The 60,948-nt window shown below is 39.9% G+C and overlaps 1 long non-coding RNA gene across 1 annotated transcript; it reads right to left on the bottom strand.

Annotated features, from left to right (window-relative positions):
* Positions 1 to 1,662: 1,662 nt before the first annotated feature.
* On the bottom strand, positions 1,663 to 29,203 carry LOC133559844 (uncharacterized). Its single transcript, XR_009808286.1, has 3 exons — positions 29,090 to 29,203; positions 15,119 to 15,205; positions 1,663 to 2,217 (listed from the first exon to the last, which is right to left on the bottom strand). It is a non-coding gene; the product is annotated as an uncharacterized LOC133559844 (long non-coding RNA).
* Between the last annotated feature and the right edge of the window lie 31,745 nt (positions 29,204 to 60,948).

Genomic DNA, 60,948 nt, shown 5'->3' with positions numbered 1-60,948 from the left:
TCGCTATCAATATCCTCAAACACGAATCTTTCATCCTCGCTCAAATTAATAGGGAAATTGTCGTTTTCTCGGTCTGAATCGCACTTTTTGTTAGAGGCTCCCATTAAAAACAATGTGAATATGTGAGGAGCCATCAAACATGTGACGTCATCGTCTGCGACTTCCGGTAGAGGCAGGGCTTTTCTCTTACCACCGAACGTTGCGAACTTTATCGTGGATGTTCTCTACTAAATCCTTTCAGCAATAATATGGCAATATCGCGAAACGATCAAGTATGACACATAGAATGGACCTGCTATCCCCGTTTGAATAAGAAAATCTAATTTCAGTAGGCCTTTAAATGGTGGTACATGTACCACAAGTGGTATGCAGCTCCCTCTAGTGCAGGGTTCGGGAACCTTTTTGGCTGAGAGAGCCACAAAAGCCAAATATTTTAAAATGTATTTTCGTGAGAGCCATATAATATTTTTTAACACTGAATATAACTAAATGGGTGCATTTTTAAGTAAAACCAACATTTTTAGAGTATTTTGTTCTTTTTGATAACATTGTTATTCTGAAGTTAACCGATAATAAATAAAATACTTCTTACCATGAATGCGACTTCTAAAAAACGGATGGATGGATTAAAATGCATGAGAATGTTTTATATTTTGAACGTTATTTTTAACTCTGTGAATGCAGCTGAGATAGGCTCCAGCACCCCCCGCGACCCGAACGGGACAAGCGGTAAGAAATGGATGGATGGATAGATTGCCAGCGGAATTATTCATTACTTATGGTGTTAAGCAATGTCAGCTAAGATTTAACCGAGAGCCAGATGCAGTCATCAAAAGAACCACATCTGGCTCGAGAGCCATAGGTTCCCTACCCCTGGTCTAGTGGGATGCCAAAGAATCACTTGATTAAAGTACAGGGTATTTTTTTCCTATATTTTTAAACACAATGTTACTGTTCAAACTGTGTGGCCAAATGTATACTTGTTAAGTAAAACATTTGCCTTCTTTTAAAGAATACTTAGGCCTACTATGCTACTGTATTTTAATTTTGGTCATTATGGTGGGACTTGCGGGTTTTCTGAGGTGGTACTTGGATGAAAAAGTTTGAGAACCACTGACCTCAGTCAAGAAGTTACAATGTGTCAGTTTGGCAATAAACATAAATTAACTGCATGTATTGCTTTTTTTCTAATTAGTTTAATGATTGTCGCTTTGCATCACCTCAGATGAGACATCAGCAAATGGAGCAAGGCCTCAGTTCATAGTGTCAAAAAAGGCTTTTTTGCAGTATTGAAAAAAGGCCCTGCGATGAGGTGGCGACTTGTCCAGGGTGTACCCCGCCTTCCGCCCGATTGTAGCTGAGATAGGCGCCAGCGCCCCCCGCAACCCCGAAAGGGAATAAGCGGTAGAAAATGGATGGATGGATGGATGAAAAAAAAAAAAACATTACATGGAAGTTAAAACAAAACACTTAAATTTGGCTTTCTGTGATATAAAAAAATGAGAAAAAAGTGACCTGATGAAGGGGCACTGCCATATCATATACATAAGTCTCAAAAATTGGAAATGTAGGAGAGGTTGCCTTTTAAGGAAAGCCCTCCTTTTAAGTCCCAATGCTGTGCTTTTCTGGTTTTAGGAGGCAAATATGTAATTCTAGCTCACAAATATCAATATGGTCATTAAAATTTAAATAGCAAAGAAAATGTTTTTGTTTTCATTTTTTTTTTAAGACAGATGGATAAAAATGAGAGATGCAGACTAATCATGTTTGACTTTCTAACTTTTGTTGGAAAATAGACAATAAACAGCTTACCTTCTTAATACACTCCTCAAAACCACCATTTTAGGTGCACTAAAGAGACAACAAAGTACATGTCAAAATGGACATATATGACCTCTCGAGGCAACAGTATACTCATATTTAAAATACAAATATATTGTGAACATAAATTACACTTAAACAGGTGTGGAAAGTGTTGTTTTTGCTGTGCTAACTTACTTTTCCTGGACTGTTGGATTAGGATTGCCTTGTTAGAATTACTATCTAATGTGTATTTTGTATAATATACTGTCATTGGGAACTTAAGACGACAATGTTGGTCTTAAAAAAGTGTTAGTTTGTGTTCAAAAGCGTCCAAAGCAAAGCAGCAGAGGAAACATCATGCCAGTGTTCACCTGTTTGGTGGGGCCAGAAGGGTGGGGTCTTAAAGGCACAGGTCTGGAAAAAAAGATGCAAAACATTCTCAGTGATAAAAACATTCCCTTTAAGGACTACTTGCCAAGCTACCTTTTAGTACTACTGCAATTGTTTATACATGTTGGAAATGAAGGTCCCTAAAAGCAAATAAGTTTGTTTAGTGCTACACACACACTGTACTATCGCTGGTGGATAGAAGTACTTGAAGAGCATCTGGAATAGAGTTTGTGGTATTTATTTGCTATATCTTGTTTTTTCTTACACTTCTCTGTCTCATTAGCAAGTATGTATTCAGTTCAGGTTTTCCTAAGCACGTTGCCATAGTCAGGAAGCAGTCTTTGTCATTAAGTTGAGTGTGCAGTCTTGTATTATATTGAGCCCTACAAAGTGTTTATACTCCAAGTATTTGACATATTACACATCAGCTGTTTGATTGTAAAGTGCATCTTAGTTGTAGTTTTCATTACCAAATCTGTAAGTGTTAAAATCGGCATGTTAAATCGATAATGTATATGCAGAATCCAATGTGAATTAGCATCGAGAATCTGGGTTTTATCTTCGACCCAACTCTCTCGTTTGAGTCACACAGTAAGAGTGTTACTAAAACGGCCTTCTTTCATCTCTGTAATATCGCAAAATTTTGTTCCATTTTGTCCACCAGCGACGTTGAGATCATTATTCATGCGTTTGTTACGTCTCATCTTGATTAATGTAACGTATTATTTTCGGGTCTCCCTATGTGTAGCATTAAAAGATTACAGTTTGTTCAAAATGCGGCTGCTAGACTTTTGACAAGAAGAAGAAAGTTTGATCATATTACGCCCACCCTGGCTCACCTGCACTGGCTTCATGTGCACTTAAGATGCGACTTTAAGGTTTTACTACATACGTATAAAATACTAAACAGTCTACCTCCCTCCTATCTTGCTGATTGTATTGCAAGAAATCTGTGTTCAAAGAACTCCGGCTTAATAGAGATTCCAAAAAAAAAGTCTGTGGGCTATAGAGCGTTTTCTATTCGGGCTCCTGTATTCTGGAATGCCCTCCCGGTAACAGTTAGAGATGCTACCTCAGTAGAAGCATGCAAGTTATATCTTAAAACTCATTTGTATACTCTAGCCTTTAAATAGACCCTGCTTTTAGACCAGTTGATCTGCCGTCTCTCTTCTGCTCTGCCCCCCCTCTCCACGAAGGAGAAGGGGGCCACAGATTAGGTGACCACAGATGATACGCCATCTGTTCATAGTCGGGGCCCAGGGTGGACCACTCATTTTTGCATCAGTTGGGGACGTGTCTCCACTCAAGAATTTCCCCTGCTGGTTCCACTATGGACTGGACTCTCACACTATTATGTTAGATCCACGATGGACTGGACTCTCACACTACTATGTTAGATCCACTATGGACTGGACTCTCACACTATTACCGGTATGTTAGATCCACTATGGACTGGACTCTCACACTATTATGTTAGATCCACTATGGACTGGACTCTCACACTATTACCGGTATGTTAGATCCACTATGGACTGGACTCTCACACTATTACCGGTATGTTAGATCCACTATGGACTGGACTCTCACACTATTATGTTAGATCCACTATGGACTGGACTCTCACACTAATACCGGTATGTTAGATCCACTATGGACTGGACTCTCACACTATTATGTTAGATCCACTATGGACTGGACTCTCACACTATTACCGGTATGTTAGATCCACTATGGACTGGACTCTCACACTATTACCGGTATGTTAGATCCACTATGGACTGGACTCTCACAGTATTATGTTAGATCCACTATGGACTGGACTCTCACACTATAAACTAGATCCACTCGACGTCCATTGCACCGGTCGCCCAGGGGGGTCATCTACATCTGCGGTCCCCTCCTAGGTTTCTCATTGTATCCCACTGGGTTGAGTTTTTTCTTGCCCTGATGTGGGATCTGAGCCGAGGATGTTGTTGTGGCTTGTGCAGCCCTTTGAGACACTCGTGACTTAGGGCTATATAAATAAACTTTAATTTATTGATTAATCAAGCTAACACGTTATCTTGTGTTGGAATGTAAGATAATTTATTTTGTATCTCATGTAAGTTACCTTTTATGTGTATTAAGATTTAAAGTGTTTTGAAGTAAATCATCTTAAAAAGTTAAGGCTCTCTAATGGAGAAAACCTGTAATATGTCTGCCAAGCTAGCAAGACAATATTGGTTGGTCCGATGGTAGTGAAGTAACATTGAATTACTACAGTGAATCACAGACCTTGAGTTTCTATGCTATACTTCTCACTACCGACTCTGACCAGCCTTTTATGTTTTCCATGAATTGATTTACGTGGACCCAGACTTAAACAAGTTGAACAACATATTCGGGTGTTACCATTTAGTGGTCAATTGTACGGAATATGTACTATACTGTGCAATCTACTAATAAAAGTTTCAATCAATCAATCAATCAAAGAAGAGACGTTAGCTGGAGTACAACAGACGGCTTGTATCATATGTACAGTGCACCCAGAGTGTAATCACAGTGCTTCACTTGTTTCACATTTTATGTTACAGCTTTATTCCAAAAATGAATGAAGTCATTTTTGTCCTCAAATTTCTACAGACTATTAATACTCCATAGTAGCAATGTGAAAAAATAATTTTATAAGTTTGCAAATGTATCATAAATGAAAATGCACATAAGTATTAGGAATACATACTTTTTTAGCCAGATCCAACCAGTCTTTGAACACAGTTTTTCCCTAAACATTGGAATTTGTTACTGAATGTAGACGTCAACTGTATTTGAAAATTAACTGTTCCTCATATACAGACTGAATTTGGGAAAAGAGCTTTCAGCTTTGCAGCCACTCTCGCATGGAAAACACTTAGGTATATATATATGTGTGTGTGTATATATATATATATATAAATATGTATGTATATGTATATATATATATATATACATGTATATATATGTGTATATATATATATATATATATATATATATATATATATAAATATATGTATGGATATATATATATATATATATATATATATATAAAACTGCATAACCAAACGGAATCTCTCTGTACTTCTTCAATCTGAGTCTTCCATTCTATCCTGAGAAATAGAAAACATGAAACGACTGCACAGTACCTGTTTTTTTTAAAAGGTGTAAATATTGAACTGTTATCGTCTTTCCTTTGCTCAATACTTTGTTGATAGACCTTTGACAGCAATTAGAGCCTCAAGTCTTTTTGAATACGATGCCACAAGTTGGCACACCTATCTTTGGGCAGTTTCACCAATTCCTTTTCAGAGCACCTCTCAATCTCCATCAGGTTGGATGGGGAATGTTGGTTTTCATCCAGGACGTCTCTCTACATTACTGCATTCATCTTAGTCTAGTCAGGGAGGGGACCAACAACCCGATGGTCACTCTGTCAGAGCTACAGCATTCCTCTGGAGAGAGGAGAACCTTCCAGAAGGACAACTATCTCTGCAGCAAATTCACCAATCAGGCCGGTATGATAGAGTGACCAGACAAAAGCAATGTCCTTGTAAAAAGACTATGAGAAACAAAATGCTGTAGTCTGATGAGACAAAGATTGAACTCTTTGGCGTGAATGCCAGGTGTCATGTTTGAATGACACCAGGCACCGCCACCACCGACAGCGAAGTACGGTGGTGGCAGCATCATGCTGTGGGGATGGTTTTCAGTGGCAGGAAGTGGGAGGTTAGTCAGGATAGGGGGAAAAATGAATGCAGCATTCTGTACTAAAACCAACACTTCTCATTTGACCTGATGAAGCTTGAGAGGTGCTGCAAAGAGTAAAGTGAAGTGAATTATATTTATATAGCGCTTTTTCCTCAAGTGACTCAAAGCGCTTTACATAGTTAAACCCAATATCTAAGTTACAATTAAACCAGTGTGGGTGGCACTGGGAGCCGATGGGTAAAGTGTCTTGCCCAAGGACACAACGGCATTGACTAGGATGGCGGAAGCGGGGATCGAATCTGCAACCCTCAAGTTGCTCGCACGGCCGCTCTACCAACCGAGCAATACCGCCCCAGAAGAGGAAAGGGGAAAGAGAAAGGGCCAAAACTGTCCAAAGTTAGGTGTGCCAAGCTTGTGGCATCGTAATCAAAAATATTTGTGCATCAACAAGATGATGAGAAAAGGCAGTGAATACTTACCATGAATTAATGTACATGGACCCCGACCTAAACAAGATGAAAAACCTATTCTGGTGTTACCATTGTGTGGTCAATTGTACGTAATATGTTCTGTACTGCGCAATGTACTAATACACGTTTCAATTAATCAATCAATCAAAACTTATTTGTGAATACATATTTACATGTGATTTTTTGGGTTTTTTACTTATAAATTTGCTAAATTAAAAAAAACAAAAAACTTTTCACTTTATCATGATGGGGTATTTTCTGTAGAATTTTGAGGAGAGAAAGGAATTCACTCAATTTTGGAAAAAGGCTGTAACATAACAAAATGTGGAAAAAGTGAAGCGCTGTGCATATTTTCCGGATACACTGCTGTTGTATCTGATCTTCTAGATGCAGGCCGATACAAGCCTGTTTTTCCGCTGATATTGGACAAATATCTGATATTGATATCACATCGGGACACCCCTACTTTTTAGTAATACATTTTAGTATTTTGGGACCGCTTTTTTGGATACTTCCAAACCTTAGTGATGGAAAGGCAAGAAAATGCATCGCGGCATGTTTTGTGCTACCCACATCATACGACTACGGCCGGTAAAGAAGACATGCTATGTCTTAGATAGTTTGATACTTTTTGTAATAAAATGGTAAATAGTCACAAAATAGTTAGTGCTGCTTGCACCTATCACTTCGGCCACCAGCAAAAACATGCTAAAATATGTGGGACGATAGACTACCGGTCGGATCCTTTACGATGAAAATGAAAAACTGAATAATAAAAGGTTTTGTATTATGAAAGACATCATAATACTGCAATTAAAAGTTCACAACATAGGAGAAAAATGCAAAAAAGTGTGTGTTGAATATGTTGGGAATATTTAACTTTAAAGGCCTACTGAAACCCACTACTACCCACCACGTAGTCTGATAGTTTATATATCAATGATGAAATATTACCATTGCAACACATGCCAATACGGCCTTTTTAGTTTACTAAATTGCAATTTTAAATTTCCCGGGAGTTTCGTCTTGAAAATTTCGTGTAATGATGACGTGTACGCAAGACGTCACGGGTTTTTAGGAAGTATGAGCGCTGCGCACACACACAGCTAAAAGTAGTCTGCTTTAACGGCATAATTCCACAGTATTTTGGACATCTGTGTTGCTGAATCTTTTGCAATTTGTTCAATTAATATTGGAGAAGTCAAAGTAGAAAGATGGAGTTAAGTAGCTTTAGCCTTTAGCCACACAAACACACGGCGATTCCTTGTTTAAAATTCCTGGAGGTGAAATTTTACTATAGATCAGAGCGCGTTCAAGCGAACACGAATCACGACGGAAAGTCAACCAGCAGGTTTCGGTGAGAAAATTGTGGTTGAAAAGTCGCTTCTTACCGGAGAAAAGCTGAGCTTGTGCCGTCCATAGCTGCCGTCGACTCCCCTGAGACATTGGCGTCAAGACACCCATGGAGACACCCCTCCGACTATCAGGTACTGTTAAACTCACTAAAACACTAGCAACACAATAGAAAGATAAGGGATTTCCCAGAATTATCCTATTAAATGTGTCTAAAAACATCGGAATCAGTCCCAATGCAATGGCGTTTTTTTTTTTTTTCTAATCCGTCGCTATCAATATCCTCAAACACGAATCTTTCATCCTCGCTCAAATTAATGGGGAAATTGTCGTTTTCTCGGTCCGAATAGCACTTTTTGTTGGAGGCTCCCATTAAAAACAATGTGAATATGTGAGGAGCCATCAACATGTGACGTCATCGTCTGCGACTTCCGGTAGAGGCAGGGCTTTTCTCTTAGCACCGAAAGTTGCGAACTTTATTGCGGATGTTCTCTACTAAATCCTTTCAGCAGAAATATGGCAATATCGCGAAATGATCAAGTATGACACATAGAATGGACCTGCTATCCCCGTTTGAATAAGAAAATCTCATTTCAGTAGGCCTTTAGCCAACAATGTAAATGTGCTAAATAGTTTGAGGACACAGGTCAGCTATTCTGGAAAGGTATATATTTGGTTATGCATGGAAAGGCATGGTTGTAGGCAACCATAATGTATCTTACTTTATCGCTCCAAAAATGCTATAACCATAATTAAGATATCATGCACTATTGCTCACACACAACATTTAAATTTGACCATGAATTGATTAACGTGGACCCCGACTTAAACAAGTTGAAAAACTTATTCGGGTGTTACCATTTAGTGGTCAATTGTAAAGAATATGTACTGAACTGTGCAATCTACTAATAAAAGTATCAATCAATCAATCAATCAAAAGACCCAAATAAAAAATGCAAGCGTTGTTTCATGCACACAAAAAAATTAGCGACGACAGTATTGCAATTATCTCAGCAAACTGCCCAGAATGAATAATTAATCATCACATTATCCGTTTGCCTGTTTACTTTCTAAAGTGAATGCAGTCGCTAATTTGAGTAAAAAATATTAGCTTTACTGTTATTACCTTCGAGCCTGACTCTCGACTGTTCTCATACATAAATTATCACAACTACAAGGTTAGCAACACCTTGAGATACGTCTCTAGTAAGACCACCTTGTTTGACGACTGAACCAAACGCTTAAGCATTACGACCTATGTGACTACTAAAATAAATACAAAATAAAATGAACGAGTAAAGGTTAACATTTTGTTTATGATATATGCAAAAAAATGGATGTTATAAAAATGCCTTACCCCTTGTACAGTTTAGAGACAAAAATGAAAAAAAAGAATAATGTTGTTTTTTTTTTACATTAGCTAAACCTTCCATGAAAAGTACGGGGCAAATTCTATGAAATGTACCAAAATACTGAATTCCTCCAGTCCCCTTATAATGTAACACTTTAGGTGTGTTCTCTAAAGTCATGAAACATCCGCTTATTTAGGTCACACTACTTCAATAATGAATCCCAAACTATTCATTTATTGATCCAAAGAAACCCGCTCACTACTCGCTGATATGATATGATGAGGTAACCCGCACGTGCACACACTCACACATGCTGTGTCTGCAAAGCAAAGAGCCCATTTTGCAAAAAGGAATTAAAGTACAAAACCCAAAACCAGTGAAGTTGGCACTTTGTATAATTTGTAAATAAAAACAGAATACAATGATTTGCAATTCTTTTTCAACCTATATTCAACTGAATAGACTGCAAAGACAAGATACTTGATTTTGGAACTGAGAAAGCATTTTCTTGCAAATAATAGAATGGCAGCAACACATTATAAAAAAGTTGGCATGGGGGAATTTTTTTTACCACTGTGTTACATGGCATTTCCTTTCAACAACACTCAGTAAACGTTTGGGAACTGAGGAGACCCATTTTTTAACCTTTTCAGGTGGGATTATTTCCCATTCTTGCTTGATGTACAGTTTAAGTTGTTCAACAGTTCGTTTTGAACAGTCACTTGTGGTATTTTAGGCTTCATATTGCACCACACATTTTCAATGGGAGACAGGTCTGGACTACAGGCAGAGCATTCTCGTACCCGCACTCTTTTATTATGAAGCTTGGCATTTTTTTGCTGAAATAAGCAGGGGCGTCCTTAATAATGTTGCTTGGATGGCAAAAAAATGTTATTCCGGTAGGTTTTTTTTCTCCTCTTTGTTTCCAAAAACAATTTGAAATGAGGACTCGTCAGACCACAGAGCACTTTGCATCAGTCCATCTTAGATGAGCTAGGGCCCAGCGAAGCTGGCGGTGTTTCTGGGTTTTGTTGCTAAATGGCTTTCGCTTTGCATAGTAGAGTTTTAACTTGCACTTAAAGATGTAGCGACCAACTGTAGTTATCGACAGTGGTTTTCTCAAGTTTTCTTGAGCCCATGTGGTGATATCCTTTACACACTGATGTCGCTTATTGACGTAGTACCGCCTGAGGGATCCAAGGTCCGTAATATCATGGCTTATGTGGAGTAATTTCTCCATATTCTCTGAACCTTTTGATGATAATACAGACTGTTGATGGTGAAATCCCTAATTTCCTTGCATTACCTCATTGAAAAATGTTGTTCTTAACCTCTTTGACAATTTGCTCAGACATTTGTTCACAAAGTGGTGACCGTCGCTCCATCCTTGTTTGTGAACGAATAAGCATTTCATGGAAGCAGCTTTCATACCCTAATCACGGCACCCACCTGTTCCCAATTAGCCTGCTCACCTGTGGGATGTTCCAAATAAGTGCTTGATGAGCATTCCTCAACTTTCTCAGTCTTTTTTGCCACTTGTGCCAGCTTTTTTAAAAACATGTTTCAGGCATGAAATTCAGAATGAGCTAATATTTCCAAAAAAATGTTCGAACGTTTAATATCTTGTCTTTGCAGTCTATTCAATTGAATATAGGTTGACAAGGATTTGCAAGTCACTGTATTCTGTTTTTATTTACGATTTACACATCTTGCCAACTTCGCTGCTTTTGGGTTATTTAGATGCTTCCAATTAAATGGGAGCATTAAAATAGTTGACAAATATATCACACTGAAAGCCACAGCCATATCAATATTGCTATCCTGTCACTATAATAACCAATCAATTATAGTAAATATAGCACTATTTTGTTTTTGTTTTGGTAATAACACTCTAGCACTTAAAGTATAGTAAAATAAATGGGCAACATGGGTGCTCATGGATTTTACTGTTCAACTTGTGAGAGCATTTGCTCGGACTGACAATGTCATATTGATAAAAATAAATAAATTACTCAAAGTCTCAAAAGCGTGTAACTCAGAAGACTTACCCAAAACAATAAACATTTTAGGATTTTTATTGAACTCTTTTCTGGATTGAAATCATTATCTGTTAAAAGATGTTCATCTTGCAATGTCAGCAATCAATGGCTCTAAAGAGTAAATATTCAGCGATGGATTCCCAACATCGAGCTTATTCAATAGCCACTAAACAGCCAGGCTGTTTAGTGTTTTTTTTTGCTTCAATAAGAAAAAGCTTCCATGCTTTTTGACGATCAAACAGTGCAGAATTGTCCTGCGGCGTTCTATGAACTTTACGTCAACTTTAACATGCAATTGCAAGCAGATGATTTTCTGGACCACAGCATTGTCAAACAGGTGAATGCACACAAAAAAACAAGAGTAGAGAGGACAAATCAGTCAAGCCTGTCTGAATGACCTACTTGACTTACTACAGGAAGACTGTCGTATTTTGTCCTTTTTACCCATTTACATCGCAACACAGTTTATAGACATTATCCTTCATTATACTGTAGAACAGAATCGTTCTCCCTGTTAAGGAGGTAAATTCTGCATCATCCTAAGGTGAAAAATACTGACAGCAAACAAACTGGAATCTTCCTCGTAATGTCTAACTTGAGAGCCAGAATCCACTGATTTGGTAGTGTATGGAATTTGTTGAAGAAAATGTTTTATTTTCATGACTTAAGTTCTAATTTGTTCAATAAAAACAGATATGATACACATCCCAAGCATGTTCTATATAAATGTACCGGTTAATAAGAAGAAAGTAAATTATCAAAAATATATTTCTGCAAGCTGCACGGTGACCGAGTGGTTAGGAGTCCGTCAGTCAGAAGATAAGAGAGATTTGGGTTCAAAATCTCCATTTGGAAATCTCAGTCTGGAGTATGTGTCTTCTCCCCGTTTTCTACGGGTACTTGGGCTTAACATTCCAAAAATATGCATGTTAGGTTAATGGCAATAGTTGTGAGTGTGAATGGTTGGTTGTCTATATGTGGCGACCAGTCAAAGGTGTCAGCTGGGACAAACTCCAGCTAACCCACGACCCAAATGAAAATAATGGATGGATGGCTCTCTCTACAATAAATATTTTTGCAACAATAATGCTAAGGTAACATTAACGCAATTTGACCAAACAAACGGTGACATTGCAACGTAAGAAAAAGTTAACGAAATGTAAACAAACCGTGACATAATATATGTAAAAAGGGATTTTACAAAAACAAAACGTGGCGCAACTAAATGTGACGAAATGGAAGGCAAGACAACGCAATGTAACAAACACAATGTATGGTAAAAAAAAAAAAAAAAAAACTGTGTGGAAACCCAATGTAATGTAACATAACATAACCAAATGTAGTGGAATAAATCATTTTAGTGGTAGATAACATAATAAAACCAAAACGCAACATCATTTATTCTGACAAAAAAAAAAACCATAGCGTACCAAAATGCGACCAAACAAGATGCAACATAACTTAACCTACCAAAACAAATAACGCAAGTTAAATGTGACAAAATCAAAAAGCCAAGCAAAGCGACATCCATCCATCCATTTCCTACCGCTTGTCCCTTTTCTGGGGTCGCTGGAGCCTATCTCAGCTGCATTCGGACGGAAGGCAGGGTACACCCTGGACAAGTCGCCAACTCATCGCCGGGCCAACACAGATAGACAGACAACATTCACACTCACATTCACACACTAGGGCCAATTTAGTGTTGCCAATCAACCTATCTCCAGGTGCATGTCTTTGGAGGTGGGAGGAAGCCGGAGTACTCGGAGGGAACCCACGCATTCACAGGGAGGACATGCAAACTCCACACAGAAAGATCCCGAGCCTGGGATTGAACTCAGGACTACTCAGGACCCTCGTATTGTGAGGCAGCTGCACTAACGCCTCACCCACCGTGCTGCCCGCAAAGCCAACGAGGACTACTCGGGGACAAATGATGATACAGGATCGGACTTTTTGAGCCTGAATATACAGAGTATGAACTCCAGGTTTTAGAAGCTGAGCGTGAAGGAAGAGAGGGCTGAGAGAGTCAGGACCGGCATGGAATGACTTGGTTACGTCAATGTGAAACATAAATCCGTTCACTTAGCGTTTATTCATCGTCCAAACAGGAACATAAGAAAACAGTCACTCAGAATGTCTGCTCTCACTGAAATGTGAACTGATCGGATGGTTGTATCTTTCAGAACAGAATCGTTCTCCCTGTTAAGGAGGTAAATTCTGAATCATCCTAAGGTGAAAAATACTGGCAGCAAACAAACTGGAATCTTCCTCGTAATGTCTAACTTGAGAGCCAGAATCCACTGATTTGGTAGTGTATGGAATTTCAAAGTTGACCAACTTCTTAGCCAGGGATGGCCCAATTGACTTAAGTTCTAATTTGTTCAATAAAAACAGATATAATACACAGCCCAAGCATGTTCTATATAAATGTAGTTTTAACTGAATATGACCAAATAATAGTCAACAAAATAGCTAAGCATAACACGTTATGCAATGTTTCACGTGCAAAAGTGACAGATACAGCAACAGACAGCGCTCATGCGCCTGCTAATGACCAGACAATACATCCAAAATGCGACAACAAACGTCTTTATCCGTATGCATAATTCATGAAAACACACAACTATGCATTGGCAATATTGTTTCGGATCACAACTTACTACCTTAAAAAATGATCAATAGTGAAATTAATATTAAGCCTATAGGCTACAAAGTGCAGCCGTAAGCAAACAGCTTGTGTATACGGATTCGGCTCACAACATCACAACTTCAGAAATGAAATTAATAATTACATTAACAACCCAGCCTGTAGTGTACACATGATTGGGATTACTAGACCAAAGCTGGGGAACAATTGTCCGTATAAGACGGGTAAGAAATTGCGTCCAAATACAAGTGATCGCTTTGGAGGGCGGGTCAAAAAATGTTACACTGGGCCGCCAAAAGATGAAGCTGGACAATTGGAAAGATGAACCCTACTACGTAATTGGCCAGGTTTTGGAAAGATAGGACTAACAAGTTCATATTCGCGTTGTGATTGGGCGGCCAAAAGATGGAGATGTGCTTTTGATAGCCGTTTGGAAAGATGCACCCGGTTGGATGATTAACCACAGAAAGATGGACTCGGTGTTAAGCTCAGCGAAGATGAACTCGCAGAGGCGATTGGCTGGCACGAAGCAGTCCCGTTTTGTGGACAATCTTATTTCTTCCATTTTTACCATCTATGGATAACCTGCTGACGTCAACGGTGGTGCGTCACAAATGTGGCAAATTCTAAAGGGCTCCTTTGGAATAAATATGAAAGAAAGCATGATAGTTTTCTAAATATCCCTGCAATGCCTCCACGATTGGAATTCAAATGTTTTGAGACTTATGCAGATCCCAAATACAGAACAGCAGGTAAAATAGATAAAAACAGTTGGTTTTGCATAATAGGGCCCTAAATGGTGGGATGCAGTGGGGCTCAATTTTGGCTTAATATATTTCTGACAGGGCTGTGGATCATAGGCAACATTCCAAAAGAGTGCAGTTATCCTTTAAGGGCATCACTGTTTAGTGTTGCTCGTAATGTTTTGTTTGGTAGGCAGGTGTGGTTCACGGGCTGCCTATTTAGGGGGTGTGGCTTAAGGCGGCCTGACGACAATGACCATTTATGGTTCTCTTCCTGCATGGGGGTCTGGTTTACAATTCCCAGTGATGGCTGCTTAGCTAAGCACTTTTATTAGACAAATCAATCCTGCAGTATCTCCTTGCTAATGGACTTTTTAAAAATAGAGTTTGTACAACTGATGCAAAAAAAAAAGAAAAAAATGTTATATTAAAACATGCAGTTGGTTCACAACATGGTTGTCGAATTGTTCCTGTTCATTTTTTTTTTTTTTTCGAAAACATCAATCTTGGCACTAATCTTTCATCTGCAGTGGTCGTTTCACATTTATTTTTTACTTCTTTGTGTGAGTAAGTGTGTGCGTGTGTTTGGATCTTATCTAACCTTTTCAGCGTCTCATGAAAAATTCAGCAGCCTGGACCAACCGATCCCCTTCTTCCTCTCAGGGACATTGAGTCCAATATTGGAGTGCTGGGAAGTGAGAAAGCAAATTATGTTGTAATTTTTTTTTTGGCGACTTTCGGTCAATTATCGTCTTTTCAAATCCTAACAATCTGGTTATAATTTGCTTTTTGTAATGTAACATGCAAACAATGACACAGACCTGATGTCTAATAGTGATGGGATGTGTCCTCTCAGTAACAGTATTGACACGATAAACAAGAGGTTAACTATCAAATGTCCATAAAGTTCATATCTGCCACATTACCTAACTTGGCAAACTAGATAAGACAGAATGGTGACATACATTTAACAACTATAACACAACAATGGGCCAATAAGTTAAACTCCAAATCATATGTCCACTTATATAGATAATACAAGTGTTCTAAATCATTTCTTATAAACAACACATTTATTATGAATTGCGGTTATGTTTTTTTAATTTCTTCTTTTAATTATTGGTATTATAATGTTTAATTATAGTTATTAAAATTATCAGTTATTATATAAATGATAAATGATAAATGGGTTGTACTTGTATAGCGCTTTTCTACCTTCAAGGTACTCAAAGCGCTTTGACACTACTTCCACATTTACCCATTCACACACACATTCACACACCGATGGAGGGAGCTGCCATGCAAGGCGCCAACCAGCACCCATCAGGAGCAAGGGTGAAGTGTCTTGCTCAGGACACAACGGACGTGACGAAGTTGGTACTAGGTGGGATTTGAACCAGGGACCCTCGGGTTGCGCACAGCCTCTCTTCCACTGCGCCACGCCGTCCCACACGTTTGACAATTAAATTAGACACAGTATACCTTTGAGTATCTGTATAAATATTTTTAACAGTAAAATTTCATTTAATTTTAACTAACATATTGAAATGATAAATATCATAATCATACAGTATTAGATAATACAAAATGAGGTATTTGAGGTCCAGCACAAACATTTTAAATGATACATACAAATATACACATATACAAATATTTACATATACATGTATGTATATTAAACATATACATATATACACACATAAATACAACTATTTACATGCATACATGCATACATACATACATACCGTATACATATATACATGCATACACAAAGTATATACATCCATACTAATGTATACTTATATACATTACATACATGCATACATACATACATCCATTTTCTACCGCTTGTCCCCTTTTGGGGTCACGGGGGGCACTGGTGCCTACATCAGCTACAATCGGGCAGAAGGCGGCGTACACCCTGGACAAGTCGGCACCTCATCGCAGGACCAACACAGATAGACAGCCAACGTTCACACTCACATTCAAGAACTAAGGCCAATTTAGTGTTGCCAATCAACCTATCCCCAGGTGCATGTCTTTGGAAGTGGGAGGAAGCCGGAGTACCTGGAGGGAACCCACACAATTACGGGGAGAACATGCAAACTCCACACAGAAAGATCCCGAGCCCAAGATTAAACCCTGGACTACTCAGGACCTTTGTGTTGTGAGGCAGAAGCACTAACCCCTCCAGCACTGTGCTGCCCGCATACATACATATGTACACATATACAAAAATATATACATATAAACATTTACATACATATATACATATACATACATATATACACATACATATACACATATACATACGTATATACACATTCACACAAACACACAGACATATACATACATATACATACACACACATATACAGGTACATACAAACCCCGTTTCCATATGAGTTGGGAAATTGTGTTGGATGTAATTATAAACAGAATACAATGGTTTGCAAATCCTTTTCAACCCATATTCAATTGAATGCACTACAAAGACAAGAAATTTGATGTTCAAACTCATAAACTTTCTTTTTTTTGGAAAAAATTCATTAACTTAGAATTTCATGGCTGCAACACGTGCCAAAGTAGTTGGGAAAAGACATGTTCACCTCTGTGTTACATCACCTTTTCTTTTAACAACACTCAATACATGTTTGGGAACTGAAGAAAATAATTGTTGAAGCTTTGAAAGTGGAATTATTCCCCATTCTTGTTTTATGTAGAGCTTCAGCCGTTCAACAGTCCGGGGTCTCCTCTGTCGTATTTTACGCTTCAAAATGCGCCACACATTTTCAATGGGAGACAGGTCTGGACTGCAGGCAGGCCAGGAAAGTACCCGCACTCTTTTTTTATGAAGCCACGCTGTTGTAACACTTGTCTATCTGAAATAAGCAGGGTCGTCCATGATAACGTTGCTTGGATGGCAACATATGTTGCTCCAAAACCTGTATGGACCTTTCAGCATTAATGGTGCCTTCACAGATGTGTAAGTTACCCAAGCCTTGGGCACTAATACACCCCCATACCATCACAGATGCTGGCTTTTGAACTTTGCGCCTATAACAATCCGAATGTTTTTTTCCTCTTTCTTCTGGAGCACACCACGTCCTCTGTTTCCAAATATAATTTGAAATGTGGACTCGTCAGACCACAGAACACCTTTCCACTTTGCATCAGTCCATCTTAGATGAGCTCGGGCGTTTCAAGATATTGTTGATATCCTAGCGACCAACTGTAGTTACTGACAGTGGTTTTATGAAGTGTTCCTGAGCCCATGTGGTGATATCCTTTACACACTGATGTCTGTTTTTGATGGAGTCCCGCCAGAGGGATCAAAAGTCCAAAATATCATCGCTTAAGTGCAGTGATTTCTCCAGATTCTCTGAACTTTATGATGATGCCCCCTCCACCTCCATGCGGACCTGAGTGACGTGTCGACAGCCTGTTTTCACGTCCGCTTTCCCACCATATAAAGACTGTGTCTGCCCAATGATGTTATAACTGTGATCGAGGGAGAGTTCTTGGTTTCTTATGTGGGTTTATTGTTAGGCAGTTTTTTTAACGTCCTCCCAGCATGGTAAAACAACACACAACAACAGCAGTCCGTTTTCGTCTACCGTAAAGCAGTACGTCTACCGTAAACACAGCAATGTTGTGACACTCTTAAACAGGACAATACTGCCATCAACTGTACATGCATATGGTTACAAAAACAAGGATGGACAATTCAACCCTTAACTCAACAATGAGTAGATGACTGTTGTGTGTGTAAATAAATTAACACTGAAATTCAAGTATTTCTTATATATATATATATATATATATATATATATATATATATATATATATATATATATATATATATACAATAAAATGTATATATATATATATATACAATAAAATGTATATATATATATATATATATATATATATATATATATATATTAATTGTATATATACATATCTATATATATATGTAGGTGTGGGAAAAAAATCACAAGACTACTTCATCTCTACAGATCTGTTTCATGAGGGGTTCCCTCAATCATCAGGAGAACCCCTGAAATCTCCTGATGATTGAGGGAACCCCTCATGAAACAGATCTGTAGAGATGAAGTAGTCTTGTGATTTTATTCCCACACCTACATATTGCGCTCTACCACGGTATCGAGCACTATTCTCTGGATAATCCAATCAAGACATATCTATATATATATATATATACATCTATATAGCTAGAATTCACTGAAAGTCAAGTATTTCTTAAATATATATATATGAAATACTTGACTTGGTGAATCCAGCTGTAAATATACTCCTCCCCTCTTAACCACACCCCCACCCCCCACCTCCCGAAATCGGAGGTATCAAGGTTGGCAAGTATGAATAGGTGTTTTGTTTATATAGTAAAAGTTTTAGATCTTTGAGTTCAACTAATGGACAATGGGAGCAAAAACACGTGTTGTGTTTATATTTTTGTTCAGTACATATAGACACATATATATTGTATATGTATAAAGATTTGCAAAAACTATCTGCTATACATTGAGTGTACCAGGATTAATATAAAAACTGGTGAGCAAAAATTGACATCAGACACAAACAAAATCGCTATATGATATTGGCATATTGATACAGTACCATTAGCTACAGGACTGTACAGTGTGAGCATTTTTGGCACATTTTAAACTCAAAATAGGTCGTGCGAGTATAGATTTGAACCCTTTAATAAGCATTTTGCTTTAAAAATAAATCAATTCAAATTTGATCAAACTAGAGTAAAATATTCGCTCATCTGTATAGCATGTTTGAAATAAACTTGAACCATAACCAAATGGACAAGAGATTGACGTGGACATGTCACTGATCACACAGAAAGCCGTGTGTGTCCCTCCCTCCTGCACCATGCACAGAGAAGAGCGGGGCTATAACCCTTAGTTCCCACATTCAGTCTTCCAACACGGAATAAGCAAGCTCTGGTCAGTAAAATAGTTTTTTTAAGCAACTTAAAACTTGACACAAACTGCACTGCACGCTAGTAATTACAAGGGGTGGAGGGAATATTGAACAACAAATCAATGATTGAAGTGACAAACTTGCCATCCAAACATTACCCGGTTTGTTGACAAGAACATACAGCCATGGAAGCACATTCAATTTATTTATTAAGCAAAGGTAACACAAACCAGCAAAAGATTCAAAAGAGCTGCCGTCAGAGCAGACAAACTGCTGCTACTGGCCTGCTAAACTAACAAAAACAAATCAAGCTAAAATGCCTGTGAGACTCAGATTTAACGTGGACTTGTTGACATCTCACATCACTGGGCAACACGCACCGCCTTTTGAAGGCACAAACACAGACACACACTTCTCTCATATATATACTTTATATGAAATTTATAATATATAATTTATAATCTCAAAATCCTAAATTTAAGATTATAAATTATATGTATAATGTATAATTTTTAATCTCAACTGCTTTTAGCCAGATAGGGATTTTTTTTTCTGTAACGCATGAATTACTTTCACTATTAATTAATTACATTTATTAAATAGTAATTTCAATCATAATTCTAAAATTTTTTGGTAAACTAACGAATAACTATAATTAACTACTTTTTAAAAGAAATGTTCAGAACACAGCATCATGAAGCAGTTGGCAGGTTGGTGTTCTTGGCTAAAATCTTTGTGTGTATGTACTATAATAATGTTTACATATGAAAACAACATTGTTAAAGATCAATTATTCTCACGTTGCTGCTGACGTCCAAACATGTCCTCTTAAACCAGGGCACTTTATTTCACATTTAGTTCTTTTGTGTTTTTTTATCTGAAGAACCGAGCATAGCTAAATGTTTTTTATAAAGAAGATTGGAGATTATATTTGACTTTTCTTATATTATTTCAAAGGCTTTTTCTTTTTTCTTATCTCAAAACACATCTTAAATTGGGATCCTATCATGCAAAACATACTTTTCTTACATGTTGGTACCTGTTTTTGTGTATTTGGGATCCTCATCAGTCCCGAAAATTTCAAATCAAGGCATGGTGGATATATTTAGGTACATCAACGGGTATTTCAATTCATAGGTTAGTTCAGTGGTTCTCAAATGGGGTTACGCGTACCCCTGGGGGTACTTGAAGGTATGCCAAGTGGTACGTGAGATTTTTTTTAAATATTCTAGAAATAACAATTGTAAAATTTTTTATAAATTTTATTATTGAATAATACTTCAACAAAATATGAATTTAAGTTCATAAACTGTAAAAAAAAAAAAAAAAAAAAAAAAAAAATGCAATACTCAGTGTTAACGGATAGATTTTTTGTGGACATGTTCCATAAATATTGATGTTAAAGATTTCTTTTTTTGGGAAGAAATGTTTAAAATTATGTTCATGAATCCAGATGGATCTCTGTTACAATCCCCAAAGAGGGCACTTTAAGTTGATGATTACTTCTATGTGTAAAAATCTTTATTTATAATTGAATCACTTGTTTATTTTTCAACAAGTTTTTAGTTATTTTTATATATTTTTTTCCAAATAGTTCAAGAAAGACCACTAAAAATGAGCAATATTTTGCACTGTTATACAATTTAATAAATCAGAAACTGATGACATACTGCTGTATTTTACGTCATCTCTTTTTTTTCAACCAAAAATGCTTTTCTCTGATTAGGGGGTACTTGAATTAAAAAAAAGTTCACAGGGGGTACATCACTAAAAAAGGTTGAGAACCACTAGGTTAGTTTATGGGCCAAACTGCTGTATATCGGGATAGAGTTTGGATTCATATCGCCTCACCCTACACTTGTGTTACTAACAGTTAAGGGATTTTCTCCGTGTTAACAGAGTGTTGCAGTAGGCCTTAAAATGACAATGTGTTGATATGTATCAGTGAACATGTTTACATTGTTGGAATGTTAATAATGCAATTGTGATATTTAAGACAAATCATAATGCTTCAAAAAATTTTGGGGGCAACAAAAAAATTCTGTGCTAGTGAAAAAGCTAAGCGTACAACCCTGAGCAATATTTCTGACTTTGAAGCACACTTTCCTATTTGACACTTCTGCATCGTAAAACTCGGGATGATAAGTCGCTTTAAAGCTTCCGATCTATTTTTTTTTTTTTTTATTCCACTGCTGGAGTATCAGCAATATTTAAGCGCAAATGTCATTGAATGTCAAGTTGGAAAATGTCAGCAGGGGGGAAATGACTGAAGGTTGACCTAAAAGATGAAATAAATACGCTTCTTTGCTATTGTATAGTAGTTCACTAAAGGACAGCTGTCCACACAAAAACATTTTTTATAAATATTTTTTCATGCATCCTTTACTGAGCATTTAAGCTCCTAACGCCAATGTAAGGCACTTTACGAAGTCTTCCCTATTGATTGATGAGGCCATTAGGCTTCTAAAAGCCTTTGCTGACACGTTAGCGATTATCATCAGTCAATATATACGCTGTTGCTACCGAATACAACATCGGAGCGTTAGCATTAGAATGTATTCTTTATTTAGTACCACTTATTAGTCTAACATGACCACAACATACAAAAACCCAAATAATTACGTCTTTAATTTTCTGACAAAGTGACAACAATATCCACAGGAGCTTGCAATTAATGCAAATCAAAAAGTAAGCCTGACTTCTTTAGCTAATAGTTTATTTATCTGAATGGCAGTGAATGCATCTTCAAACATGAAGCGTGGGAGCCAGTAGGATTATGTCCAGGCCAAAAGGTCAAATAAAAATCCTGCAGTTCTAGGTCATTGATGTACGGGAGTTAACCTCTCTCTCAAGCTTGGGCTTAGTCTTAATATGTCCATTAGTAGAAAATCCTTTCAGCACTGCTAAAAATGCAATTATGCCACGTAACGCTACGATCTCTTATCGAAAAAACAAAGCAGTGACTCAGAAAAAAACTTAGCTAAATATTGTCTTAAACAGTCTCTCACCATTTGGCCTTTTTTGTTAGCTTCGCGTTTAATTGTACTTCACCGACAATATTTGTTATCAAGATGTTTTTCTAGAAACTACAAAATCAAAGACAAAATAACCGGACTGACTAGAATATAAGGTGACCGTAAACATAAGACTATCAATCAATCATCCATCCGTGCATCCATTCTCTACCGCTTATTCCCTTTTTGGGGTTGCGGGGGGCGCTGGCGCCCATCCCAGATACAATCGGGCAGAAAACGGGGCACACCCTGGACAAGTCGCCACCTCATCGCAGGGCCAACACAGATAGACAGACAACATTCACACACACATTCACTCACTAGGGCCAATTTAGTGTTGCCAATCAATCTATAACCAGGTGCATGTCTTTGGAAGTGGGAGGAAGCCGGAGTACCCGGAGGGAACCCACGCATTCACGGGGAGAACATGCAAACTCCACACAGAAAGATCCCGAGCCTGGATTTCAACCTAGGACTGCAGGAACTTCGTATTGTGAGGCAGATGCACTAACCCCTCTTCCACCGTGAAGCCCTCAATCAATCAATCAATGTTTATTTATATAGCCCTAAATCCCAAATGTCTCAAAGGACTAATTTTATTCAATATCCTATTAATTATTCTATTAGTTCTAAAAACAAAATTGAAGACAAAAATAAACAAATAAAAGTATTGATGAGAAAATAAGACAACTTTCTGTTTTTCAACATTGACTAGATGAAAAAAAAAAAATCGACCATGAAAGGACCCCTCTTTTAGTAGAAGGACTTTTGAAAATTAATTTAAAAAAAAAAATCAGAGGCCCTTTTCGCACCTCACACCAAATCAGATTCAAGTAACATAGATAGGCTACTCTTGCAAGTCTAATTGCTCCGAAGTGTTTCAAAACTGATATTTACATATCAGATACAGGCCACATCAGGAGGTAGTACGAATCCGATTGGAATCTGATCTTTTCCAATGTGACTTGAGTACTAATGGAAATGCGACCACATTGCACGTTTTACGTCATTCGGGTGGGCGGGGAAAATGCAGCTAGCCAGCGGAAGTGGATCCGTCATCACAACATCCGGTTCCAGAGAGCAAAGTATTTTTTGGGCGGCAGAATTTTCAATTAATTTCTCGTCAATAATCGGCAAAAAATAAGCAATAAATAAGACATGAATATATATATTTTGATCCCGAAAAAATAAGGATTGTTGAACGACCAGAATTGACACTAACATGTTACGTAGATTGTGTAAGTTGTCTACGTAAGTGAGTTGAAAAATAAAGCTAGCATAGAACCACAATCGTGTTGTCTCTCTTAACAGCCATAAAAGGATTAGAACCCTCCCAAAATATAATTCAATAAATATATATACGTATTCATACATTATATTACTTTAATTTATTTCCACATAAAAAACACGGATATTTAAGGTGTGGCAACTTTTACTTTATTTTGTAGTTGCCGTAGCGACTTCCTTGTTCATTTATGGAATCCAGTTAACTTCCTTTGTTTTCACTTTATTATACTGCAAGTGACGTCAAGGCCACATTGGGACCTTTGCACGTTTACACTGGAATCTGATAAAGATCAAATTTTGTTGTAGTGTAAAAACTCAGCTGGAAAAAAATCAGATTTTGAAAAATCCCGATTTGGGCCACTTTGGCCTGCAGTCTAAACATAGTCAGAGACAAAACAAGGTACAAACCCTGTTTCCATATGAGTTGGGAAATTGTTTTGGATGTAAATATACATCAGAATACAATGATTTGCAAATCCTTTTCAACCCATATTCAGTTGAATGCACTACAAAGACAACATATTTGATGTTCAAACTCATAAACTTTATTTTTTTTGCAAATAATAATTAACTTAGAATTTCATGGCTGCAACACGTGCCAAAGAAGTTGGGAAAGGGCATGTTCACCACTGTGTTACATCACCTTTTCTTTTAACAAGACTTAATAAATGTTTGGGAACTGAGGAAACTAATTGTTGAAGCTTTGAAAGTGGAATTCTTTACCATTCTTATTTTATGTAGAGCTTCAGTCATTCAACAGTCCGGGGTCTCCGCTGTCGTATTTTACGCTTAATATTGCGCCACACACTTTCGATGGGAGACCGGTCTGGACTGCAGGCAGGCCAGGAAAGTACCCGCACTCATTTACTACGAAGCCACCTTGTTGTAACACGTGTCTTGGCATTGTCTTGCTGAAATAAGCAGGGGCGCCTATGATAACGTTGCTTGGATGACAACATGTGTTGTTCCAAAACCTGTATGGACCTTTCAGCATTAATGGTGCCTTCACAGATGTGTAAGTTACCCAAACCTTGGGCACTAATACACCCCCATACCTTCACAGATGCTGGCTTTTGAACTTTGCGCCTATAACAATCCGAATGGTTATTTTCCTCTTTGTTCTGGAGGACACCACATCCTCTGTTTCCAAATATAGTTTGAAATGTGGACTCGTCAGACCACAGAACACCTTTCCACTTTGCATCAGTCCATCTTAGGTGAGCTCGGGCCCTGCCAAGCCGGCGCCGTTTCAGCGTGTTGTTGATAAATGGGTTTGGCTTTGCATAGTAGAGTTTTCACTTGCACTTACAGATGTAGTGACCAACTGTAGTTAATGACAGTGGTTTTATGAAATGTTCCTGAGCCCATGTGGTGATATCCTTTACATACTGACGTCGGTTTTTGATGCAGTACCGCCTGGTAGATCAAAGGTCAGTAATATCATCGCTTACGTGTAGTGATTTCTCCAGATTCTCTGAACATTTTGAGGATTTTACGGACCGTAGATGGTAAAATCCCTAAATTCCTTGGAATAACTCGTTGAGAAATGTTGTTTTAAAACTGTTTGACAATTTGCTCACAAAGTGGTGACCCTCGCCCCATCCTTGTTTGTGAAATACATAGCATTTCATGGAAGCTGCTTTTATACCCAATCACGGCACCCAACTGTTCCCAATTAGCCTGCACACCTGTGGGATGTTCCATATAAGTGTTTGATGAGCATTCCTCAACTTTATCAGTATTTATTGCCACCTTTCCCAACTTCTTTGTCACGTGTTGCTGGCATCAAATCAGTTTGAACATCAAATATGTTGTCTTTGTAGCATATTCAACTGAATATGGGTTAAAAATGATTTGCAAATCATTGTATTCCGTTTATATTTAGATCTAACTTAATTTCCCAACTCATATGGAAACGGGGTTTGTTTTACATGCGTACATAGATGCAAACATGCATACTACCTATTGTCAATTTAGCATTATTAATATTATCATCTATCAGTATATTATAATCGGTAGTGTAGCATTATTGGCAGTCTTATTAGTATGGTGACAATCAGTGTTAGCACTGTCTTTATACTACTGTAAATACCAAAATATAAGCCGCTACTTTTTTCCAACGCTCTTAAGCCTGCGGCTTATAGAACGCTGCAAATAATTCACATATTTTTCTTCACTGACAGCCATCAAAACTCCAGAAAATACACTTATAATGTATTTTATAGTCTGTGCTGCAGCGCAATCTTTTGGACGAGTTTTCTCACTGCAAGTGCTGCAGTGTCCTTCAATGCAATGCTTTCAACTGGAGGCAGAGTGCTGTTCAGTCTTGTATCTTTCTATAGTGTTCTACTTGTACGGAATTTTCATTCAGAACTCCAAGCTACGTTTGTAAGTGTGATGTCCGTAGGAGTCTTTTCATGGCTATTCGTATGTGCTATCATAATGTGATGATGCTAGTGTCATTAGCATTAGCTAATATACTAACACGTTTGAGTGTCTGTGTTAATACTAACCTACAACAGCATTATTTCTGTATTGTTTCAGTTTCATACATTTGTTAGTAAATGCACCTAGACGTGGAGTTATTGAGTCTGTTTATCTGCTTGGAGAGAGAGTATCCGCAGCTAGTGGGTCCATGATGATGACTTCTGTTTTGTTTGATCAGACGTTTTGCTGCCGTGTTACAGGCACCGTTTGGAAACAATTAGGGTATGTAAAAAACATTTACAGAATCTTTCTCTGTAAATATTCATTTAGCAAAGTATATATCTGAGGCTTATGGTGCAGTGCAGCTAATACTTAGAAAATATTGTTTCCCTTAACTTTAGTGGGTGCTGCTTACCAACCATTATGCTCTATCTTTTGGAAAATATGGTTCATTCTTTACCTTTGTAACTTCCAGGTCATTGTATTCTCAGGGTGCAGAATCAATTCGGACTGGACAGTTCAGTTTGAATACAGTTTCCCTCCATATTTTATTTGTCTATCGTGTTGTCGTTGTTGTAATTACTAATGGAAGCGATGATGGTGGTTATAGGAATAATGATAATCATTGTTCTTATAATATTATTCGGATGGCTCCCTCTTTAATGAGTTTTAAATCACATTTGGAAAACATATTTTTACTCTTTGGCTCATAAACCAGCATGAGAGTTGTCTTCTTTTAGTCTATTCTATTTTCTTTGATGTATTTTATGTATTTAGTCTTTTATACTTAAATGTTTTATATTATTGCCTTTCCTAGTATGTAGGTCTCAACTTCTGTGCAGCACTTTGTGAAACTTCTGTAGTTTTTTTTTTTTAATGTGCTGTATAAATGAAGTGGATTGGATAGGATAATAAATATGTATTACTGTGTCGGTACGGTGGTATTAATGTTGCTGTCATATTATTACTATTAAAGGGGACTTTAATTATTGATGACTTTCCTTCGACTTACAAATGTTTTTACAATGTTGTATACTCATGTTAAAACAATGGCAAAGTGTAAAATGATAAGGTTCATCACAGTTTTGGATGGCTCTAAAAGCAGTTTTTTTATTTATCCATCCATCTTCTTCCGCTTATCAGAGGTCGGGTCGCGGGGGCAGCAGCCTAAGCAGGGAAGCCGAGACTTCCCTCTCCCCAGCCACTTCGTCTAGCTCTTCCCGGGGGATCTAGAGGCGTTCCCAGGCCAGCCGGGAGACGTAGTCTTCCCAACGTGTCCTGAGTCTTCCCCGTGGCCTCCTACCGGTTGGACGTGCCCTAAACACCTCCCTATGGAGGCGTTCGGGTGGCATCCTGACCAGATGCCCGAACCAACTCGTCTGGCTCCTCTCGATGTGGAGGAGCAGCGGCTTTACTTTGAGTTCCTCCCGGATGACAGAGCTTCTCAGCCTATCTCTAAGGGAGAGCCCCGCCACACGGCGGAGGAAACTCATTTCGGCCGCTTGTACCTGTGATCTTATCCTTTCGGTCATGACCCAAAGCTCATGACCATAGGTGAGGATGGGAACGTAGATCGACCGGTAAATTGAGAGCTTTGCCTTCCGGCTCAGTTCCTTCTTCACCACAACGGATCGGTACAACGTCCGCATTACTGAAGACGCCGCACCGATCCGCCTGTAGATCTCACGATCCACTCTTCCCTCACTCGCGAACAAAGACTCCTAGGTAGTTGAAAACCTCCACTTGGGGCAGGGTCTCCTCCCCAACCCGGAGATGGCATTCCACCCTTTTCTTCAGGCGAGAACCATGGACTCGGACTTGCAGTTGTGATTCTCATTCCGGTCGCTTCACACTCGGGTGCAAACCGATCCAGTGAGAACTGAAGATCCCGGTCAGATGAAGTCATCAGGACCACATCATCTGCAAAAAGCAGAGACCTAATCCCGCGGCCAGCAAACCGGAACCCCTCAACGCCTTGACTGTGCCTAGAAATTCTGTCCATAAAAGTTATGAACAGAATCGGTGACAAAGGACAGCCTTGGCGTTTTTTTATTTATTTATTTTTAACTTCACAGTGTGCTAGGGTATCTCTATGGGCATTCTTGTATATGCTCTCAACCAGGGGCCTCCTCACCTGCTTAAAGCTGAGCTTAGACTGTATGGTATTACCATGAATTGATTAACGTGGACCCCGACTTAAACAAGTTGAAAAACTTATTCGGGTGTTACCATTTAGTGGTCAATCGTACGGAATATGTACTGAACTGTGCAATCTACTAATAAAAGTATCAATCAATCAATCAATCAATCAATGGTTGCAGCCTGGAGCCTCCCGTCTCATGCCTTCCCGCCTGATCTGATGTCTACAGAAGAAAAATATGTGCGTGTTTATTTGTCCTAAACATTTTTGTCAACATGGACCAGTACGAAATTTGGATTAGTCTCTAAACTGTTACTGGAAGACTGCGATGTTGCTATGGTCATATTTGAAGAATCACAAGAGAAAGATGTAAGTCACAATTTATAGTATCAGAGTCCTGTAAAGTTAAAGTACCAATGATTGTCACACACACACACTAGGTGTGATGAAGTTTGTCCTCTGCATTTGACCCATCCCCTTGGTCACCCCCTGGGAGGTGAAGGGAGCAATGGGCAGCAGCAGTGCCGTGCCCGGGAATCATTTATGGGGATTTAACCCCCAATTCCAAGCAGGGAGGCAATGGGTCCCATTTTTGTATAATCTTTGGTATGAATCGGCCGGGGTTTGAACTCACAACCTACCGATCTCAGGGCGGACACTGTAACCACTAGGCCACTGAGTAGGTTATATTTTGTTTGAAGGAGGTTGTCTCTGTGAAAATAGTGTACATATCGTTGGGATATGCTTACCTTATAAATAAAGACGTGGGTAAAATATCCATCCAACATCCGATGATGTTGGTCTTCAAGATATATATTTCAACAATGTACAGTGGAGCGCCGCTAAAGAGATCATTTGCTTCTAAAAAAAAAACAGATAAAAATATTAGTGTAGCAATATTCACGCATATTTACACCAAAGCAAGACCAATACACAATATCTAGACAAGTGTCTCTTAATCATAGGGCCGTGGCCCAATGTTAGTGCCACGAGCGACCAAGAAATGATCAGTTTCTCAGCGGCGGTCCATATGGGACTAGCACACTTTTCCACCACTTGTGGCAGTAAAGCCATTTAAAAGTTTGTTAAGCGCAAACATTATGACCAAAAGGGTGAAGCTGTGTTTTCATTTGCACATTAATCTGATTGACAATTTAGTGAAGACAATTTTTTTCGTTTTTGTCACTGTATGTCTTGTACAATAAAGCTGAATTAAATGCCAAGTAATGTTAAAAACAAAATTATGCAAAAGGGAAAGTATCTCAGATTGAACCTTTGCATAGCAAATCTGTTTAATACGTAAGGGCAGTATAGCTCGGTTGGTAGAGCGGCCGTGCCAGCAACTTGAGGGTTGCAGGTTCAATCCTCGCTTCTGCCATCTTAGTCACTGCTGTTGTTTCCTTGGGCAAGACACTTTACCCACCTGGTCCCAGTGCCACCCACACTGGTTTAAAAATGTAACTTAGATATTGGGTTTCATTATGTAAAGCGCTTTGAGTCACTAGAGAAAAGCGCTATATAAATATAATTCACTTCACTATTACTTACTAAATGGTTGACAGAACACATTAAAACAAAAACCCAACCCTATTTGTGTCAAGATCTGTTTTTGGAAAATACTAATATGAAATAATAGATAAAACATCCATCCATCCATCCATCATCTTCCGCTTATCCGAGGTCGGGTCGCGGGGGCAACAGCCTAAGCAGGGAAACCCAGACTTCCCTCTCCCCAGCCACTTCGCCTAGCTCTTCCCGGGGGATCCCGAGGCGTTCCAAGGCCAGCCGGGAGACATAGTCTTCCCAACGTGTCCTGGGTCTTCCCCGTGGCCTCCTACCGATTGGACGTGCCCTAAACATCTCCCTAGGGAGGCGTTCGGGTGGCATCCTGACCAGATGCCCAAACCACCTCATCTGGCTCCTCTCGATGTGCAGGAATAGCGACTTTACTTTGAGTCCCTCCCGGATGGCATAGCTTCTCACCCTATCTCTAAGGGAGAGCCCCGCCACACGGCGGAGGAAACTCATTTCGGCCGCTTGTACCCGTGATCTTATCCTTTCGGTCATGACCCAAAGCTCATGACCATAGGTGAGGATGGGAACGTAGATCGACCGGTAAATTGAGAGCTTTGCCTTCCGGCTCAGCTCCTTCTTCACCACAACGGATCGGTACAACGTCCGCATTACTGAAGACGCCGCACCGATCCGCCTGTCGAGCTCACAATCCACTCTTCCCCCACTCGTGAACAAGACTCCTAGGTACTTGAACTCCTCCACTTGGGGCAGGGTCTCCTCCCCAACCCGGAGATGGCATTCCACCCTTTTCCGGGCGAGAACCATGGACTCGGACTAGGAGGTGCTGATTCTCATTCCGGTCGCTTCACACTCAGCTGCGAACCGATCCAGTGAGAGCTGAAGATCCCGGTCAGATGAAGCCATCAGGACCACATCATCTGCAAAAAGCAGAGACCTAATCCTGCGGTTACCTAACCGGAACCCCTCAATGCCTTGACTGCGCCTAGAAATTCTGTCCATAAAAGTTATGAACAGAATCGGTGACAAAGGACAGCCTTGGCGGAGTCCAACCCTCACTGGAAATGTGTTCGACTTACTGCCGGCAATGCGGACCAAGCTCTGGCACTGATCGTACAGGGAGCGGGCCGCCACAATAAGACAGTCCGATACCCCATACTCTCTGAGCACTCCCCACAGGACTTCCCGAGGGACACGGTCGAATGCCTTCTCCAAGTCCACAAAGCACATGTAGGCTGGTTGGGCAAACTCCCATGCACCCTCAAGAACCCTGCCGAGAGTATAGAGCTGGTCCACAGTTCCAGAACCAGGACGAAAACCACACTGTTCCTCCTGAATCAGAGGTTCGACTATCCGGCATAGCCTCCTCTCCAGTACACCTGAATAAACCTTACCGGGAAGGCTGAGGAGTGTGATCCCACGATAGTTGGAACACACCCTCCGGTCCCCCTTCTTGAAGAGAGGAACCACCACCCCGGTCTGCCAATCCAGAGGTGCCGCCCCCGATGTCCACGCGATGCTGCAAAGTCTTGTCAACCAAGACAGCCCCACAGCATCCAGAACCTTAAGGAACTCCGGGCGGGTCTCGTCCACCCCTGGGGCCTTGCCACCGAGGAGCTTTTTATCTACCTCAGCGACCTCAGCCCCAGAAATAGGAGAGTCCACCACAGATTCCCCAGGCACTGCTTCCTCATAGGAAGACGTGTTGGTGGGATTGAGGAGGTCTTCGAAGTATTCCTTCCACCTATCCACAACATCCGCAGTTGAGGTCAGCAGAACACCATCCGCACCATACACGGTAGTGCACTGCTTCCCCTTCCTGAGGCGGCGGACGGTGGTCTAGAATCGCTTCGAAGCCGTCCGGAAGTCGTTTTCCATGGCTTCCCCGAACTCCTCCCATGTCCGAGTTTTTGCCTCCGCGACCGGTGAAGCTGCACACCGCTTGGCCTGTCGGTACCTATCCACTGCCTCCGGAGTCCTATGAGCCAAAAGGACCCGATAGGACTCCTTTTTCAGCTTGACGGTATCCCTCACCGCTGGTGTCCACCAAGGGGTTCTAAGATTGCCGCCCCGACAGGCACCAACTACCTTGCGGCCACAGCTCCGATCTTCCGCCTCGACAATAGAGGTGCGGAACATGGTCCACTCGGACTCAATGTCCAGCACATCCATCGTGACATGTTCAAAGTTCTTCCGGAGGTGGGAATTGAAACTTTGTCTGACAGGAGACTCTGCCAGACGTTCCCAGCAGACTGTCACAATGCGTTTGGGCCTGCCAGGTCTGTCCGGCATCCTCCCCCACCATCGCAGCCAACTCCCCACCAGGTGGTGATCGGTAGAAAGCTCCGCCCCTCTCTTCACCCGAGTGTCCAAAACATAAGGCCGCAAATGCGATGACACAACTACAAAGTCGATCATGGAACTGCGGCCTAGGGTGTCCTGGTGCCAAGTGCACATATGGACACCCTTATGTTTGAACATGGTGTCTGTTATGGACAAACTGTGACGAGCACAAAAGTCCAATAACAAAACACCACTCGGGTTCAGATCCGGGCGGCCATTCTTCCCAATCACGCCTCTCCAGGTTTCACTGTCATTGCCAACGTGAGCGTTGAAGTCTCCCAGTAGGACAAGGCAATCGCCCGGGGGAGCACTTTCCAGTACTCCCTCGAGTGCTCCCAAAAAGGGTGGGTACTCTGAACTGCTGTTTGGTGCGTAAGCACAAACAACAGTCAGGACCCGTCCCCCCACCCGAAGGCGGAGGGATGCTACCCTTTCGTCCACCGGGTTGAACTCCAACGTACAGGCTTTGAGCCGGGGAGAAACAAGAATTGCCACCCCAGCCCGTGGCCTCTCACTGCCGGCAACGCCAGAGTGGAAGAGCGTCCAATCCCTCTCGAGAGAAGTGGTTCCAGAGCCCTTGCTGTGCGTCGAAGTGAGTCCGACTATATCCAGCCGGAATTTCTCGACTTCGCGCACTGGCTCAGGCTCTTTTCCCCCCAGTGTAGTGACGTTCCACGTCCCAAGAGCTAGCTTCTGTAGCCGAGGATCGGACCGCCAAGTGCCCTGCCTCCGGCTGCCGCCCAGCTCACATTGCACCCGACCTCTATGGCCCCTGCTATGGGTGGTGAGCCCATTGGAGGGGTGACCCACGTTGCCTCTTCGGGCGCTCGCCATCGTGCCCCACCTCCGGGCCTGGCTCCAGAGGGGGGCCCCGGTGACCCGCGTCCGGGCGAGGGAAATCTGGGTCCATGCTTTTTCTTCTTCATAAAGGTCTTCGAGCTGCTCTTTGTCTGATCCCTCACCTAGAACCTGTTTGCCTTGGGAGACCCTACCAGGGGGCGTTATGCCCCCGGACAACATAGCTCCTAGGATCATTGGGACACGCAAACTCCTCTACCACGATAAGGTTGCAGCTCAGAGAGGAGATAGATAAAACAATTACTTATATTTTTAAATAGGCCTAAACATCAATGGTTGTATTAATGTTGTGGCCTTTATTATTACAATAATCCTTGTACACTGCATGTGAATCACAGACACAGTAGATGAATTACGTGATGGAAATCAACACAATGACTTTCATTAGCTGTTGAACAGATACAAATCACCTGCCTGACTTATTAGATAAAGAATACTGAAATGATGGCGGTTCTATTGAAAAAGCTTTCAGGTTGTTAAGTTGGAGACGATCTTTTGTTTCCCTTTGTATTGCAGACCTCACAACCCAACAACCCCTGTGGCGACGTAATGAAATGATGAATTTGTCAACCAGTAGCAGTGACTATGATGAATTTAGTGCTATCTCAAAGACTAATAGCTCTGTCAACAACAACTCTCGACAGAGCACAAAAAGCCATGGTGGTGCATTTTATTTGTGGTTAAATGCACAAAACATGAGGTGGGGGGTTAATATCATATCGATTGCTGCTGTTTTTTTTGTTTTTGCCCTTAAAATATGGCCAACTGTGGCACTGGTTTACAATTACTAGTCACGTATTATTTGCAAAACATTTGTAATAGTTCACAAGATTGCCTAATTCATGATGCTGATGTTGGTCCTTTACTTTTTACGAAAGGGTATTTTTTTAGATGGTAGTTACTGACTATTGACGTTTTTTTTCCCCAAAATAAGAGTATGTAAGAAAAGAGGATAATTAACTAGTTTAAATATTGTGTTGATATTGGTACGCTGTCTATACTCATCATAAAAAAGCATTTACAGTTCATATATATATATATATATACATATAAATTGGTATATGTAATACAGGTTTATCGATCTCACGCATGGGTGATCGGTATCAGAATCAGCACCATAAATCCCTGACCGGAACATTTCTAGTTTTAAGTCTGTTGTGTAATCCTGCTGACAAATAAATACAATGTGGGCTACTAAAAACATTACAATGGTAGAAATGTTGATGTTTTTGCGTTAATGTGACTACATTTTGCCATTTTCCAAATCAACAGCGTGCGCTTTTTGTAAGAGATATGCTGTAAAAATGTTGGAATTTTCCCTTATGTGCAGCATAAACAATATTACATAAACATCCTATACGTTGTATCGTTATTGCTCTACCTGGCTGACGAACAAAAAGGCTACAGATAATATTATGATAGCAATACTTTTACAATTTTTGTTTTGTTTGAACATATTGTGCCATTTTCCAAAATTGACAGCAAATGCCGTGTCAAGAAAATTTCCTAATATTAGTCCTATATGTTGTATTTGTGTAATCCTACTAAAACAGACATACAAATAAGCTTCTAAGTTATAATAACACAATTTTGTGATATTTCTGTGCAATGTGACTACATAATGCCATTTCTCCACAATCAGCAGCATACGGGTTAGTACAAAAAGAGGCTGTAAAAATGTAAAAATATTCCTTAATATTTAGTACAAAACCCGTTTCCATTAGAGTTGGGAAATTGTGTTTGAGGTAAATAAAAACAAAATACAATGATTTGCAAATCATTTTCAACCCATATTCAATTGAATGCACTACAAACACAAGATATTTGATGCTCAAACTCATAAACTTAATTTTTTTTTTGCAAACAATAATTAACTTAGAATTTCATGGCTGCAACACGTGCCAAAGTAGTTGGGAACGGGAATGTTCACCACTGTGTTACATCACCTTTTCTTTTAAAAACACTCAATAAATGTTTGGGAACTGAGGAAACTAATTGTTGAAGCTTTGAAAGTGGAATTCTTTCCCATTCTTGTTTTATGTAGAGCTTCAGTCGTTCAACAGTCCGGGGTCTCCTCTGTCGTATTTTACACTTCATAATGCGCCACATATTTTCAATGGGAGACAGGTCTGGACTGCAGGCAGGCCAGGAAAGTACCCACACTCTTTTTTTACGAAGCCACGCTGTTGTAACACTTGTCTTGCTAAAATAAGCAGGGGCGTCCATGATAACGTTCCTTTGATGACAACATATGTTGCTCCAAAACCTGTATGGACCTTTCAGCATTAATGGTGCCTTCACAGATGTGTAAGTTACCCATGCCTTGGGCACTAATGCACCCCCGGACCATCACAGATGCTGGCATTTGAACTTTGCGTCGATAACAGTATGGATGGTCCGCTTCCCCTTTGGTCCGGATGACACGATGCAGAATATTTCCAAAAACAATTCGAAATGTGGACTCGTCAGACCACAGAACACTTTACCACTTTACATCAGTCCATCTTAGATGGTCTTGGGCCCAGAAAAGCCGGCGGCGTTTCTGGATGTTGTTGATAATTGGCTTTCACTTTGCAAAGTAGAGCTTTAACTTGCACTTAAAGATGTAGCAACGAACTATATTTAGTGACAGTGGTTTTCTGAAGTGTTCCTGAGCCAATGTGGTGATATCCTTGAGAGATTGATGTCGGTTTTTGATACAGTGCCGTCTGAGGGATCGAAGGTCACGGTCATTCAATGTTGGTTTCTGGCCATGCCGCTTATTCGGAGTGTTTTTTCCAAATTCTCTGAACCTTTTGATGATATTATGGACCGTAGATATTGAAATCCCTAAATTTCTTGCAATTGCACTTTGAGAAACGTTGTCCTTGAACTGTTTGACTATTTGCTCACGCAGTTGTGGACAAAGGGGTGTACCTCACCCCATCCTTTCTTGGGAAAGACTGAGCATTTTTTGGGAAGCTGTTTTTATACCCAATCATGGCACCCACCTGTTCCCAATTAGCCTGCACACCTGTGGGATGTTCCAAATAAGTGTATAATGAGCATTCCTCAACTTTATCAGTATTTAATGCCACCTTTCCCAACTTCTTTGTCACGTGTTGCTGCCATCAAATTGTAAAGTTAATGATTTGCAAAAAAAAAAATGTTTATCAGTTTGAACATCCAATATGTTGTCTTTGTAGCATATTTTAACTGAATATGGGTTAAAAATGATTTGCAATCATTGTGTATTCCGTTTCTATCTATATCTACCACAATCCCCCAACTCATATGGAAACGGAGTTTGTAAGTAAAATGTAAAACATATTAGAATAAATAAAAAAGAAGGTTCAAAAACATTACAATAGCAGTAATGTTGTCGTTTTTATGTTCTGATTACACTGTGCAATTTTCCACAAATAGGCAGCGTGTGCTCTGATACGAAAGAGGCAGTAAAATGTCAAAACTTTCATTTTGTTGCAGTATAAGAAACAATCCTATACTATATAGTCATGTTTATGTTATCCTGCGACAATAACCCAAAAAGAAAAAAAAAAACCTGGTTTAGCTTTTCAGAAAATGCTCCGGAATGTCAGGGCACGTTGCATCACATTCCGATAAAGGATGAAATGCCAGAGATCTTTGCAATTCTTTCGTCCCGCAGGCTCTAAGGAACAAACGTTAACCTTTAGAGGATCCTTGTATAACTGTTGGTTTTTTTTTGAAGATGCAGGAGAATACAGGCCATTGATTTTTTTTTTTTTTTTTTCTCACGTGTCTGTTTTCTCCTGATAGTGCTTCAAAATGTCTGGCATGGAGAAGTTTCCGATGCCGCCAGGCGTTATTAAAAACATCAACAATATGTAACCTCGATAAATTAACAACACTCTTCTCTGACCTACAACGTTGCTCCTCATTTGCACTTTAATGATTGCTTTGTCCTCCCTTCGCTTCCTAGACGTTAACTTTTATCGTTACTATAAGTCCACCTTTAATGGACGTTCATAAACATTGACTGCAAATGCACTTTACGACGAACGTTTTTAAAGGGCAAAGTTACAAAAAAATGTCCCAAAAATTGTTCGTGGAGTCAAAAATTGTCCAAATTGAAAAAAAACAATATCCAAAATTTCAATATTTTCCAGCTCCATTATTATCCTCACTGGTATATGAAGCAGCAGCGCTTTTTTGAAACTTAGGTCAGGTTAAGGAAAAGGGTGGAGTGCCATCTCCGGGTTGGGGAGGAGACCCTGATTCTAGTGGAGGAGTTCAAGTACCTAGGAGTCTTGTTCACGAGTGGGGGAAGAGTGGATCGTGAGATCGACAGGCGGATCGGTGCAGCGTCTTCAGTAATGCGGGCGTTGTATCGATCCGTTGTGGTGAAGAAGGAGCTAAGCTGGAAGGCAAAGCTCTCAATTTACCGGTCGATCTACGTTCCCATCCTCACCTATGGTCATGAGCTTTGGGTCATGACCGAAAGGATACGATCACGGGTACAAGCGGCCGAAATGAGTCTCTTCCGCCGGGTGGCGGGGCTCTCCCTTAGAGATAGGGTGAGAAGCTCTGCCATCCGGGAGGAACTCAAAGTAAAGCCGCTGCTCCTCCACATCGAGAGGACCCAGAAGAGGTGGCTCGGGCATCTGGTCAGGATGCCACCCGAACGCCTCCTTAGGGAGGTGTTTAGGGTACGTCCAACCGGTAGGAGGCCACGGGGAAGACCCAGGACACGTTGGGAAGACTATGTCTCCCGGCTGGCCTGGGAACGCCTCGGGATCCCCCGGGAAGAGCTAGACGAAGTGGCCGGGGAGAGGGAAGTCTGGGCTTCCTTGCTTAGGCTGCTGCCCCCGCGACCCGACCTCGGATAAGCGTAAGATGATGGATGGGTTCTGGATGCGTCTAAAAAAATAAACAAAAAATATGTGTGTGTAAAGTTAGAAAGTATGCGTTACATTTCTTTCTAACATTTCCTCTTAAGAAATCAGTCATTAGAAATGACCAATTGTCAACTAAAATGTGTTTTCCTACTATCGATGAAAGAAGATCGGAAAAGTAGGGCGAAGCAGAGGCTAAGGTTAGTCTTTGAAAACATTGGCAAATAAGAATTCCACAGTGCTTGTATCATATGTATATAGCATGGTATACAGATTAAATTATAGACTCTGCCAGCTCATTCCAGAGATCACTATTTCCTATAGTCATAACACTAAAAGTAAACCTTTATTAAAGGTGGGAAAATCGTTATCTAAAGTGTACAAGCTTCAGTATAGCCTGTAGAGGCCAGATGATCTGGAATGAGATTGACAGCTTTGTAAAAGAATCATATTCTTTCAACATTTTTAAAAAGCGTTTTTAAGCAAAATGTATTGCTATGTTATGTTTACGATATTTAACACACCCCTCATGGCTGCGGGATTCCCATTAGTCGCATAATTTTGGTCATGCGACCAAAATTATACACTACTTCAGAGTCATTTTCTCTGCTGCAAAACCCTATAAATGTTTTGATGGAGTTCAGGGAGCAAGTCTTGGTGTGCCACTCTCTACAAAATGGGGAAGTCAAACGCAGTCTAAAACAAGCAGGGCCAGAAAAGTTAAGTGTTACTTTAAGGAAGTTTCTGAAGACAGCTGCCTCACTGACTTAAAGGCCTACTGAAATGAGATTTTCTTATTTAAACGGGGATAGCAGGTCCATTCTATGTGTCATACTTGATCATTTCGCGATATTGCCATATTTTTGCTGAAAGGATTTAGAAGAGAACATCCACGATAAAGTTCGCAACTTTTGGTGCTGATAAAAAAGCCTCGCCTTTGCCGGAAGTAGCAGACGATGACGTCACAAGAGTGAGGGCTCCTCACGTCCTCACATTGTTTTTAATGGGAGCCTCCAGCGGCAAGAGCTATTTGGACAGAGAAAACAAAAAAATCCCCATTAATTTGGCAAGGATAAAAGATTTGTGGGTGATGATATTGATAGCGAAGGACTAGAAAAAAATAAAATAAAATAAAAAGCGACGACTCCGGGCAGCGGCAGTGTGAGCGTTTCAGAAGTAATTAGACACATTTACTAGGATAATTCTGAAAGATCCCTTATCTGCTTATTGTTTTAATAGTGTTTTAGTGAGATTGTAAAGACATACCTCGAGGTCGGATGGCTGCGGTGAACACGCAGTGTCTCAGAGAGAAGCCGAGGAGCTAAGCTCACAGCTGCCTTTCAAACAGCTACTGCAGGAGGACGAATAATCCAATGATGTCTCCGGTAAAATATATATCACAATTTTCCCATCCAAAAACATTCTGGTTGACGTAGAGAAACATGTTCGCTTGACCGCTCTGCTTTAAAAACAATGAAACGCCGGCTGTGTCTCGCTGCTAAAGACGGCTGCAATACACTGCTTTCCACCAACAGCATTGTTCTTTATAGTCTCCATTATTAATTGAACAAATTGCAAAAGATTCAGCAACACAGATGTCCAAATTACTATATAATTATGCGATGAAAAGAGACGACTTCTAGCCGTAACTGGTGCTGAGCTAATATTTCCTGACAGTCCGTGACGTCACGCGCACGTGTCATCATTCCGCGACATTTTCAACAAGAAACTCACGGGACATTTAAAATTGCAATTTAGTAAACTAAAAAGGCCGTATTGGCATGTGTTGCAATTTTAATATTTCATCATTGATGTATAAACTATCAGACTGCGTGGTCGGTAGTAGTGGGTTTCAGTAGGCCTTTAAAGAGCACTTTTGGATGAACCTTTCCATTGCTTGTCTTGGTATTATCATTCAGCACTTGTCTCGAAGATTCACCAGCTTATATGGAACTGTGAATATGTTCGAGGCAATTCACCCTGATGCAAGCAAGAGTTACCCACCAAGCTGCACAGTGGCTTAGTGAGCACTGCAGCCGGGACATCGACACAAGCTTCCCTGGCCAGCTGCTTTGTTTCAAAACCTCTTTCAGGGAGCTGATACCAAAGGAAAAAATCTGATGGGTCTGGCTAAAATGCTCCTTGTCAACTTCAACATTCAGTGAGGTTTGCACCACCCTCATTGTATTTTTGACTCTTCCCGTCACAGTTGCAACCTCTGAGTTCCCCAAAACCAATTAAAACCCATTTGAGGAGCACAAAGGGACAGGAGAGACTGACATGTTTACCATTGACAATGAGAGGGAGCAAAGAAAATGGAGAGACAAAGCATTGTTGACGAGTTTGCACCACACAAGGCTTGTCGTATGCCCTTCAAGTAATGAGTAGCCCGACTCCTAATTATTTGGATAAACTTAAAGGCCTACTGAAATGAGATTTTCTTATTCAAACGGGGATAGCAGGTCCATTCTATGTGTCATACTTGATCATTTCACGATATTGCGATATTTTTGCTGAAAGGATTTAGTAGAGAACATCCATGATAAAGTTTGCAACTTTTGGTCGCTAAAAAAAAAGGCAGGCAAAGGCAGCCAGTGGGGCCGGGCTGAGATTTTTTTTTTTCCCCTCCTCCACGGTGGAAGCATCCGACGGTAGGGGGGCGGCCAGTAGGAGGAGGCAGGAGAGTCCGCAGCTGCCTCTTTGACAGGTGCAGGAGGAATGACGCAAGCTCTCCGCTCATGTCTACGGTAAGAGCCGACTTATTACCACCATTTTCTCACCGAAACCTGCCGGTTGACATGTGGTAGGGAACCATGTTCGCTTGACCGCTCTAATCCATAGTAAAGCTTCACTGTCATCTTTCGGGAATGTAAACAAGGAAACACCGGCTGTGTTTGTTTTGCTAAAGGCAGCCGCAATACACCGCTTTCAAGTCAACTCAAGTCAAGTCAGCTTTATTTGTCAATTTCTTTACATGTAAAGACGTACAAAGGAATCGAAATGTTGTTTCGCACTCTCCCATGCGTGGACAAAAAGAAAAGAAAACACAACAGTAAAGTGCAACGTAAATATGTCTACCTACTAAAATGACAATATATATAGTTCCTGTTGTTTTTAAATAGGATATGGCTGTAAACAATGAGTGTTTCATCAGTAGTGCAAATACTCATGATATAGCAGCAGATGTGTGCAATTTTGGCTAGTCATTTATTTTCCCACCTACAGTTTTCTTCTTCGACGTCCCCTTTATTAATTGAACAAACTGCAAAAGATTCAGCAACACAGAGTCCATAATACTGTGGAATTATGCGATGAAAAGAGACGTCTTGAACGGTGCTGGACCAAAATGTCCTCTACAATGTGTGACGTCACGCGCACGCGTCATCATGCCGCGACGTTTTAGCATGTTACTTCCGCGCGAAGTTTAAAAATTGCAATTTAGTAAACTAAACCGGCCGTATTGGCATGTGTTGCAATGTTAATATTTCATCATTGATATATAAACTATCAGACTGCGTGGTCGGTAGTAGTGGGTTTCAGTAGGCCTTTAAAAAAGTTAAGTAACCGGTTGCAAAGCATTTTCTAGTTTATTCAACTTTTGAACTTGACCTGACTTTATTAATTCATGCTTGCAATGGAGCCAGGGCCCCACTGAAAAAAACAGTTGAACTTTACAATGAAAATCAAACAAACCAAAATTAAAAAAAATAAAAGATCAGACAGTATTTATATAAAAAAAAAACACATTTTCAGGGGAGCAGCAGCATGGAAACTATTAGCATTCTGGTATATGACTATATTACTTATTTAATTAGACTGTGTCATTATACAGCTTAATTGCAGTATGCAGGGTAGAGTTTTAAGTCTCTGTCTTGGCTTTGGGCTCGGGTTCAGCCAGCTTATGTTGTCCTGGCAGTGCGGCTGCCTCCTGTTGGAGGTAGCAGGTGATGCGGAGGGTGTTGCTCATCATGCATATCCCTGACCAGCTTCACTGCAGCCTCCTCTCTCCTAGTCTGTAGTGATGGTAGGGGTTGTGAGATGCTTCCAGCTCCCCTCTTAATGATTTTACAGGCACGTTTCTGCACTCGCTCTAGCTCTGCCTGTTGTTTTTCGGAGCAGCCCACTAAGAGCACTGAGCTATATTCCAGACACGGCCTGATGAGAGTGGTGTAGATGGTAACAAGGTCGTCTGCAAGTAGTCCATGTCTCGCCATGACTGTGAGGTAGTGCAGCCGCTTGGAGGCGTTTTTTATTGCCTTCTCGATGTGCACATCTCCAGTCAGGTTTTGGTCGAGGTGGTAACCCAGGTACTTTGTTGTTTCCACGACAGGGACCACCTGTCCCCCCAACATCAGTGCAGGAGGTTGTGGTGGATTTCTGGTAAAACATATTCGGAGTTCTACCGACTTTTTCCCGTTGAGTATCATTTTCTTATTTGCTTTTATGGTTTATGTTGCGCAAGTCGTAAATGAAAGTTGATTAAACTAATGGATGTTTGTTATGTCTACTTTTATTAGTAAGTTTAACTAACTACAAACTTTAAATTTGTACAACTGACAATAATAACTTTTTAGGAGTAAAAATAAGGAGTTGGCTGAAATAGAAATTAAGAGCAGCCGTAAATAAGAATTATAAGTTTCCTAAAATGAGAATAATACAATTTACTATCGTACTTCACATTGAAATTGTGTTTTGTATACGTAAGCAAGTGGGCCAGTTTTACTCAACTCCAAGGTACCGGCCAAACTGTGCTCTCATTAGTTGAACTATCCATCCATCCAATTTTCAATCAATCAATCAATCAATGTTTATTTATATAGCCCTAAATCACAAGTGTCTCAAAGGGCTGCACAAACCACAACGACATCCTCGGTAGAGCCCACATAAGGGCAAGGAGAAACTCACCCCAGTGGGACCTCGGTGACATTGACAATGATGACTATGAGAAACCTTGGAGAGGAGCGCATATGTAGGCAACCCCCCCCAGGGGGCCGAAATCAATGGATGTCGAGCGGGTCTAACATGATATTTTGAAAGTCCAATCCATAGTGGATCTAACATAACCGTGAGAGTCCAGTCCAATGTGGATCCAATATAGTAGCGAGAGTCCCGTCCAAAGTAGAGCCAGCAGGACAAGACAAGCAGTAGAATTTTCTACTGCTTGTCCCTTCAGGGGCCGCGGGAGTGGCTGGAGCCTATACTAGCTGCATACATCACAAGACAATCTGGTCGCTATCCGTGGTGCTGAACGGCTTTGAATCTGTGTTGCTTTATTGTGAGGAGCCACAAAGCCTTATATTTTTGTTGTTTTTGTCAAGACTGTGACTATGGCGTGGGTTGTTTTCCCGAGGTGCGAAGCGAATGGAGTGGAAACGGCGATGGCGTGAAGGTAAAGACATCTTTATTTTCACACTAAAACTAAAAACAGGAACCAACAAAAAGTGCGCACAATGGCGGTACAAAAACTGGGCTATAAAACAAAAGACTAGCACAAAGGCAATGAACTATAAACATGAAACAAAAACTTGCACTGTGGCATAAATAACACAACTACTTATTGTGAACGAAACAAGGGGCATGGATCAATGGCATGGAAGGCATAGAAGGTGCATAGCAGGTGATCGAGGGCGTGAAGGAGGGGATGTTGCCAGGACGAAGAACAGAAACAGAATGGCTTAAATAGCAGTGACATGATCATTGAAAACAGGTAAGCGAGTGCCAAAATGTGAGATAGGTGCGTGACAGGTGAAAACTAATAAGTAGTCATGGTAACAAAAACAAACCAGGAAATGCAAAACAGGAACTGAGTGTCCAAAAAACAAAACCGAACATGACCAAAACAAAACATGATCCATAGGTGTGACAGTTTTCTTGGTTTGTTAGAGCTGCGACATCATGGCCATTTGATGGACTTCAGAATGACATATGTATTTTGTAAAATTATGTTATGAGCTTTATTATTTTGGTTTAGGACGCCCGGCTCTTAACTTGCTCCGCCACCAAAATACATCATCGTGTCTGTTATAGAAAATGCTGCATCTTGAGCATGACGAGAAGCAACGGTTTCATATATTTCTGATAAATTGGATACAGAAAATGACAATGTGACTGACTAACACATAACAGGACGTTAGGGACGCAGCAGGTGGAAAATAACTCAGCTGAACCGTAAAAATGCATTGAGCTGACGAGGAAGGTGGACTCTGCTACTTTTTGAGCTCTGAATGCGCTGTAAATGTGGAAGATTACCAGTGAACGGCAGAATAAAGATCAGGGGAATCAATAGGAGATGTGAGAAATGGCTGAGTGGTCAGAAAAGGGTTATTTTAGAGCCAAAAGTAAGGATTGATTATGCCCTGGGGAGGAAAAAGAAGCAAAAGGAATATCGGTGCTGTATTTATTTTACACATTAGGATTAGAGGGCAGGCGTTGGAGACAATCAATGCTTGTTTAATGGAGCTGCAGTCGTGAAAGCATCAATCACAGGCTCTAGCGCTGTTAGCTTTTAGCTGTTATGCACAAAAAAAGCATTGTTACGCATGTTTCTACCCCGGATATTGTACGCATGACAAAATGTTTAGGGAAGCATGCCTGCAAAGCCTCATAAGAGCGTTTTTGGCTTTTCTTCGATTTTTTTTTTTGGTGACACCACACAGAAAATGGCTCGGTTAATCGAGCGGCCATGCCAGCAACTTAAGGGTCCCTGGTTCAATCCCCAGCTTACGCCATCCTAGACACATCCGTGCGGTCCTTAAGGGAGACACTTCAACTTTGCTCCTGATGGGCTAGGAGGGCCTTCCTTACATGGCAGCTCCCGCCATCAGTGTGTGTGTGAACGGGTGACTGTGGAAATATTGTCAAAGCGCTTTGAGTACCTTGAAGGTAGAAAAGCGCTATACAAGTATAACCCATTTACCATTTAAGTGTTGAAATAGAAGAATGATATTGTTACGACATATTCATTGTTAAGTTAACATTTTTTAAACGTTTCATGATAACTCATTGTCTGCATTTGACTTATTCTTTATCGATTTTTGCGACACAACAGAGAAGAACATCAAGGAGATAAGAGGTTACACTATGTGTACAAAATAAGTACAACCAAACTTTAAACAAGTAGGCTGGCCTTCCAAGCAGCTGTCATAACAATGCGTTAGTTGTTAGTTACCCCGGATTCAATTTTAAACTAGTGTTACCTATGACGCCATGGGAGGGTTTGGTCAGCAACATAACTACATAAAAGGTTATAGGCGGATTTTCATGAAACTTTCATGCAATGTCAGAAATTGAATATGGAACAAGTCATTACATTTTGGGGAGGCTTCTGATCATTTCTACTATGTGACCTTACATTAAAGTTGAAGAACCAATGATTGTCACACACACTAGGTGTGGTGAAATTTGTCCTCTGCATTTGACCCATCCCCTTGTTCTATCCCCTGGGAGGTGAGGGGAGCAGTGAGCAGCAGCTGTGGCCATGCCCAGGAAGAATTTTTGGTGATTCAACCCCCCAATTCCAACCCTTGATGCTGAGTGCCAAGCACGGAGGTAATGGGTCCCATTTTTAAAGTCTTTGGTATGACACACAACCTACCGATCACAGGGCGGACACTCTAACCACTAGGCCACTGAGTAGGTTACAATTTTGGTGTAATGCTGGACTTGTGTGTGTTTAGTCTTGCAGCCCCGTCCCCAGCCACACAACAAAAATACCAGATAACTGACAAGAGGGTTCACTCCTTTGATCTCATTTTGCTATAGAACAAAAGTGTCTAGCTGCTGACATTGATGCAGAGAGTGAACCCTCTTGCAACCTGTGTGGAAGCAACAGACGGACAAAACAAACCCCCACGGACAGATATGCCGATTCCATGCAGTTACTGGGGTTTGTAAGTCTGTTCATTACTTAGCAACATTACTCAAAACATTATGGGTGGATTTTGATACAACATTTAGGAAATTTCTAATGGAATAAAGTGTTTTTATTTTATAAGTGAATACATTTTTGAAGTAAAACCTGATCACTGTCTGGATTTAATAAAGGTTTAAGGATTTTTTTACTACTGGGACATTGGTCCTGGCAGAGGGCTTTCTAGTTTTGAAATCGTTTGTCATACAAGCTAGCTCACACGGCCGTAGCTATTAAAATACGAAGTCACAATCCGACGATTAGATTAAAATTTCAGAAATATTTTACTGTTTTTGTTCGACATGTTGGGGATCGCTGTAACCCAGACCTTTGACCTCGACCTGTCCGCTTTGAACTGTCGATACATAATGACCAAATAATGTACAGTAAACATTAAGTATTTTGTAATTTGGTGTGAAAGAATGTAAGTGAATGTATTTTATGTCATAATACGTGACTGCGTGGGTTCCCTCCGGGTACTCCGGCTTTCTCCCACCGCCAAAAACATGCACCTGGGGATAGGTTGATTGGCAACATTAAATTGGCCCTAGTGTGTGAATGTGAGTGTGAATGTTGTCTGTCCATCTGTGTTGGCCCTGTGATGAGGTGGCGACTTGTCCAGGGTGTACCCCGCCCTAATGGAGCTGATATAGGCTCCCCTGCGAGCCCAAAAAGGGACAAGCGGTAGAAAATGGATGGATGGACACAAGGAGAAATTGCCAATATAGTTATGGATGTGGAAAGCCTGCATTAAGACTTTTGACATATGGCGCAACATGCTTTGTTCTAATCACTCTTATCTTTTCACATGTGACCTTCGACGTTGGACAGACCTAATTGTTAAGACTGATTGCCACCAAAAATGTATCGGCTGTGCGGCTAAGTGCCTACTCTAAGTTTGCTGAGGTAATGGTAGCTGACATTATGATTAGCCGTTGACAGCTACGATTATACCAGGGCGAAGACACCAACATTAAGGGCTGCCTATACTTTCTGTCTTCTTGTCAGAGCTCACTGTTAGTAGAAATCAAACATGTTGGATTTGAATCGCACAAATCCCAATTAGAATTTTCATTAGGAGGCACTCCTAACAATAATGTAGAACAGAGCAGCAAATCCCTAGGAGTGTGGATCAATAGTTATTCTCCTTCTCGACAGCCAGTGATTGATCACAAGATGAAAACAGCAGGTGTCTTCTTCCAGAGCAGAGTGTTCACACTGATGAAACAGACTGACCGGCAAAGACGTGGTAGAAAAAAAAAAAACAGAAACAAGAGGCTGCACGCGCCCACGCTTCCAGCAGCTCTCCCTGCCTTTCTTTTTTTCAATTGATATTGACTCACCACTTTCAAAAATATGTTTTAATTTGTTTTGACAGGAACGTAAGGACACTGACATTTTCGGACATCCCTATTTAAGCCATAAGTCTCCACTTCCTGGATAATAATTATTGTCCAGTTTTTTAGTGACTGCAGTCAGTAAAAGCAACATGACTTGATTTTTCTTTTTTTGTACCGTTACAATCGATCAGTAATTGATCATTGAACATGTCAATCACAACTGATAGGTCATTTGTTAAAATTTGTTAAAAATATTTGTAACAGAACACAATGACAATCTGAGTACAGTGACTGTTTTTAAGTCTTGATCTTCCTGACTGTGAATGCCCACCTTTGTAGTCATTCGGTGGTCTACATTTCAATCAATATAGCAGCACAAGGGATGTGTCATCACTGATAAACAATTGAAATTATATACTTCACATCAGGGGTCGCCAACCCGTTGATCGCAATCGACCAGTCGATCTTTAGAAGCCTACTGGTCAATCGTGAAAATGTATATTTTTTAAATGTATTAATATGAGCAACAGACACACCAACAGACACACATTTCACCCCTGATCACGCTGGCTTGCCTCCGACTCTCCCTGTACCTTTTTAAGATCACATTCCACTGCTCTTGACACCACGGCCACACACCCCGAGCCCGGCCGCACACTAATCCAGCTCGTCTCGCAAACGCGAGTTGCACGGTCATCGTGCTGCAACAATTCAGTAAGGCTAACTTTTGCACCACATCGGACATTTACTAGCAACCAACATCAAACAACTCTTACTTGAACCACGACCATCATCACTCGCCTTTGACAGGAACTAACAAGGCAAATACTAAAGTCCTTGAACATTGTTCCAAAGCGGATTTTGTGTTGATTTATTGTACATACAAAAGTAAACAGCCCTTTGAGACAATTGTGATTAAGGACTATATACAAACCCCGTTTCCATATGAGTTGGGAAATTGTGTTAGATGTAAATATGAACGGAATGCAATGATTTGCAAATCCTTTTCAACCCGTATTCAGTTGAATATGCTACAAAGACAACATATTTTTTGCAAATAATCATTAACTTTAGAATTTGATGCCAGTAACATGTGACAAAGAAGTTGGGAAAGGTGGCAATACATACTGATAAAGTTTAGGAATGCTCATCAAACACTTATTTGGAACATCCCACAGGTGTGCAGGCTAATTGGGAACAGGTGGGTGCCATGATTGGGTATAAAAACAGCTTCCCGAAAAATGATCAGTCTTTCACAAGAAAGGATGGGGCGAGGTACACCGCTTTGTCCACAACTAAGTGAGCAAATAGTCAAAGTGCAATTGCAAGAAGTTTAGGGATTTCAACATCTACGGTCCATATTATCATCAAAATGTTCAGAGAATCTGGAGAAATCACTCCATGTAAGCGGCATGGCCGGAAACCAACATTGAATGACCATGACCTTTGATCCCTCAGACGGCACTGTATCAAAAACCGACATCAATCTCTAAAGAATATCACCACATGGGCTCATTAACACTACAGAAAACCCCATCCATCCATCAATGTTCTACCGCTTATTCCCTTTGGGGTCGCGGGGGGCGCTGGTGCCTATCTCAGCTACAATCGGGCGAAAGGCAGGGTACACCCCGGACAAGTCGCCACCTCATCGCAGGGCCAACACAGATAGACAGACAACATTCACACTCACATTCACACACTAGTGCCAATTTAGTGTTGCCAATCAACCTATCCCCAGGTGCATGTCTTTGGAAGTGGGTGGAAGCCGGAGTACCCGAAAGGAACCCACGCAGTCACAGAGAGGACATGCAAACTCCACACAGAAAGATCCCGAGCCCAGGATTGAACCCAGGACTACTCAGGACCGCCGTATTGTGAGGCAGACGCACTAACCACTTTTCCACCGTGCTGCCCACTTCAGAAAACCACTGTCACTAAATACAGTTCGTCGCTACATCTGTAAGTTCAAGTCAATATATATATATATATATATATATATATATATATATATATATATATATATACTTTTTTTTTAATTTAATTTTATTTATTTATTTATTTATTTATTTTTACAATTGTTTTTAACACGGCTGTTCAGCACTTTGGAAACATTATTGTTGTTTAAAAGTGCTATATAAATAAAGTGGATTGGATTGGATTGGAAAGCTCTACTATGCAAAGCCAAAGCCATTTATCACAAACATCCAGAAATGCCGCCGGCTTCTCTGGGCCTGAGATCATCTAAGATGGACTGATGCAAAGGGGAAAAGTGTTCTGTGGTCTGACGAGTCCACATTTCAAATTATTTTTGGAAATATTCGACATCGTGTCATCCGGACCAAAGGGGAAGCGAACCATCCAGACTGTTATCGACCCAAAGTTGAAAAGCCAGCATCTGTGATGGTACGGGGGTGCATTAATGCCCAAGGCATGGGTAACTTACACATCTGTGAAGGCACCATTAATGCTGAAAGGTACAGTACATACATGTTTTGGAACAACATATGCTGCCATCTAAGCGCCGCCTTTTTCATGGACGCCCCTGCTTATTTCAGCAAGACAATGCCAAGCCACATTCAGCACATGTTACAACAGCGTGGCTTCGTGAAAAAAGAGTGCGGGTACTTTCCTGGCCCGCCTGTAGTCCAGACCTGTCTCTCATCGAAAATGTGTGGCGCATTATGAAGCGTAAAATACAACAGCGGAGACCCCCGACTGTTGAACAACTGAAGCTCTACATAAAACAAGAATGGGAAAGAATTCCACTTTCAAAGCTTCAACATTTAATTTCCTCAGTTCCAAAACGTTTGAGTGTTGTTAAAAGAAAAGGTGATGTAACACAGTGGTGACCCTGCCCTTTCCCAACTACTTTGGCACGTGTTGCAGCCATGAAATTCTAAGTTAATTATTATTTGCAAAAAAAAATAAAGTTTATGTGTTTGAACATCAAATATCTTGTTTTTGTAGTGCATTCAATTGAATAAGGGTTGAAAAGGATTTGCAAATCATTGTAATCCGTTTATATTTACATCTAACACAATTTCACAACTCTAATGGAAACGGGGTTTGTAAGTAAACTTTGATAGATTGATTGATAAACATTGACATGTGCAAAGGCAGTAATGTATGATAAAACAAGGTTGCAGCTAAAGAAGGATTTCCCCGTTTAACTCTTTTTTATCACAAAGGAAAAAACTGCCAAGTGAACAGCGGATTTTACTACTTCCGGTGCTGACGTAAGACAACCATGTGACTCGCGTCCAATATGTGACCATAAGAGGAACAAATATACTACAGTACGAAGATTATAGTGGCCATAAACAGTTAGCTTTTACAGTAGGAGTGCACAAAGTGCACCACAGGGACCATCTGTGGCACGTGACTTGTTTGTTATTGGCCCTGGCACATTACAAAAAAAAAAAAAAACACCAGCAAAAACGGCAAAAAGTGAGATTAAAAAAAAAACTAATGTTGACAACAGCCAATACTACCAACACAAAGCTCTGCTATAAAAAAAACAAAAAGATAATTTCCACAACAACTACTCACCACGTTGATGCATTCGATAGGGGCTGGCTCTGGAACATCTTTCATATCTGGTGGTTACACCATCTCACCAATGATTTAGTTTATGAAAATGCAGGTTAGGACCGCGACTGCCGAGAGGGGAAGGCTGCAATTCCTTGGCCATGTTGCCAGAATGTATGACACAGTCCTTGCCAAACAGTTTCTCATCGCATGTGTACGTTTGCCGCCCACAAGCTGACGAAGTCTATGTGGCCGCCCCGGATTGATGTGGACATCCCAGAAGACCATGATCAACCAGGCCCGTCGGTCCTCAGTGCCTTCGCCCAGGACCACTCTGCCTTCAGACGGCTGGCCGCCACGGTCACTTAGTGGCAAAGGAAGGCTTCAGTTCAGACAGTCATACCACTTTTTAAGTTTTGCCTTCCTAAAAAGTCAAGCAGTCATGGAGGGGTCCATCACTAACACAACTTAATTGATTGCTTGAAAAGTCTTCTGTTGCTTTAGGTCTAGACTTCTAGGATTGTAATTCGCCAACTTTGCAGTTGTTGGGAGATTACATGTCAATCATTACAGCAGAACAATTGACTCAAAATTACTTTTCAAACAATGCTAACTTTATATTGTTAACATCGCATTAAATTCTTGACTTCCTAGAAAGGACTGTGATCGGACTGTTTACATATGTCAATAATCCTGATTGGGATTTTTTTTTTGGGATAGAAAATCACAGAACTGGGTATGCAGTATAAATGGAAAGCGTTAGCTCTAACGCTAATCCGGTCTTCACTTTGCTTCAGCAGCACTGTTTTCCACGAATTTGCTGTTCATCTTTGTATTTGTCGTTTTAATTACATGACGCGCGTTGTCTCACAGGCCCTCACCATCCAGGGTGATGGCAGGTAGTCCCGACTGCCCATATATTTTTGTGACCTTTGTCAAATTTGGAGGTTGGGCTCTGAGGCTTGTCATGCTGAGAAAAGAGATTACACAGCACTCTAAGATAAGGGGAAAAAAACAAACAACCTTGATGATATTTCCGGGTCAAGTCGTAGGTGTTGACGCTTGGAAACACTGCCCGCCAATCCCGGCCTGCTGATGCTGATGTTCCATTTAAGTAATGGAAACAGCGACTCACTTAAATACATTTGCCCTTTCAGCTGCACTTACCTAATAACCGTCTACGCATTGATCCACCCAACCCACCTCCCCCTGCTGTCTCTCACGTCCCCTGTGTGCCAGGCGCTGAAGATGACTCGGAACAACGTACAGCCAACCGTGACCTTTATGACTTGGGAGCAAAACAGTTTAGCCGAGATTAGCCCAGGCCTACATGTAAATTTTCCTGGTAGAAAAGGGCAAAAAGAATCAATTGCGTTTGGATATTGTAAATGTATCTTCTGGGAGAACACAGAAAATATCAACTTGTCGTTAGCAACTTCCACACTGCCTGTAAACGCTGACCCTTTTCTGGCTTCGGATTGAATATCAGAGGCGGAATTAACTTAATGTAACACTTACAGTACTGTCTTATACCCCTTTAGTATTTAAGTAAAGCAGTGTAGTTACCTTCAACTTCAATACTTGGACAGTAGGGACGATGGACCAGATCAGACAGATTCAAGATTCGTAGGCATAGGTCAGAGGTAGGGAGGGAACCTATGGCTCTTTTGATGACTGCACCTGGCTCTCAGATAAATCTTAGCTGACATTGCTTAACACGGTAAGTAATGAATAATTCCGCTGGTAATCACAGTGTCAAAAATGACGTTAAAAATCTAAATCATTCTCATGCATTTTAATCCATCCATCCGGTTTCTACCGCACCTGTTGAAGAAGTCGCAATAATGGTAAGAAGTATTTTATTTATTGTTGGTTAGCTTCAGAATAACAATGTTAGTAAAAAGAATAAGAGACTTATTATACTCTAAAAATGTTGGTCTTACTTAAAAATGCACGCATTTAGTTGTATTTAGTCTAAAAAAAAATATTATATGGCTCTCATGGAAATACTTTTTAAAATATTTGGTTTGTATGGCTCTGTCAGCCAAAAAGGTTCCCGACCCCTGGCCTAGGGTGTGCAACAACGTAGGACATGTACACAAAATTTGCAAAACAATTTGTATGTACTTGCAACATTTGAATTGAAACTGTACACAAAATATGACATCATTTAGAGCACTGTAAAAAAACAAACCCTAAAAGTAGTCTCTGAATGTGTTTTTTTAGTCTCTGTATGTTCGTCTCAGTCTTTGGTGTGTGTGCGTGTTTGTAATTTGTTGCGTCACAAATACCAGTTTGGTCGATTCAGGCTTGGCTTGCCATCCAGATCTGGAAATCCTTGTTGTTCTTGAAACAAATTGGAAAAAAACTGGCCTGGAGATACAGTAGGTAAGAATGATTCAATCTAAAATACCTGACAATTTAGGCCACATAATGCAGCACAGGAGTCATTCAGTTGGAGCGAGGTTACAGCCTTTGGTCTTACAGTATCTTATAATTAATAATAGAGTGGTCATTAATATGTATATTAAAGTTCTGTGCTTAATTAGACTTGGTTTTAGCTCACCAATCTCTGTGTATCTTCACCATACAGGCAGCCACTGCCATGCTAGCTTCCTGTACCACAGACACGTGGATTCGCTCAGTCTGCTTCTCTGAACAGTAGGCATAAGCTACACCAAGACCGGAAGGAGACACCCGATCTTATTGGCTTACACTGATCCCACAAAATGACACACATAGGTGATCCATCTTTCAACAAGAAAAATACTTCTTGGATGATTTTACACATTTTTGCAAAACTCTTAACGACATTCAAAAGTATATTAATCAACTTTTATTTATAGACTTTCTACCAATATTTATTGTCATCGGGATATTAGGGTTATTAATCATAGTGGTATCAATATTCACATTAAATTCACATTGTAACACTGGGTTGCACTAACATTAGCATGTGGATGTTTTGCTGACTGATACTAAGGGCAGGGAAAATCGCAGACTATGGAATGTTATCAATAACATGTTCTGCTGAGGGTAGAATGTGTGTCTATATGTTATTCCTCAAAGAAGAAACTGAGGGGAGTAAGAATAAAGAGAAGGTCACACCAAAGTGGAGACTGTCGGGTACCTTGCCATAGACCATCGCTAAAACATGGCAACTGGGTAGCAAACATTAGCATGTTGGTTATCCAAAATTGATTAAGGCCCGTGAAAAAAGAAAGCTCTACAGCAAATTGGAGCATGAGGAGTATAATCAGTAGGGCTGCGAATCTTTGGGTGTACCATGATTCGATTCAATATCGATTCTTGGAGTCACAATTTCAATCAAAATCAAATTTTTTTTTCAATTCAACACGATTCTTGATTCTAAAACGATTTTTTCCCCAATTTAAAAGGATTCTCTATTCATTCAATACATAGGATTTCCGCAGGATCTACCCCTGTCTGCTAGCAGAGTAGTAGATTATTGTAAAAAGCTTTTATATAAAAGTACAAAATGAACAAAAAATAAAGACAAGAGACAAGGACGGAGCGATCTGCAGCAGCGGCCGTCTAGATCGATGCATGTGCACTAGTATGTACAGCGCTAAAACACGGCAACTGGATAGCTAACTTTAGCATCTTGGTTATCCAATGTAGATTAAGGGCTGTGAAAAGACACAGCATTACAGTAAATGGGAGACTGTGAAGTTTAATGATCAACACTTTCAGCTCATTTAACTATTTGTGTTCATTTGTTATTCATCCAAAAGAAGACTGAGGGCAGCAAGAAAAAACAGAGCACCACAACAAGGTGTTGACTGGGGAGTATCTTGCAATAGTGTCCAGCGCTAATGCAACTGGGTGATCTAACATTAACATATTCGTTATCCAAGAAGAGACAAAGGGCAGTAAAAAACAGAGCATTGCAGCGACTTGAAAACTTTTGAGTACAGTCAAGGACAAGTCTAACGTTAGCATGTTTTTATTTAAATTTTTTACTTATCCAACAGTAGCAAAATGGAGAGCTGTGTTATAGTATTGATGTATAAACAAATGTACACTTGTTAAAACAGTCACTTTAATGTGTTTATTAAATCTTTTTAGTTGTCTTTGATTCAAAATTGTGTATAAAGTATCTTATCCTATTATTAAATAATATTAGTTTAAATAATATCATACAATATAGTGTAAATGTGAGTGTGAATGTTGTATATCTGTGTTGGCCCAGTGATGAGATGGTGACTTGTCCAGGGTGTACGCTGCCTTCAGCCCGAATGGAGCTGAGATAGGCTCCGGCCCACCACGACCCCGAGAGGAACAACAGATGGATGGATAGATTTGCAAACTGTGTCATGCATAGGTTAACCAAAGAGCAAATAAAACGTCACATCAAAGCCACATAAGTATCATATCAATATTTTTAAAATATTTTTGTTAGAATACGTACGTTTATCTTAATTTGTACAATGGGTGACCAGCGTGTCCTTTCATAGGTTGCTGCTGCTTCTACTTTCCCGTCTCCCGGTGAGCCGAGGCAAGAAGAAGTGAGTATTAAATGTTAAAATTACCATATTGATGGATGTTAGTAGCCTCATCTTTTTCATCGGAATTTTAATGACGCATAATCATAATGGTCATTTGCCTGCTTTGCATACTTGGCAAAAAACGAAATATTACATTTTGAGGCAATTAAAGCAACAATGGAAACTTATTTGTTACACTCGTATGGCTGAATGTTGAAATGTCCATGAGATAATTGCCTGGTCAGTTAAATAAAGGTGAGACTAAAGCTTCTTTTTATATATACATTTATTCCCATAATAAAACAAAATTTAAATTTGCATCCCAGAAAATATATTTTTCAACTTTTTAAGTTCCATTGTCCAGTTCAATTAAATAACCATAAAACATATAAGTTAGAATCAATGTTCATTAGCATGTTTTTTTTAGCATTGGGATTGTCTGGAAAAAAAAAAAGGCATGGGAAAAAAAATTTGTGGACAGATGAGACCAAATTGACATTTTTGGTCATAATTCCACTATGCGTGTTTGGAGGAAGAAGAATGCTGCGTACCATCCCAAGAACACCATCCCAACTGTGAAGCAGGGGGGTGGTAGCATCATGCTTTGGGGGTGTTTTTCTGCTCATGGGACAGGACGACTGCACTGTATTAAGGAGAGGATGACTGCAGCCATGTATTGTGAGATTTTGGCCAAAAACCTCCTTCCCTCAGTTAGATCATTGAAGATGAGTCGTGGCTGGATCTTCCAGCATGACAATGACCCAAAGCACACAGCCAGGAAAACCAAGGAGTGGCTTCGTAAGCCAGTCTCCAGACCTAAATCCAATTGAAAATCTTTGGATGGAGCTGAAAGTCGGTGTTACTCAGCGACAGTCCAGAAACCTGACTGATCTAGAGAAGATCTGTGTGGAGGAGTGGGCCAAAATCCCTCCTGCAGTCTGTGCAAACCTGGGGAAGAACTACAGGAAACCTTTGACCTCTGTAATTGCAAACAAAGGCTACTCTACCAAATATTAATGTTGGTGTTCAAATACTTATTTTTTAGCTTTGTCACACAAATAACTTGTTAAAAAAAATTATTTTTAGGTTATCTCTCATACAGTGGACATGCACCTACCGTGAAAATATCAGACTAAGTGGGACAACTTGCAAAATAGCAGGATGTTCAAATACTTATTTTCTTGACTGTATATACCAGGGGTCACCAACGGTAAGGACCATATAAGTAGCCCGCTGGCCTGTTCTAAAAATAGTTCAAACAGCAGCACTTACCAGTGAGCTTTTTAAATTTTATTTATTTACTAGCAAGCTGGTCTCGCTTTGCCTGACATTTTTAATTCTAAGAGAGACAAAACTCAAATATAATTAGAAAATCCAAGGAAATATTTTAAAGACTTGGTCTTCACTTGTTTATATAAATTCTTTTTTTTTTTTTTACTTTGCTTCTTATAACTTTCAGAAAGACAATTTTAGCGAAAAAATACAACCTTAAAAATTATTTTAGGATTTTTAAACACATATACCTTTTTACCTTTTTAAATTCCTTCCTCTTCTTTCCTGCCAATTTAAATCAATGTTCAAGTAAATTTATTTTTTTATTGTAAAGAATAATAAATACATTTTAATTTAATTCTTCATTTTAGCTTCTGTTTTTTCGACGAAAAAAAGTTGTGAAATATTTCTTCAAACTTATTGTGATTAAAATTCAAAAAAAATATTCTGGCAGATCTAGAAAAACTGTAGAATCAAATTTAAATCTTATTTCGAAGTCTTTTGATTTTCTTTTAAAGATTTCGTTTTGGAAAATCTAGAGGAAATAATGATTTATCTTGTTAGAAATATAGCTTGGTCCAATTTGTTATATATTCTAACAAAGTGCAAATTGGATTTTAACCCATTTAAAATATGTCATCAAAATTCTAAAATTGATCTTAATCAGGAAAAATTACTAATGATGTTCCATAAATTCTTTTTTCCTTTTTTTCAAAAAGATTCAAATTAGCTAGTTTTTCTTCTCTTTTTTTCGGTTGAATTTTGAATTTCAAAGAGTCGAAATTGAAGATAAACTATGTTCCAAAATTTTATTTTCATTTTTTTTCCCGTTTTCTCCTCTTTTAAACCGTTCAATTAAGTGTTTTTTTTCATCATTTATTCTCTACAAAAAACCTTCCGTAAAAAGAAAAAAAATGTACGGCGGAATGACAGACAGAAATACCCATTTTTTTAATCTATATAGATTTATTTATTAAAGATAAATTGAGCAAATCGGTTATTTATGGCAATTTATTTAAGTGTGTATCAAACTGGTAGCCCTTTGCATTAATCAGTACCCAAGAAGTAGCTCTTGGTTTCAAAAAGGTTGGTGACCCCTGGTATATACAGACAACAATTTGTTTTTATTACAAAAGCTTTTTTTTTGACACTGAATTTATGTAACTGATTTTTTTGTGTTTGAATATTGTAAACTGATTTTTTTTTTTTTACATCACATTATGCTGACAGTTTCATTGAAAAAAATTGACAGGACATAGCATGTGTTTAAAAATTCAGTGTTGAAAAATGTGCTGCTTCAAAAAGCAAGACTCACTTAAGACAGAAGCAATCGATCCTGTCTCAGAACCAGCCAATGAGGGGTGTCAAGTGTAAAGTCACGTGACAGGGGTTTTGCAAAACAGCATAAAAAGGCAGTGAACTGGTCCACCGAGGTATAATACAACATAAATAACATATGTTTGTCACTCAAAAAGTGCAGATTTTAACCATTTTGAAAAAATCCAGCTTTGGAATGTTACGTATGTTGTATTATGCCAAGGTAGCCCAGTTAATTGCTTTTATTATGCTGTTTTGCAGGACCTCTGTCACGTGACTTCCAACTTGACACCCCATTGACTGGTTCTGAGGCACGATCGATTACTTCCGTCATAATTTACCGTAAACGAGTCTTGCTTTTTGAAGTAGCAAATTTTGACACTGAAGTTCCAAAGCACTTAATTTTTATACACTAAATGTGAAAACAAACGCATTTTGCTGACACATTTTTTTTTCAATAAAATTGTCAGCATAATTTGATGTAAAATAAATTCAGTTCACAAAATTCTAACACAAAAAATTCAGGTACATAAATTCAGTGTCAAAAAAACCTTTCATGATAAAGACACAAATTAATCTCCATAAATGTTGACCAAATAACCACCATTACATGTTATGTAGACAAACAAATTTAAATTTAGGAAAAAAATCCTAATATGACCACTTCAAAAGGTAACTGCACTTTTTTGGGGGGGTTGTGCCTATCACTTACAATCCTTATGAGAGATAAGACAAATAGTTGTTGTTTTTTGCATTGCAACTCGTAATAATCGGCTTGTTGTAGGTGGCTAGCAATGCAGCCAATGGGATCAATCTGTTCTGCTTCTAAGTCACTTTAAAAATTCATCCAAATTCCGCCAACAATACTTCATTTACGTTCCGTAATCCGTAACCAAGCTGTAGTGACATTGTTATTGCAAGAATAACACTGAGGAACTATTTTTGTAGCGTAGCAGCAACACATGGTCTTACGACGGCATGCTGACAGCTGAATGTCTTTCGAGTTTGTAACGTGACTTTAAAGGCCTACTGAAACCCACTACTACCCACCACACAGTCTGATAGTTTATATATCAATGATGAAATATAAACATTGCAATACATGCTAATACGGCCTTTTTAGTTTACTAAATTGCAATTTTAAATTTCCCAGGAGTTTTTTCTTGAAAACGTTGCGTAATAATGACGTGTACGCTTGACGTCACGGGCTGTTAGGAAATATGAGCGCTGCACGCACACACACACACAGCTACAAGTCGTCTGCTTTAACGGCATAATTACACAGTATTTTGGAGATCAGTGTTGCTGAATCTTTTGCAATTTGTTCAATTAATATTGGAGAAGTCAAAGTAGAAAGATGGAGTTGGGAAGCTTTTGCCTTTAGCCACACAAACACACAGTGATTCCTTGTTTAAAATTCACGGAGGTGAAACTTTACTATGGATCACAGCGAACATGGATCCCAACTGAATGTCAACCAGCAGGTTTCGGTGAGAAAATTGTGGTAAAAAGTTGCTTCTTACCGGAGATCAGCTGAGCTTGTGCTGCCCATAAAGCTGCCGTCGACTTCCCTGAGACACAGCGCGTCAAGACACCCGTGGACAAACACCTCCGACTATTAGGTACTATTAAACTCACTAAAACACTAGCAACACAATAAAAAGATAAGGGATTACCCGGAATTATCCTAGTAAATGTGTCTAAAAACATCTGAATCCGTCACAATGCAATCGCGTTTTGTTCTATTTATACTTTTTTTTACTTTTTGTTTTTTCTAGTCCGTCGCTATCAATATCCTCAAACACGAATCTTTCATCCTCGCTCAAATTAAAAGGGAAATTGTCGTTTTCGCGGTCCGAATAGCTGTTTTTGTTGGAGGCTCCAATTAAAAACAATGTGAAGATGTGAGGAGCCATCAACATGTGATGTCATCGTCTGCGACTTCCGGATGAGGCAGGGCTTTTCTGTTAGCACCGAAAGTTGCGGACTTTATCGTGGATGTTCTCTACTAAATCCTTTCAGCAAAAATATGGCAATATCGCGAAATGATCAAGTATGACACATAGAATGGACCTGCTATCCCCGTTTAAATAAGAAAATCTCATTTCAGTAGGCCTTTAAAGTACAACTTAGACAAAAACTTGAAAGTATTCTCAACGACAACATTAATAGCTCAAACACACAAACCGTCCATCCATTTATCCATTTTCTACCGCTTATTCCCTTTGGGGTCGCGGGGGGCGCTGGTGCCTATCTCAGCTACAATCGGGCGGAGGGCGGGGTAAACCGCTGCAATATATACCTCATACTCTAAATGTGTTCAAGCTAAGGTGACTTCATGTACACTAAATTATTATTTACCATTTTACAAAGTGTCATTTTATCAAGAAAAGGATTTAATTGCGAGACAACACGAGCGACGTCCATTAGGATGTGTCCCCTACCGCCACTCAGCAACATGTCGCGGAGTCCATTAGGACAATTTAGCTCCAGTTCCATGTTCTCACTAATATGATAGAAAGGTCTAGATGCACAGATAGCATTTCAGGACACATTGAAAGCCAAGAAGTATGCGCTGCTTCTCGTGGAGTACTGCATAAATACCAAGCATAAGAAGTAAATTGTACTTTGTTACATCTAATGAGGCGGCACATAGCGACATGGCAAGGTGTTGCCATGGAGACGCTCAGCAACCTGCAGCATGGATTTGCTGGAAAAGTGGGACTCCATTACCTGGAGGCAGCAGTAATTCAGTAAAATAGTATTTATTTTCAAGACATGTATTTGATCAGCTGGGATTAATACTACTTTTCAAGTGAAGCTAAAGTGAGCAATTCAAATGTTAAAATACGTTTTTAAAAGTAAAGTTAACCAGGGAAAGAGCAGTTTAAAAAAATGTGTTCTTTATTTTTGTCTCGTTATCACGCTACACATGAAGTCTACTACTGGCTTGAGTAATATAAAAAGTTTTTTTTATCTTTCTCAAGCTCCACCTGTAAAGTCCATTGGTTCCCCCAGTGGTTTAAAATATTTTTATTTTATTTTCCTCAATCTGTTTTGCATCTGGTAAAGTTCACTGGGAGTTTAAAATATTTGTTCTTCTATGTTTCTCAAGCTGCTATGTGTCTCCTGAAATGCTATGAT

Source organism: Nerophis ophidion, linkage group LG10 (genome assembly GCF_033978795.1).
Source record: "Nerophis ophidion isolate RoL-2023_Sa linkage group LG10, RoL_Noph_v1.0, whole genome shotgun sequence".
Classification (NCBI taxonomy): domain Eukaryota; kingdom Metazoa; phylum Chordata; class Actinopteri; order Syngnathiformes; family Syngnathidae; genus Nerophis; species Nerophis ophidion.
This window is presented reverse-complemented; position numbering and strand designations above follow the sequence as displayed.